Genomic DNA, 72,089 nt, shown 5'->3' on the forward strand with positions numbered 1-72,089 from the left:
AATATACCAGTCTGTGTGTAAGGAATTAATATAATATACAAGTTTAATCTTTTCAATGGAATTAGAGAAATAAATCAACTTTGTGATGATATTCTAATTATCTGACCAGCACCTGTATATACGTGGCACCACTGCTCAGTAAGTATGCTCAATGGCTCGCAACCCTCCCTCCCTCCCCATTATAAGCATGAGCATATTACTGTGCACCTTCTGGTTGTTATCTTCTTTGTTTCAGATCACTAAGGCTTTCAAATCTTAGCAGGCATAGACCTCACTGCTGAGAGACAGTCATCTTCATAACCAGGCTACATGACATCCCACTGCCACAACTACATGATTATCATGATATCATGATGTTTGCTTTAAAGACATTATTAAGAGTATTAATTGTCATGTATTTCTAAGCTGATGGTTTCGGGGGGGGGGTTAAAGTTCTTGTATGTTAAATTATTCTGGGAGCTAGAACCCCCATAAGGAACCATACCACCAAAGATAAATTGTGTTCAATAAACTCAAGTAAACTTGCCAAAGTGGTTCCTGTCTGAACTTAATTTAGTGTAAATCTCCTGCTGCCATATTTCATGCTTTTATCTGTTTCTTTTTAAATAAAAACAGTGCCTATTTCTGCAGCTGATGTTTTGTTAAAAAAAAAAAAGGTTTCATAATAAAAGCAGAAGAACCAGGACCAAGAATAATTACTTTACTGAATACGGTTTATTCTTTAGATGTCTATTTAAACTTCAACTAAAACATCAACCAGATCTATGATCAATAGTAATAATGATGCTTTGCAAGCAACACGGATTATGATTATTGTGTTATTATGCATGAAGCAAGAATAAAAACACATCTGAAAACCACTGATGTGAGCTTCTCTTCACACTGTTTCATCTTTCTATATAGTACTTCCTCATCCACATTTAGTGTCTGCAATTTAGGCTACACGTCACGTCCATTGGTTAATGTCTTTTCTTACTGTTTTCTTCACACAAATTATATGTATCCATTAAAGGATATTGAAATCTCAGACAAATACTTTGTGCACCCCATGTTTGTCAAGTCACACCAAGTCAACATTCTCTATCTTGAATCTATTTATAAAATTCAATTCAATAAAATGTATTTGAAAGTAATTTTCTTTAAATTGCCAGTTACTAATCAACAAAGTTACCCTCACTGTGATCCCACTGTGTGACTGTCCACTGATGATAATAAGTGTGGTGCATGCATGTGTGTGTGAGCTAATTATGTGTGAAATAGTTAATAATTCCAGTCATGTGTTGACACGTAACCAGAGTAAAAAGTGTAGCTTAATAACTAAAAGATATGTTACACTAATGAAATATCTAAATAGAACAAATGACCCTTATGAGCCTGGTGTTTTCAGGGCTCTAAACATGTGAAATTACAATAAAAGTCTTTAGATATAAGGTAAAAGGATGCTTTACAAAATTTTAGCTACTGAACCAAGAAAGACAGCATGCTGCACTGTGACTATTGTCATATTGAATTACACTTTTGTATTTGCCATTGCATTGTTTTTGTTTGCTCTTGGTAAAGAACTGAAAAGACTGCTGAGAGCAGTACGATTAAATGTAGTTTTCCCTCCAAAATCTTTCTTCAAAAATACTAAAAGTATTGTTATCAGAATCAGTAAGTAGCCAGATTAATGGACATAAGAATCATTGAATCCATTGTCTTGGTGTATGAATATGATTCTGTGTTCAGAAGTACAAATATATCAGAGCCAAACTTAACACAATCAGTGTCAGGGGTGTGATAGAATAGAAACAGATGGACATGAGCTCATTTTTGTGGTTTGGTTTGTTCTGTTTGAGCTCAGTGACATTAACCAGTGTGAGAGCAGCAGCTGATCACTAGTTTCTGTTTCTTTACTTCATTAATATTAGGTAAGTTATAAATACAGCTAATACCATACTATAAAGATTAATCAAAGTATTGTTTAATTTTACTTGTTCATACAAGAATATTACTTCTCAGTTTGATACTAAATCATGACAACATTTTGTCAAAATCTTGCATATTAGTCAGTGTGACATTTTCTGAAAAAGATCCACATGCCAAAATTATTATATTTTTTTCCTCTAGCACTTGGGACGTGTTTGTATGTCTTTAATGAGTCATTATGTTGACTGTAGGTATCAGGAAGTCTTGAGTCTTTAACCGTCTGTCATTATTCGGTCAGTATGGAGCTCAGTCTTCTTCCTCTTGTGCTCTGTGAGTAACGTTTTCTCTTGATGTATTTCAGTGGATTTTAATTGCTTTTAAATTGTGAATAGGATCAAGTGACTTAGTGTTCCTGGATTTTTATTTTCTTGTCCTGCCCTTCCATGATATATCTGTAAAAATGAGCTTGAGGAAGTAAGTGTGCAGTAAGTGCCGGATGTGAAAAAGAAATGCACTCTGTCATGTTTTGGTCAGTCAGTCAATTTTTGTTATATTGTTTTTTAACTCTTCTGTTAATAAACAATATGACAAGTATAATTTCTGTTGGTTTGTTTTGCACAGATGCTTTAACTTGTTGTTCACTGGAGTTTATCTGTATTTATCTGCTAGTGATCAGACTTTCTTTTTAATATAATGATAAAAAAAAACAATATAAAAAAATAAGATTACAAGACTAAATTCCAAATACTTTGAGAATGAAGTCAAAATATTACGATAATAAAGTCGAAATGTTCCGAGAATAAAGTTGTAATACTATGAGAATAAAGTCAAAATGTTTCATTAATTTACATAGTAGAAATTAAAGTTAGCTATATTATTTTGTGAGGCCATTATCGCGCATGTAAATGTCCCGGATTGAGAGCACCGGAGAAGTTGCAAGCCACCGGACTTTATCTGAATATTGTTGTGTCGGAGTGGCTACATCATCTTACTGGGATGAGGAAGAGTCAATTTTAAGTACTCGCAGAAACAGCGTAATATCAAGAATATGATATTTATTAACAGACTGAACAGGAATAACTTTTTATCTTAACATCAGCTCATACACCCAATAGATATTCCTTCCGGGGGCGCTGTAGCTCTCTTCTTTAATACACTACAGATATATGTGGGATTATTAGCAAAAATTGTACAATGTGTCATACTCACGGTGACAGTATGCTTGGAAATAATATTTCATATCTTCCATTGCATTCGTTATTTGTAGTGCACCAGCCATCCAATAGCAATAGGTTTTATGCTTTTGAGAGACCTACTTTTAATGTCTCAGATTTCAAAATCAGTTTTAAAGTGAAACACAAATATTTCTTACTCATTAAATGAAACTGTTTTCTTTGTTAAAATTCCAAATATGTGAAAAGTAATTCTCGTAATATTTCTTTTTAAAACTCGTAATATTTCGACTTTATTCTCAAAACATTTCGACTTTATTCTCATAATATTTCAACTTTATTATTGTAATATTTAGACTTTATTCTTGTAATCTTAGATATTTTTATTTCACTATAACGCCTTCGTATTTTGGCCTTTTCTCCAGGCTGCAGAAGCATGGAGTGGGTTTGCATTTGATCACGCACTTCTTTCCACGATGCACTCCTTTTCCTGTTCTTATTTCTTTGATTCAATAATTGATCAACAAAACAACAATTAAAATTAAGATACAAATTATACAAAACTAAATTAATTTAAAAAAGGACTGTATAAAATTTTATAAAATGGTAAAAAATTGTGTCTGACCCACTCCATTGCTTCTGGCATACTGCTGTTCAATTCAATACCCTTTAAGACTTTAACAAATAATGCAGTTTTCTTTCATAATTAACTGATTAAATGATACAAAACAAATAATATTTGAACAAATATGAAACAAAAAATAATTTTCTTTGATGACTACAACATATTTTATTTAGATACTAACACAAAACTATGTTGTGAACCAGGGACGTACAGGGAGTAAAAAACGGCCAAAACTACAAACAATGGCTACAACATCACACTATTACAGCAATTCTGTCACATTTATGGCAATTAACATCACAAAACCCATTTTGACCCTGCTGATAAAAACAACAGAAACCATCACAGAAATTCTTATGATTTCTATAGAAATATATCAGAATGCAAAATGAACCTAGAATCTAGAAACCTGAAACAACAGTATTCTTCAGTTTGAGTATTCACATCTCTCTCTCTCTCTCTCTCTCTCTCAGTGTAATGTTATATATATATATATATATATATATATATATATATATATATATATATATATATATATATATATATATATATAGGCTATTTCATTTACTGTATTTTCTAACTCAGTATCTCTCACATGTAACTGATTCTAGAATCACTGCTGTCTCTTTATGGATGAATGAATGAATGTAATATTCATGTCAGACATGTGGAGTAATAAATATCAGTTAACATTTGGACTAGGGGTGTCCTGGGATATTAATATAGTGATCTCTTGATATTGTATAGTAAATACACTTGATTGCAAATAAATGCACAGACACTATTTAAACTGAACAGAGATGACATCACTGAATTCAATGATGAACTGCCTTTAACTATCATTCTGCATTACTGACACACTGTTTTCCTAATGAATGTTGTTTCTTTGACACAATCTTTTTTGTTTAAAGTGCTAAATAAATAAAGGTGACTTGACTTGTATATAATATATAATTAACAAGTATAATTAATGCAATTTGTTAAGATCTAACTAACTATAAAACTTGTGCAGTAAAGCTAATTCAGAAAAAAAAAGTTGTTTTAAGTTGACAGTAATATCACCCCAACAAATAAACATCTCAATTGAACTGTCTGTAAATTTGCAACAAACAAATGTACAACGGTCCTGTTTTCTATTACAGAACACTCTCAAAACAACATAAGAGGAAAGATAGAAAGGACTTATTAGATATAAAATAACCGGGTAACTGCAGACCTTTTAAAGACCTTTTAAGACAATTATTATATTAATTTAAACAATTATTATTAATTATTATATTAAATTACTGAAATATATCTAAGTGTCTTAATTGTTTAGATTTTTATAATGCATTAGCTTTTTGTCAATCCACTGGTTCACATTTAAAAATATGTAGCAAAAATAGCAGACGGTTTATTGTAAAAGCAAACGGGTTTTCTGCCAGCAGCAGGTTTCACTTCCGGAACTAGCAGAAATATATCAGTTTCCCCTCTAACCACAGAGAGGGACTTTAAGACGTGCAGTGCTCAAGTTTATTCAGAGAAATCATAGACTATTGAAGTTTCATCTACACACTCATCTGTATTGCAATTCATGTCTTTATGTCCCCAAATTTAATACATCTTATTAATTAAGACTTTCTGTATCTTTTTAGAGTTTACATTGCCTTTTTAAGGACTATCAGAAGTCCTGAGAACATAGTTCAGTGAAAACATTTATGTCTAGCTTTTTGTTGACAATGCATTTTACTTTTGATACCTGGGGCAAGTGTAACTCTGGCGTTTCCTTTGTTTGTGTGTAGTGGTGCGATGATGATTTAAATAACAGATTTCTAAACACTCCAAACATAAAAGTATAACCTTGAACTTGGTAAAAGTATAATCTGCTTACCATCTTGCTGTTTTCACGGTGTGTTTTTCATTTATTATTTGCTAATGTTAGTGAATGTTTACATTAGAGTGCACGTCTATCTACACTGAAATTAATACAGGCTGAAACTCTCCTGGTTGGAGATAGTATTAAACTGAAAATTTAATAATAATAATCAATATTTATGGACTTTACATTTCAAATACTTTCAAATTGATCATCCGAGTCTAAAATGATCCAGCGGGCCGTACTAAAAGATTGTGGTATACAGCAGTTTCAGTTTCTAATAACCAAAAATAGATTGCACTAGCGCCCCTTTTATCGGCTGTAAACATCTCTTTATCTGACTCTGTTTCTGTGACGATGAATCAGCAGAACATTAAGATGGCCAGTCCGCTCCTGTGAACAGTTGAGAGTAAAATGATGGTGTTTTACAAGCAACGGAAGAATAGAGTCTACCTTTATATAACTAATGTAAAACACACAAAATCAGCTCCATGTACACATTCTAGTGAGTTATTCTCTGTGTTTTAGTGCTGATTTCAAGCATCCACTCTGCACACACTGAAGGTGAGTGAATCTCATCACATATTCACATGAGTGATTCTACACTGTTATAAACTAACTGTGGAAAGAAACTTGTTATAATGATTTTAAATACACCTTTTTAACAAATTATTTGTGTGTTGTGATTAGAGGAAGAAATTTAACCAATGAAACAATAGCAGTGACAAAACACAGCAAACATATTTCTTCAGATGATTCATAAGACACTATATAAGTTATTATAACAGCCAAAGACAACATTTCAGTCTAATCTGTTGTATTTAACCTGCATGTGTGTTTTGCAATTAACTGTGTTATTATTTTTATTATTTTATTGTCATATTTTATCATTGTGAACTATTGTCATTGTACAGAAAGACCAAAACCCATAGTGTCCATCAAACCTGCTCAACATGTGTTCAGAGGAGAGAAAGTCACTCTCAGATGTGACATATATGATGAAGGAGTCACTAGCTGGAGATACAGCTGGTATAAAGAAAGTTCAGTCAGTGTTTTCAGTGATCAGCAGGAACACACACTAACGTCTGTTACTGAGTCTGACGCAGGTAAATACACCTGTGACGGATTTAAAGGATCACGCTGGTCACAAAAGAGTGATGCAGTTACACTGACAGTATCAGGTGAGGTTCATCATCTCTTCACACACACAAACACACGTTTAACATGTTATTAATGAGTGATTTCTCTGTTTCAGATCCCAGAGCAGTTTTAAGTGCTTCTTAAGTTGTTAAAAAGTGATCAGATTTTTTGGGGACTAAATCCCAAACTCGTGTTGGTCTTTTTTGTGCTTACTCTTTTGAATATTTTGGCTAAAAACAGAATTAATATCCTGTTCTCAAAATGAGGAAGATGTTTTCTGCAGTCTTGATCATCAGGCAAAATATTTCCTCCTCCTCATTTTATTTTCACAAAAGATTGTTTTTATGGTTCAACATAACCAAATTACACTCTAAGAAAGTAGTTGTGATGTATCTCTGCAGAATAAGTTAAATAAGCTCTTAGAATTAATACCAGGTTTTTTCTATTGTTGACCTCTTTGCCATTTTGAGTTTTACTGTAAACTGCTGTAAACAAAACATTGTTAACATGTCTCTTTGACTGCTGCTGTAGATGTAGTTGTGTGGCACAGAAGCTCAAACTCTGGGTAATTAACGTAAAGATTGTATTAGAAACACGTCTGAGGGTCTTTGCACATTTGTTGTCCTTGAACTCTTTGCACTGAACTGAGGGAATGATCACTAAACTTGTTCCTGTTTGCAGCTTTATTTCTTGCATTTTATTAGAAATCAGTATGCACTAATGATTTACCAGTGATCTTCTGCTGAAAACACTGACGATATATTGACAGGTCTAGCTAAACCAACTCTGACTGTTAAGCCACAGAGTTCAGTGTTCACTGGAGACTCAGTTACTCTGAGATGTGAGCTGATTCAGTCACAGAATGGATGGGAGTTTCTCTGGAGAAAAGACTCAAATCCTGAATCTACTGAAGCTGCAACTAAAACAATCAATCGTGTGAAAGTCTCTGATGGAGGAGAGTACAGGTGCAGAGCACGAAGAAGAGAATATCACACCGACTACAGTGAACCAGTAGTAGTGACAATAAACGGCAAGTATCAAAGTACACATTTGATTATTTGTATGTATTAAATTACTATATTATTTCATTGTGAAATGTTGTCTTTGTACAGAAAGACCAAAACCCAAAGTGACAATGATACCTGCTCAACATGTGTTCAGAGGAGAGAAAGTCACTCTCAGATGTGACGTATATGATGAAGAAGTCACTAGCTGGAGCTACCGCTGGTATCAAGGTTCAACCAGGTTTGTCAGTGATCAACAGGAACACACACTCATGTCTGTTACTGAGTCTGACGCAGGTAAATACACCTGTAAAGGATCAGAGACAGAAGGATCACGCAGGTCACAAATGAGTGATGCAGTTACACTGACAGTATCAGGTGAGTTTCATCATCTCTTTATACTAAATGGTAAATGGACTGCATTTATATAGCGCTTTCAACAGACCACATGGCCATCCAAAGCACTTTACAATTTGCCACACGTTCACCCATACACTCACACATTCATACACCGACTGCGGTGTCTGCCATTCATTGCGTCGGGAGCAGCTGGGGTTAGGTGTCTTGCTCAAGGACACCTCGACATTTGGTCAGGTGGAGCCGGGGATAGAACCACCAACCTTCCAACTTGTAGACAACCTACATGAACCACTGAGCCACTGCCGCCCCGGAATACTAGAATTTGCATGACTACTGATTCCTACTTGTCGATTTTTTTATTTAAAAAATACTTGAATTACTCGACTACTTGTGGTTCATGCTACTGTAAATGAAAAGACATTAAATAGTTTTTTTTAACCAATAAATGCTTATTAATTCATAGCCGTATGCAACAATTATATGTCAATTTTCAAAACTTTATAATCATGACATTACATATTTTAATTTTCATGTAACAGCCAGTATTTCTATCTGTAACAATCACAAAAATTTCCGTATCTGCATTCGAATACAACGTCCGTTAGATCTTTTTTTTCATAGTTATCACTGAACAAGTATGTCATGACAAACTAAAATCATTTTTAATTTCTAAAATAACATTTATCATGCAAGCAGAGAGATGTCATGACAAATGTTTAGTGATCATTTCAACACGACTGAATCGATTCAATGCGCACATTTTAATTACGCAGAACTCTTTAAGCGAGTCTTAATGTTAATGAACTTAACTAAACAAATGTGTGTGTGCCGCACAAACCAGCAAAAGGTAAAGATGGAAACATGTAGGACAAGTAGAAAATTTATCTGTATACTATTAGTCTACTCTAGAGAAAGAACTGGATAGGTTTTTGAGAGACTGACGTGCAGCGTGGCTGTTTGATTGGGGAGTGCACTCTGCTTATTCCATTCATTCATATCATATCATAGCCTAAGTTTTAAATTATTGCCTTTTAAATATATACAATAGAACGTGTATGATGTATTATTATAGGTGATATTACACTTGCCAAGCTCGGATTTCTTAGAGATGTACGGAGAAACAACAGCAATGCTGTGTTTGATTTGCACTCTTTTCATTCATAAAGTTTACATTCTTTCACTTCACACTCGTGACACTCGATCACTCGACTAGTCTATGCAAGCCCTACTTCATACTAGTGTTGTCACGATACCAAAATTATTGTTTCGATACCAATACTAAGTCAATAATTGCGATTTCGATAATTTTTCGATACTTTCCCTGAAAAGTAAAAATAAACTCTCAAATATCATTGCTGTGCTTTATTTTAAAACCGGGACAACATTCTAATCATATACTGTAACACCCTAATAGATGAACATATGAGCAGCAGACATATTAAACATTTAAACAAAATATTAAATACAAAAAAATTTGAGCAATGACATTCAAGGTAAAAAGGGATACATTTGGCAGCATTATCTCAGTTATCATAAGAAATATAAGAGTAAAAACTATATCTTGATTCTGAACTTTGAATAAAAATATGAACAGCGATTATATTAAACAATGTTTCTGAACTCAGAAGATTAAATATCAAAATATAAATTTAAGGAATGGCATTCAAGGTAAAAAAGTAAATTTAGCAGCAATATCGTAATTACCCAGCCGGCACATGAACAACCTTCAATGTTGAAATATGGTTGAAATAAGGTCAGTTGTGGTTTCAACGTTGAAACAAAGTTGATTCAACATTTACAGCTGAACGGTTGAAAAACGTCCGGTACATGACCAACCTTCAACATTGAAATATGGTTGAAATAGTAAAGGTTAATGTTTCAATGTTGTAACAACGTTGCTTCAATGTTTAAAGCTGAACATTGAAAAACTTCTGGCACATGACCAACCTTCAACGTTGAAATAAGTTAAGCTGTTTTAACTTTCAAGCAACATTGAAAATGTTTAATGCTAAATGGTTGAAAAGGTTAATAAACATTTTGATTATTTATATTAAATTATTTAAGATTATTATTATTATTTTAATAGCATTTTAAAATATTTTAATCATGATACCTATCCTAAAATCTAAAGGTATATGTTAAATATTATCATCATTAACAACTATGTAACTATACATGTCACTGCTTTATCATGCTGAAACAATTCCTATTGGTAGTTTTATTTCATTACTTTGATCATGATTGGTTAACCTGGCTGTCATTCAGGAAACTGGACCATGAATTGTTTCACGCCTTCTGAATTTGAAAATATGATCGTCTTTTTGTGAGTGAGGTGGCTGACTGTGAGCTGCTGCTCGTTGTAACTGTTCGGTCAGTCCTGAATTATTTTATATTTGCCTGTTATTTATTGATTTTTTATTTTAATTTTTGAGCGAATTTGAGTCATGACATGTCAATGGAGAACAAAAACTGTAATGTGAACACAAGAAGGGTCAGATGTAGGGTTGCCACCCGTCCCTTAAAATACGGAATCGTCCTGTATTTCAGATTAAAATAGCACATTCCGTTTTGAATCAATATGGGACGGGATTTGTCCCGTATTTTCGGAGTTGTCTTCAATGCAGCATCTCATGCAGATCAGCCCACCGGCATTCTGTGAAGACCCGTCCTATTCTACCCCTGATTGGGTAATACTCGCTGCCATCGTTAGATTGATTGGTTTGTTTCAGGTTCACAGCCAATCAGAGTCAGAGGAGGGCGGCCTTTTGGCAGAGAGTCGATTTTAAAGAATGGCAGAGGCTGCTCAGATTCTTTTACTGTCTATGCTCCAGATACCAAACCCAGATACATACCCCCCGCCACCCCCACGCGTCCAGCACTGAAACGAAAGCGGATGCAAAAGTACCGACGAGAGTGGGAGGAATCAAAAAGTGTCAACAGAAAGGAGTATCAAGTCAGTTGCACAATTTGTTGTCGAGTGTTCTCTGTTGCGCAAGGTGGCTTGTCAGATGTGCGATATCATGCTTCGGGAGAACAACATTCATACACTTTACAATAAGGTCCATTTATTAAACAAAAGTGTATTAACTAACATGAACTAACAAGGAGTAAGAAATACATTTGTCACAGTATTTATTAATCTTTGTTAATGTTAATTAATATAAATAAAGCTTTTCATTGTTTGTTCGTGTTAGTTCAGTGCATTAACTAATATTAACAAGATTTTTATAAAGTATTATTAAATGTGGAAATTAAGATGAACAAAGATGAACAATTGCTGTATAAGTGCAGTTCATTATTAGTTAATGTTAATTAATGTAGTTAACTAATGAACCTTATTTTAAAGTGTTAGCGATTTGTTTATTACGGTTAAGGTGTACAGTCAGCCACATAAACATTATTTGAATAAGAGAGATATATTTAATAATAAAAATATAATGCCTATGTGAAGCAAATAAACAACTTATGTAATTTAAATGATTGCTTATTCAATAAGCTACTGTAGAATTAACAATATACTATATAAAATAGATTAACTTACCAATAATAATAATAATAATAAATGTGTGTTTTACATGAATTTAGAACTGTTTGTAGATCGATTATTTATTATGTGGTTTATGTGGTTGGATGGTGTTACTGTCTGCAAACAATGTCAAATATTTAATCCTAAATCTGTGTTCACGCCACCTTATACAATTACTAATGTTCATGAGCAATTCATATTTTAATGAAAACATGTTTTAGTTGTGATTTACCACCACTGGCACATCATCCGACCTGTCGTCATTGTGGCCCCGAGGGGTGTACCCTACCCCCCCACCCCCCCACCCCCTCCCCTCCTTATTTTTCTGTATTGAATGTGGCAACAGTCAGATGTGTTCTGCGAGGTCCTGCAAATATACTAGCAAAATGAGGTAAGAAAATCGCTATCTTTATTATCTTTTGAAAATAGTAAAGTATAATGTTATCAGAGTTTACAAATGGGTAGCTTAAAGGACCTGTAACCTGCAGAAGTTAAATAAATACCTGTGTGTGTATTTTTTTATGGCTTTATCACACATGCTCATCTGTTGTTGTGTTGTTGGTTAATTATGTTACTGTCTGTCTTTGAGATATTTTCCCACATTTTCCTGATATGAATCCCATGCATTAGGTGTGTTATATATGTTTTTATTCTTATAAAGTATCAATGTGTTTTCTGAAAAATATAATTGCAAATTTCAGTACAATTTAAATGAATTAATGAAAATGAATTTAAAAATGAATTAGGATTGTTTAAAGCAGTGGTTCACAGTGTGAGGCCCCTCTCTAGTGGTTATGCAGGTGAATCCTTAATTAAATATTAATGTTAATACATTTTAATTTAATCGGTGAGTAAGGTTTTTTTTCTTTTACATTTAAGTACAGTACAGTGATGTTACTTCTGTTATAACAAATTTTATTTAAACTTTAAGTCTTTCATTTACCTGTATGTAAGCACAGTCCAGTGTTAATGTTTAAACGGTGTTTACAATGTTAAAGTGGTTGACAACAATAAATATTCTTATTAGGAATAAAACTGCCTCATTTTTTTTTACTGTAGAGCTGTAGCTGAATAGTTAGGCTTACTACGCTGCTGAAATTTAATGTTGGTCATTAGGGTGCAACTTAGACAAATATTTTCTGAAGTGTTGATATAAAAAGTTTAAAAAACACTGGTTTAAAGAAATGGTATAAAATGAAATCCTGCTTTTTAAAGAACTTTTCAGTAAACCATTTCTTCTTTACCCTTGTAGAGTCCTTAAGGATCCAGCTTATTCTTGAAACACTGGTAAGAAATTGTTCATCTGATACACTGAACTGTCATTTCAGATGGAGATTCATGGACCTTTTGTGATAGGTTTTTATTTTAATTAGTTTAATATAAACGTATTATTCGATTTTACTTATTTTACTACACTGTATTGCTACAGTACACTGTAAAAAAAAAAAAAAAAAAAAAAAGTTTTGTCAACTTAAAAAAATAAGGCGCTTTTTTTTTTTGAGTAAACTTAACAAATGGGGACTAAAGTCCACCCAACTTAAAATAAATTAATATCACAAGTTGTCACAACATAAATAGTCGTGTTAACCTAAAAAATATCAGAACAAAATATATTTTTTTGTAAATATATATTTTGTTTACTGAATATAAGGCCTATTATCTATAAGCATACACAATTTTAAAGTGAAAAGGGACATGACATTTAGCCAACTATGGTGACTTATACTCAGAATTCATGCTCTACATTTAACCCATCCAAAGTGCACACACACCCAGAGCAGTGTTCATCATTTATGCTGCAGCACCCAGGGAGCAGTTGGGGGTTCAGTGCCTTGCTCAAGGCCAAGTTTCAAACCCACAACCCTCGGGTTAGGAGTCAAACTCCCTGCCCACTAGGCCACGACTTTACCTTATTCAAATAGTCTAAATAAATAAAAGACCATAACACGGGTCAAATAACCTTTCTTATTATTGAAAGATTGTGTGCATAAGCACAAAGACATACCAAGTCTTGTATATTACCTTCTTTACTCAATGCATTTTACTCTGAACTCAACACATGGTACATAATGCATGTTAAATAAATCCAGTGTTAATCATACCTTAATATGTTAGCAGTCTTGTGGCAGTAAGTCACATGTATTTAACATTTTTGTTTATTTTTAAAGGAACTATTACGTGAAAATTACTATATTGCATATTTTAACATCAACCTAATCCACTGGGCAAAGTTACGTCCAGTGGACGTCTTTTTATGTCTTTGCAGACGTTGAAAAGATGTCCACTGTTTTTATGACGTCTTTTTTTTTAAATGTTTTTTATTTATCTGATATAGACGTTCCCAGATCCTCCTTACAAGGTTCTGTGACTTTATTTCTGTCAGACATCTAGAGAAGCTCTTATTGAGAATTAACAGAGGTTTAAATGTTGATACTTGATTCATTTGAAGTCACCATTGTGGTGGAAAGTGTTTGGTTTAGTTGGGATCTTGGTCCAGTTACTTCTTGTGTTAGCTTGTTTCTTACTGTTGAGACTGTGTGTTATCAAACACTCTTATTGTGGCAGCGAGAGTTGAGATCAAGTGTATACTACACATCTTGATTGTAATGGTGACAAATTATAGCAAAATAAGATAAGAATGTATTGTTGCTACTATGGATTAACTTTTATGGATAGAAACCTTGTAGAAAAAATAATGTACATTATTATTTTGGATATCTATCACATCCATGGTGACAATCAGAACAAAAAAGGCTGGAAAATAAGGAGGAGTTTGTGCTATGAAGCTCTTTTGTTTTTCACCGTTGTTTTGATGCTAAATCTATAAGTCTCTCTATGTGAGAACTTGATCTTTTTACTCAAATTGTTTAAAATGCATTAATTTCTTCCATCTTCAAAATAAGTATTTTGCTCTCAGTGGCTTTTAAAAGTATCAAACAAAACTTATTTTATGATCTCAAATGCTTATTATGTGATGACTTTCTCATCACCAACAAAGAACTGATAAAACTTGAGCTCTTTTAAATTTTATGTTTCTTCACCACAAAAACAGCGTTTTAAAATACACCATTACAGCAGCAAGAGACAAGTCAACACCAACAAAGAGCTGATAACACTGGAGCTCTCTTAAATTTGGCCTTTCTTCACTAAAAAAACTGCATTTTAAAATACACCATTACAACAGCAAGAAACAAGCCAACACAAGAAGCTACTGGACCAAGATCCAAACTAAACCAAACACTTTCCACCACAATGGTGACTTCAGAAGAATCAAGTATCAACATTTAAACCTCTGTTAATTCTCAATAAGAGCTTCTCTAGATGTCTGACAGAAATAAAGTCACAGAACCTTGTAAGGAGGATCTGTGAACATCTATAACGGACGTACAGAAGATATAAAAAACATTTTAAAAAAGACGTCATAAAAACGTTCTGTCTCCTCAGTGGACGTCTTTTCAACGTCTGCAAAGACATAAAAAGACGTCTACTTGACGTAACTTTGCCCAGTGGATTTCAGACAATTTCTGTATCACCATTATAGTGTTCAGTGTTTGCTTTAGTTGGGATCTTGACCCTTCAGTTATTATCTTTAGATTTTATGTGGCTGTGGTGACTGAATTATATCATACAGACAGACCACAGCAAAGACAATCATGTGTGCCATTGATTGTGATTTGAGCTATTTGTTATAGAGTGACCTGAATGCCTGAGTTTAAGTTTCTTTACTGCATACATAAATTAAGTGGAAAAGAAAAGTAAGCAACCCAGAATTTCTGACATAGTATGACATGTTTTTAATAGTTAGTTCTACATGAAAAAAGTAATCTTTTGCTTGGACACACAGACATCAGGAATCAGCGTGAGCATCTCAACACCGGTGACCATCAAAAAAGCATGTTGTAGCCAATAAAAACTCATCCATGGCTCCCATCATGCATTGCGGCATGAATAAATTATGAGCTGAACTGTCTTTTTAACTTTTTATTCTAACTATATTTTATTTTTGCTGTTTTTATGTTCATTTTTTGTATCTAGTTTTGTGATGTTCAGAGTTGGTCTGTTTATCTGAATATGTTGTTTGTCACCGTTGTTGAGATTCATACGTTGATTATTGTTATCTGTGTGTGCCTAAAATTAGAATTCTTTAATAATAAAATCATAATCACTTGCAAGAGATACCTACAAAATGTATAGAAAATACAGACTTTTTCATTGTGGAATCAAAGCTGTGACAATCAATAATGGAAGTTTTACTTTGAGAAAAGACTGTAAATGAGTTCAGTGATTCATGTCAAACAACGATTAAATTAAAACATAATCATCAACACGCAATGATTTTTGCTCTTGGTTTGACAAACAAACTTTAAAAGTAAAAAGTTACAAGCCAAGATCCCAGCTAAAGCAAACACTGAACACTATAATGGTGATACACAAATTGTGATTTTTCTCATTTGTGATTCTGCTTGTTAACATCAGGTGTCTTCAATAATGCTTAATCATAACTCAATTAACTTCTTAATTATCTCATTAACTTCAACTCTGCTTCAGTGTTACTTTTAACACTGCTTCAGTGTTTATATGAGTCCACACTCAGAGTGTTAAATTAACACTGGGGATTTTGCTGTGTATACAAGACTTGGTATGTCCTTGTGCTTTGGACACAATCTTTCAATAATAAGAAAGGTTATTTGACCCGTGTTATGGTCTTTTATTTATTTAGACTATTTGAATAACATAAAGTCGTGGCCTAGTGGTTAGAGAGTTTGACTCATAACCCTAGGGATGTGGGTTTGAAACTTGGGCCGGCAATACCACAACTTAGGTGTCCTTGAGCAAAGCACTGAACCCCCAACTGCTCCCTGAGCACCGCAGCATAAATGATGAACACTGCTCTGTGTGTGTGTGCATGGGTTAAATGTAAAGCATGAATTCTGAGTATAAGTCTCCATACTTGGCTGAATGTCACTTCACTTTTTTTCACTTTAAAATTGTGTATGCTTATAGATAATAGGCCTTGAGTTCAGTAAACAAAAAATATTTTGTTCTGATATTTTTTAGGTTAACATGACTATTTATGTTGTGACAACTTGTGATATTAAGTCATTATTTTAAGTTGGGTGGACTTTAGTCCCCGTTGTTAAGTTTACTCAAAAAAGCGCTTGCAATAAGTTGTCTTATTTTTTTTAATTTGAAGCAACTTTTTTTTTTTTACAGTGTAGTGTTCTGGTTAAAACAGTGTTACTGGGGGCTCTGAAAACACTGCTTTTGAATAATTTGTTAATATTGTAAACTTTCATCTGAATACATTAAATAAGTGTTTAATGAATAGTGTTGTGCACTTTGTTTCCAACCCCCGTTATTGAACTGTAAAGTGATAGTGATGGGAAGTTCGGATCATTTTACCGACTCGGACTTTTGAGTCTCGTTCAGCAAAATGAACGAATCTTTTTTCGAGTCATTTCGTTCATTTCGTTCATTTTAGCAAAATGTTATTAAAATATTAAGTGCTACCTCCCCAACACATCTAGTACTTACGCAAACGTTGATCACACTACAAACAATACAAAAATAAAATGCTATGAGATAAAGAAAAAATTCTCATTCTTTACCTGGGTCTTCAGTCTGTGATTAGCTCATCTCACCTCTTATCTGACAAGAAGTCTTCGGGTTTAAGTCATTCCTTAATCACGTGACAGCCCCATACGCAAAACTAACGCGGTCTTGAGCCGGAAAGAGAATTGATTAGTTCATCTCATGAGTCTTTCGGGTCGAGTCGTTCTCTTTCCAGCTCATATTGCATTGGGTTTAACGTATTGGTCTGTCACGTGATTGAGGAACGAGTCAAAAACCCGATAGACTCGAACTATGAACTAATCAATTCTCTTTCCAGCTCATGCTGCATTGGGTTTAACGTATTGGGCTGTCACGTGATTGAGGAACGACTCGACCCGAAGACTCATGAGATGAACTAATCAATTCTCTTTCCGGCTCATGCTGCATTGGGTTTAACGTATTGGGCTGTCACGTGATTGAGGAACGAGTCAAAAACCCGATAGACCCGAACTATGAACTAATCAATTCTCTTTCCGGCTCAGACTGCATTGGGTAATCGTATGGGGCTGTCACGTGATCAAGGAACGAGTCAAAAACCCGATAGACCCGAACTATGAACTAATCAATTCTCTTTCCGGCTCAAGACTGCATTGACTGACAGGTGAATTACTACTACTATAACAGAACCCATAGAATAATGCGCATGCGCGACTGAACGAATCACTCCCCGAGACGACTCGTTCTTCCCGAGTCACATTAAAGATTCGTTCAAAATGAACGTTTATATTTTATAAGGATTTATTTTTAGTGTTTTTGTTTCAGAAAGCGCACAAGAGGGAGAGAGTGGAGGGGAAAGCATCAGAAAAAACCTAGAGCTGGGACTCTTTCAAGGATCACCCGAAGCCCAACCACACTAAATGCACGAGGCTGTTGGGTCTAACATTTTAGAGTCCCCTTCGGTAGAAATCACATTCTGCATTCCACACTGTTTGTTTAAAAAGACACAGTCTGGGGGGGTTTCTGTAAGAAAGGAACTATATTAACGACACATGTGTGGCATTTTGCGATGCAATCCGATACGATTCACACCCATATCACGATACGATGCGATAATTCAGCACTAGCTAATTAGCCTTTCGCCGAGCCCCGCCCCCCTTAGTTACTGTTGCTACCTCCGACAAACAAATGGTCAAACACGACCAGCGCGACATATTGCCATGACGGGAAGAGGTATACCAGTGCGTGTCAGTGACCTTTTTTGGAGCAATACCTCCGCGATATCCTCTAGATTGAGGCAAAATGGGTTACAGTATGTAGTGGAGGAATACATTCAAAATATAAAAATACGCAATGAAGGAGACACGACTACTATCGAGGCTAATGCTTATCGGTGTTCCGGTGAGTTCAGTTCCCCTGTCTCAAGCGAAATCTGAGAAACCTCATGACCTGTACCTCAAATGCAACCAGCAAAGCCTTGTGGACCAGTCATGCTCTTGCTCTGCCTTTTTTTTGCTCTTGCACTTTTATTTTATTATCCGTTATGCACCTTTAACTAAGCCAAAGATATTTCCTAGTTGTAAATTATGTTCAACAATGGATATAAAACATTCTGATTCTGAAAACAGCTAATACTAATAACATAACTAATTACATTAATAACTAATGCTACTTCTGTAATTCTTCCTAATTTAGTTCACCAGGGTTTTTCTCTCAAATTGTGGGAAGACGTATTTATGCTTCATAATGTTCGACGCATTTAACTGGGAGTGGGGCCGTTCACACTGTTTTATCCATTGTAGACACCTGTTACCTTGTGTTTTCGGCTTTGGGAATGGAAAGAACACAGCTCCTCCAGACAATCTCTCAAGGTATCTAGGGTCCGATTTACAAACGCCGTGGGCGCACCGCTTCACCATCTTGCTTGGAGTCAATGTTTGTCGGAGCTGCTCACATAGTAATGGTTGCTATGATGTGTGATTGGACAATGGCCGTTCTGTGCGAGGGGCCGGCGAAAGGCTAATTAGATCAAGTTTATGTGGTTATGTGAAAGAGGATGTGGTGCCATTGAATTAGTTTGATTATTTATTAACCAATTAAAACCAATAACTTTTTACAAACTGGCTTTTGTCTCAGAGCCAGAGTGTCGGTTTACAGTAGAGTGCCATTTTAGAACACATGGCACATATTATTTAAGTATTTCCAAGATAAACAGAACGTATAAGTGCAATATATACAAAAAAAAAAAAAAAAAATCTTTGCACTTTTTCAAAAAAAAAGAAGGCTTACCATTGCACAACAAGAATTGTGATTTCACTTTTCAACTATGAAAAGTTTTACAAAGATAGATTTTGGCACTGAATATTTAAAGCTTACGTCATGAACTAGCAGTGTTATGATGCTTTTACTTTGAAACATAAATGTCACTGTAAACAACAGGCTAATAAAGTAAAATAAAAATTAAATTAAATTCCTTAAAGCAAACATGAAGACTCCTTGTGGCCTTTTAGAATAGTACACATTGGTCAGTCACCATTAGTTAAGGGTTTTTCTTCAGAAATATCTACTCAGCATGATCAGGATGAAGCAAGCTACGCTGAGCTGTAACTATGTCTCCACATGTGCTGAAAACTCTTTCAGCTGGTACGCTTGTTGCTGGGATGGACAGATATCTCTTTGCATTGAATATTACATTGAAATAACATGACTCTAAATCTAACGCATCCTGAGAGTGTTGATTTGGTTCAGAAACAGTATAAGTTATGCCTAAATGAACCTTAAATGATGTTGAAAATATTTCTACTGACTACCTTTGAACTAGTTTTTAACCTTGTAAGGAGGTTCTCTGAACGTCTAAATCGGACGTACAGAAGACGTCAAAAAAAGACGTCATAAAAACTTTCATTATGGCTCCTCAGTGGATGTTTTTTCAACATCAGCAAAGACATAAAAAGACGTCCACTGGACGTAGCTTTGCACAGAGGGTGTGTACATTTTTGGCATTGTCTCCTTTAAAACCAACCTGTCTTGTCTTCTTTGGATGGGATTTTGTTGCATTCTGTTTCAGCTGTCTGGTCCTCTTCCAACAATGTGCCTGTTGCCTGGTCTTCATTCAGCATTGCTGTGTCACTGGCCTCTTCCTTAAAAATGCATAAACATGTAAAATAATGCATATTCATATAGCATTAGTTCTAAACTGCAATAATGATCTTACTTTAAATGTTCTTGCCTCTCCATTCATCTGTACCACCTCTGTTGTTATCTTCTTGAATACCATATCCTTGGCATCACTGTCATCCAGAAAAGCCAAGTCTTTAAAATGTGGGTCAAGTGCTGAGGCACAGGAGAATGCCTTCAAGAAAGGCCATCAAAGTCCTGCCTGAATCCATCTTTCATATGGGAAATAACCTCTAGATCACTCTCATCTCGTTGGAATTGTCTCTGCAATTTGGCTTGGATTGGAGATATAATGGAGATGGTGGGATTTTTTTCCTCACTGAGGAGTGTGTTTGCCACTTTCAGAGGTGACATTAATTTGATGATCTCTGGGAACAGTGTCATGTCATCTTCTATCAAACTTGCCATAGCTTCACGCCTCTTTATCTTCCTGCACAGCAGGGTGTTCAGCACAGCAGGCTGCTGCTCCCAGAAACGCTCAAACATGTCGAGGATACTGTTCAATCTGATGGAAACGTCATGGATGAGCTTGTGGTTGGGCAGGTGTAACTGGGTCTGTATTTCACACAGAACTTCAGTTGCCTTGGGCTTTTGTTGTAAAAAGGAGACAAGCTTCCTAACTTTCACCACCAGCTCAGAGACACTGTCCACCTTAAAGGCTTTTTGAGATGCCAAGTTCAATGTGTGGGGGATGCATCTCACATGTGGGTCCATCTTGGCACCAGCACCAGCCAGGACCATGTTACTTGTGTTATCTGTGACTAATGCAGGCCTCTTCTCTTCAATCTTCCACTCGTGGCAAACATCCTGAAGTAAAACGGCTAGATTATTCTCTCTGTGAGCCTCGCTGAACACTTTGGTCTTCAGAATGTGGTTTTTGAGAACCCACCCTTCATCTATGTAGTGTGCTGTGACCGTTACATATGATGCTGTAGCGCACGATGTCCAGCCGTCCACTGTTACAGCAACTCTTTGGGCTTTGTGCAGAGACTCCTCTATCTCTCTTCTGACCTTGTCGTACAGGGCAGGAATCTGTTTATCGGAGAATAGCTTTCGGTTTGGTATCTTATAACGAGGCTCAAAGACATGGAGGAGGTGTTTAAAACCTTCGTTTTCCATGACACTATAGGGCTGAATATATTTGCAGATGAAAAATGCAATAGCATCAGTTATTGCCGTAGAGCGCGCGGAACTGTTAGCAAGCAGGGAATGGAAAAAACTTTCAATACTTTTCTCACCACTTTTGGAGCTGGTAGCTACAGGTGAGTCCGAGCTGGAGGCAGGGGATGCTGGGGCACTAGCAGACGCTTCCACAACAACACCGTGGTGCCGCTTCAAGTGAGATATCAGAGTAGTCGTACTGCCCGTGTATTTTACAGATGCGCAGCACATTTTACAAATCTTGTCAAGTCGTCCGTCTTTCTTGTAAAATCCATAGTGTTCAAACTTTAGTTTTAAAATAGACGCATCACTGGCTTCATCCGCGCAGCTGATACATTGAGTTGTAGTGTACAGTACACACATCCGCAAGTCCATTGCTTAGGTCTACTTTATGTAGGTCGAATAAAATTATACGCAAAAAACAGGTTGACAACAATAAATAAAGAAATACATTCTGTATTAAAAGGATAAGCTGTATCTCAGAAAAACTTATGCGTCTTGCAAAAACCGATGCACCTCGATTTGCTTCCAAAATTTCATTCATCCTCTGCTTCTCTACCGATGCATTCACATCATGCATGCGCATGACCGCATATCGATACATATCGGTTAATCTTCCCATCCCTAGCATAAACTGATAGTCACCACTTATATAAGCTACTACTAAATATTGTAGAAACATAATTTTCTGTAAAGTTGCTTTGTAACAATTTGTATTGTAAAAAGTGCTATACAAATAAACTTGAATTGCATTGAATTGAAATTGTAATGAGACGCATTACCACAATGAAAGATCAGCTGGTTTCAGTCATAAAGGTCCAAGGGTTTCTCTTGCAAGTGCTGCAAAAAATATGCATTTATATGCAAAAATATTCCAAATTATTTGACAAAAACCTTAAAATAGTATTGGATTTTAATTTATATTCTACATGTTTTAACAATACATCCACGCTTACTCTATAAAGTTTGGGATTATTTTCATCTGTTTTGTACAGTATGTTTCCAAAATAAAACTGCTGTTTTACAATTTTGAGCATGTGGTAGTTTATTGAAGTTGATTGTAAAGCCATTGCTGCCAGTCATTTGATTTTTAGCCTTTATCATGTACAGTGTTGATTTAATGAACAACTAGGATCCAATTCAAGCTACAATTGTGTATTTATACATGGTGCACGGTACGACGGTGAAACAACATCGTATTATGAATGTTGATTCCCTTTTTAAAATCAACACCTCATTCAACGTTAATCCAAGGTCTCCAGAATGACCGTAATTAACCTGTGATTAAGGTAAGACGGCGAATCCACGTTGTGATTTCACGTTGATCCAATTTGTGAAATCGAAAGGTAATTCCACGTTGGTACCTGACGTTGTTTCAACGTTGAATCAATATTGAAATTCCGGCTGGGTAGTAATTCCACAATTCACTCCTCGAGTCACCTTTTTTCTACCAGTCGTGGACTGGCGTAGAGCTGTAATCGGACCTTATGCCCGACAGGACCCGAGAATGGCGAGTGGAAAGTGACAGGATTACCTGCCGAAGTCAACAGTCGCGTACTTTTACATGTGAGAAGGGAACGTCGCCTCAACTGACGTTGCCTCAACTGACATGTGATAAGTACTTCGCCTCAACTGACGTCGCCTCAAATGACGCGTGATAAGTACGTCGCCTCAACTGACCTCTGCCAAAATTTTTTTATAAAAAAATATTTGTTAAGTACATCTCTGCATTACACTAAACCTCTAAGTAATACATCATCATCGGAGGTGTAATTTTACTAAGTAATAAAATGAAAGAGAACATGTTTTTCTATAATCCAGTGATATAAGTTAAAATAAGTAATATCTAAAGTATATTTTCATGCATATAGTAATGTATTTGTATTTTACTTAAAGGATAGTTCACATAAATCAAGAACTTCATAATCAAGTAATCACTGAGTAATCATTTACTCATTTTCATGTCTTTCCAAACCTTCAGGATTTTATTTCTTCTGTGGGACATAAAAGTTATTCTAAGACTTTACTATAATCCAATACTTTTTCCATGTCCCTCAAACATATGATTTTGGCTTCCGATAAGTATACAATGGCTCATTTCACCGAATATTACAAAAACCTATCATGACTAATATTTATAAAACATATCATACATGTATTCATTAAAAAAAGAGATAACATGATAAACAGCCAAGTATGACCCATACTCAGAATTCGTGCTCTGCATTCAACCCATCCTAAGTGCACAATGAATGCAAACCCAGAGAAGTGCCACTTTGTCACTTTAATAGTTTATCAATTTATTTTCTGGTATTTTTCCCCCATTTTAATTTGTTGACTTGTGCTGTTTTCAGATATCATTACTTAAACATTGTTCGTACTCTGCTTGCTCATGGAATAAAGCAAAGTATAAAAAATGGACACTGCTTTATTTAATATTGTGGGAAGAGGTTTTAAAGCCATCACAATTCACTGAATCATAATTTTGGATGGTGAGAAATCTAGATAAATGAAAAAAAAAAAAATACTACGAATAAAAATCTAAGTATACTTTCATATTATGATCCAACTGTTTTGATGACTTAAAAACAAAATAGATAATTTTTTAAATGGTTATTAAATATTTAAACTTGAGTAAAAGTCACAACAAGAAAACCATGTGATGTTTCAGATGAAAGTTTAATCATTTAATAACAAATATATTATTGGTTGGAGTTTTTGTAAATGTTTTACAATACAATCTGTAAACTTTTACTGTTATTTAATTAACAAAAATACAAATAAAATAATTTAAAAGATTAAATATATTTTGTAAATATAAACACATTTTAATTTTGATGGCTGCAAAATAATAATAATAATAATATTTTTTTTAAATAAAATAAAAATGAAAGTGAAAGAACACCTCCTGCATGAAAAATAATCAAATTAGTAAGTAACCCCTGAATGAAATAACAAAAAAAATTATTTAAAAGCTTCGAATATCTCAGCTCTAATGAAGCTCTTTATTTTTATTTTTGCTCATAACTTTAACATAAAACAAAAATAAATACCATTATTTAGATTCTCCTGATTAGAAAGAGCCCAAAATCACTATAATCCGTCATTATCTAAAAATATTCCTATGAAGTTATAACACGAATTAAACTACACAGGAGCTTAGCAAAAAACAAAAAAAATCAAAGGTATCTGTAATGGCGATTTCATTCGTAACCTCATGAAATATCATATATCATAAAAAAGGCACATCATTATTTGCAGAAAATCCATAATTTAGATCCTAAGATATCTCTCATAAAGCTATATTACATAAAAATGAATTATGACATGGAGCTGAGCAAAATATTAATTAATTAATTAAATTATATATATATATATATATATATATATATATATATATATATATAAATCAGAGTTTGCACTCCTGCCTAACATGCATAGATCTTGAAAAATTACACATTCTTTTCAGAAAATTCTTCTGATTAATAATCCAAAATTTACCATACTCATTCGATCAGATCGATAGATAGATATTCCTCATAAAGCACGACACATTAAACCAGACAGGGTCACAGGGGCACATATGGCGCAGCAAAGAAAAAAAGGGCCAATGCTACAAGTTTTTATTCGTAACTTCTCGAAAAACTTTCTCGTGTATTTTTATACTGGTCATTTTATAACACAAGTTCTGATTGTGGAAAATGTCATATCATTATTTACAGCGGATTCTCACAATTGAAATGAGTCTAAAATCAAAACAACCCATTTCGTCTTTCGTGTGAATAATAATACCTAAAATATGAATTAAAGAAATCAGTTGGAAATATCCTTTGAACACTTGGCAAGCAGAATATAAAACCTAGAATGTTTCTGTATTTTATCTTTTATATAACTATATATAATTAAAGAAATTAAATCTTTTTTTGTGTGTGCCGTGTACCCTAATATGTCAGAAACATCATACAGCTCAGTTAGTCGTTGTCATATGTAATTTGAAAGGTCTCATAGTAAAATAAAACAAGTGTAATTATTTAGGACTTTGACTAAACTTCAAAATTCAAAACAAAAACTTCTAAATGTCAGAGACTAAGAGAAAGGCTACCTTGGTTCCAAATGCTGTAACTTTTGATTAGTTCATGATATTACCATAAAATGTACTTCACATACATGAATGAATCATGTAGAACATCACCAAAAAATTAACTTTTCTCCTACCCTATTTCAGACAGGAACCACTTTGGTAAGTTTACTTGATTATATTGAACACAATTTATCTTTGGCGGTATGGTTCCTTATGGGGGTTCTTGCTCCCAGAATAATTTAACATACAAGAACTTTAACATTAACCCCCTGGAACCATGAATTTAGAAATGCATAACAATTAAGACTTTTAATAAAGTCTTTAAAACAAACATTGATAATCATGTAGATGTGGCAGTGGGACGTCTATCCATAGCCTGTTTATGAAAATGAGTGTCTCTCAGCAGTGAGGTCCACCAGCTAAGATTTTTGGAAGCCTTAGTGATCTGAAACAAAGAAGACGACAGCCAGAAGGTGCACAGTAATGTGCACATGCTTATAATGGGGAGGGAGAGTTGCGAGCCGTTGAGCATACTTACTGAGCAGTAGTGCCACGTGTATATATGTGACCAATCACGGAAAGTAGGGACACAAGTCGGTTCTGGGGCATTTTGAGTTATTCACAGATTCTGAAAGTGTAGTCTCCAAGCTTTCCAACGATGTGTAACACATGGAAATCTGATAATATTTGGAGAAGTTGTGGCCATTTGAAGGTAGGCACTCAAAAAAGCTGAAAAAGCAGGAAATAGCCTCTGAAGATTGTGCAGTTCTCACTGCTGCGAGTGACAATGGGGCTCATTTACATCTCATTTAGGTAAGCCATACCCCCTGCATAGCAACGACAGACACAATGGGAAAAATCGGACCGCATACTATTAATAATAAAGGAGAATGTGCATTGTAAATGTCAGTAATTTATCTTTTTTTACTTTTATAAAAATGATTTAGAGGCTGAAATATGTGAGTTTTATCTTTTTTTTAAAAAAAATCTTTAATCTTTCAAATGTGGCCATCATTTTTAATGTTATTATTTTAATGTTTATGTAAACAAAAAGTACATATTGATGCTAATTTTATTTGTTATTTGCTGGTTTTCTACATAAAACTTGGTGAATTGATTTCATTGTGTAGCATTAGGACTTTTTAACAGGATTCTGTGATAACCGATGAGCTAGCTAATAACAATAGGTAGATAGGGGAAGGTCTAAACATGGACTAAACATGAGATAACGTGTGTTCTTAGAATGAACACAAAACGACAAACTTTGATGTTTATGGAAACTCACCTCATAAGAAACAGAAAAGTATTCTTGCAGATCCGAAGTTTGCACTGTGCGTCTGTTTGCCTCTAAATGTTACGGATTTTCCCCATTTCTCTGTCTTTATCCCCATCAGATGTTACTATCGATATAGCCTCTGATATCTTACGGTCCAACTCATCTGACGCCAGTCCAATACATTCTTCCTCGTCGTCATCTTCGCTCAGTTGTAGATTAGGGATATTATAACAGTCTTATTATGCCGCTTTTATCTTCGCTCAGATCGTCTTCAGAATCAGTGAGCGCTTGTTCGCTAGAGCCGGCCAGAGCGCTGCATAATAAGTAGCCACGCTTCCCTCGGAGGGCGGGGGCAATAACAAAAGAAACAAAAGCCGGCTTATCCAGTATGGAAATACAGACAGACAATGAAACGCCCCTACTGCGTGCTAGAATCTCCGACAAACAACCTGATTTCAACCTCAAAATGTACGCTTTTAAATAAACCAATACTGCTATCTCAAACACGGAGAGGCTTCTTTGTGATCTCAACTAACAGATTCTGCAAAAAAACGAAAATCACTAATTTTGAAAAAAAAACTTCTTTCTCATTTTGCTCGAAAGTTGTGCTGCCGACTTGTGTCACTGGTTTCCGTGACGGGTCACATATATGTCCCGTGTCTAATATGAGAGAGGTGGTGCTTGGAGCAATTCGACAGCTGACCGCATTAGCTGTCTACAGCCTTGCTTCCATGGCCTGACTGAACTAACGCTGCGATCAATTTATCTTGAGATAAATATAAGAGAGATATAAAAAAATATCCCTTGACCACACAAATTTATCTTACATTTTATCATCTATTTCTCCACATGAGAATATTCAGAGGGCAAAGAGTTTTCTCTCTAAAAATATAGAAAGATTTCTATCAAATGATACCATCCTTTTGACTCTCCTTGCTACAGTTTTTGAGTTATGAGTCATTATTTTTGTGTATGTCAAAGCAAAAACAATACCTTCACTGAGGTGAAGCCTCAGGGCTTAAAGGGTTCAAACTGTCTATAATCAGAGTAAATTGGTAATAGGTCATGGTATCAGGTTTGACTCATCAGAAAGCTATACATCAATTCTGTGCAGTGATTAGAGGTCTTCACGGGTCCAAAAATTTGTGCCCGAACCCGACAGAGACCCATAATGTACTACACCGAACCGACCCGGACCCATCTAATATTTCAAAAGCTGGACCCGGACCCGTGTAGATCCGATAAACGTCTACCCGGACCCGACCCGTATATTATTTGAAATCTGGACACGAACCCGCCGGGAAGACACAGACCCGACTGGACCCGACGTTCACATATTCCACCTTAAATTGCTATTACAAGTCAATAAACCTCCAGTAGTGTTGCGAAGAATACAGCTTTTTGTCTTACCTAATTTAAAGAGCCGTGGTCTCTCTTCCTTGTACCTGACTGCCTGTGATGCATTACAATCCTCCGACAAGAAAGTTATTCATGTTATTCCTCTTGTTATTCCAAGTCCAAGCTGAATCCACTCATTATTTCAGCTTCAAAGGTCCACTTGATGTCACGGTGACGGATGACAAATGCTACTGTGCACATGTACATTCTGACTCGAGTTAATTCGCTTAATAACTTGGTGGCCGCTGACGTTATTTATTTATTATCATCTGATCTCTGTCTGTGCTCTCTGCTCTGCATCGAGTCTGAATCTGAACCACTAAAACTTTAAGATTAAACGGTTCATTTATAATATTATAAAAATGGGAGAAAATGTAAAACGCGGTTTGGCAGTCGAAGTGTCCCTCACTGGTTGCCATCGAAACATGAAATGCGCTCGAGACTGCACATGCGTGCTAGCTGTATCAACCTAAAATGCTTTAACGCAATTTGAGCGTAATAGAAAACATTCATGTGACAGTTCACCTCAGATTGTGTTGCTGATTTAAAATATATTAAATATGAGTGTGTCAAGTCTGCAAGCATTAATACCGTGCGTGCACTTGTATATTAACTCTGAGTCTGCGAGCGAGAGAGAGAGAGAGATCACTTTTTTTGGCTCACTCTTTTCTTTTCCTAATTTTACAAGTTGCAAGTTACAAAAAACACAAGCAGTCTTTGATCAAGGCCGGGTGTTCTTCGAGTCCGATGACTCCGAACAGCGATCGCACGGGTATTACACACAATGTTAAACAGACCCGGGTCCCGGGTCGGGTCCGGGGTCGACGGGTCTCGGGTGCACTGTGAAGACCTCTAGCAGTGATGCCATGGATTCTCTCAGATAGTCAGAGACAATGGAAATGTGTGATGTGGTCATATGAGTCCACTTGGAAAAACAGATGAGTTCTCAGTCCCAAAAGATCAATGGGCCATCCAGAATTTTACCAGTGATAAATGCAAAAAGCAAACATTTGTTATTGGATGGGGGTTTATCAGAGCAAGGGGAATGGGTGACTGGCATGTGTGAGGGTACACTGATACGGAAGCATTACATGTCATTGGCATTGTACAGAGACATACAGGTATACTGCCATCAAGATGACATCTTTCAAGAGAAGTCCATGGTTATTAGACCAAGACAACGGCATCTGTCATTCTGTCCTTCTCTCATTCATGTGCTCCAACAGCATGGTTTCGTAGAGACAGAGTGAATCTGCCAGATCAGTCCAGATCTGTCTCCTACACAGCAAAATTCCCAGTGTTAATTTAACACTCTTGAGTGTGGACTCATATAAACACTAAAGCAGTGTTAAAAGTAACACTGAAGCAGAGTTGAAGTTAATGAGATAATTAAGAAGTTAACTGAGTTATGATTAAGCATTATTGAAGACACCTGATGTTAACAAGCAGAATCACCAAACGAGAAAATCACAATTTGTGTATCACCATTATAGTGTTCAATGTTTGCTTTAGTTGGGATCTTGACCCTTCAGTTATTATCTTTAGATTTTATGTGGCTGTGGCGACTGAATTATATCATACAGACAGACCACAGCAAAGACAATCATGTGTGCCATTGATTGTGATTTGAGCTATTTGTTATAGAGTGACCTGAATGCCTGAGTTTAAGTTTCTTTACTGCATACATAAATTAAGTGAAAAAGAAAAGTAAGCAACCCAGCAATTCTGACATAGTATGACATGTTTTTAATAGTTAGTTCTACGTAAAAAAGTAATCTTTTGCTTGGACACACAGACATCAGGAATCAGCGTGAGCATCACAACAACGGTGACCATCAAAAAAGCATGTTGTAGCCAATAAAAACTCATCCATGGCTCCCATCATGCATTGCGGCATGAATAAATTATGAGCTTTTTATTCTAACTTTATTTTATTTTTGCTGTTTTTATGTTAATTTTTTGTATCTAGTTTTGTGATGTTCAGAGTTGGTCTGTTTATCTGAATATGTTGTTTGTCACCGTTGTTGAGATTCATACGTTGATTATTGTTATCTGTGTGTGCCTAAAATTACAATTCTTTAGTAAAAAAAAAATCAGAATCACTTGCAAGGGATACCTACAAAATGTATAGAAAATACAGATTTTTTCATTGTGGAATCAAAGCTGTGACAATCAATAATGGAAGTTTTACTTTGAGAAAAGTAAGATCCCAGCTAAAGCAAACACTTAACACTATAATGGTGACACACAAATTGTGATTTTTCTCGTTTGTGATTCTGCTTGTTAACATCAGGTGTCTTCAATAATGCTTAATCATAACTCAATTAACTTCTTAATTATCTCATTAACTTCAACTCTGCTTCAGTGTTACTTTTAACACTGCTTCAGTGTTTATATGAGTCCACACTCAGAGTGTTAAATTAACACTGGAGATTTTGCTGTGTATATTGAACATGTATGACCCATCATGAAAAGGACATCCAGGCAATGATGACCACAGACTGATGAGCAGCAGAAGTCTTGTAATAAAACTATTAGTATCTTCGATTTACAAACAATTAAACATAAAATTCAAAGATTTCTATGTACACTGAAAAAAGTAATAAGTAAATTTACTTAATTTTTATTTGGCAAGTTTTTGCACAAGCATTTTTCAAGTAAATTTAACACATTTGGAAATTAATTAAACCTACTTAACTAAGTTAACTAAAAAAAAAAAAAAAAGAATAAGTATATTTTATTGAGTAAATTTTAATTAAATAATATTCAGTTAATGCATTTAGCAGACACTTTTTTCCAAAGCAACTTACAGTGCATTCAGGCTAACAATTTACACCTATCATGTGTTCCCGGGGAATCGAACCCCCAACCTTGTGCTTTCTAATGCAATGTTCTACCACTGAGCTACACGAACACTTCAAGATCTTGTGAAAAATAAGTGCAAATTTCACTTACTTACTTTTTTATTTTGGAAAATTTTTACACTAATAGAGATTCTAGAAATTTCTAAATGTAAAATTATTATTTTTTCAAAACAGTTTTATCAAATGAGGGTAAATAAGTCTCTCACTTCTGTCCCTTTAAACCAGTTTATAGCAAAGACAGCACGAAGGACTGGATGCACATGATAAATATTCTGCTATTAAGAAAACGGACAGAAGAAATAGCACTGTAAAACCTGATAAGTAAACTTTACTCAAACCGTTTGAGTAAATAGATTGCCTTCATTTAAACCATGTAAGTTTTAAAACTTTGCGTTTAAGTAATTAAGTGATCAACTAAGTGCTGATTGTGAATTAGTGATGAACAGCTGCTGTTAACAAACAGAACCACTGAAGAAAAGAGAAACACAAGAACTACTACAACTGACTTCAGACACAGCCTTAGATGAAATCAACTGAAATAAAATACATGAAATCTCTCAAGATCTGATTAAACAACCCCACAAACAGCATCACCAGCTCCACTTATTAATAACCAGACTGACTTTATTTCTGTCAGACGTCTACAGAAGATCTTATTGAGAATGAACTAAGGTTTAGATGTTGATTTATTGTTTCATTTGAAGTAACCATGTTAGAGATCAGTGTCTGTTTTATTTGGGCTCTTGACCCTTGATTTCTGTCTTAGTCTTCTCTCTGGCTGTTATAACCATGTGTTTCTAAAACATATTTGTTGTAACTCTAAAGCCCAGAAGAAAGGCCATCAGGTGTTATCCTGTACCTAGGTGTAGGTTGTTATACTTTATATCGGTGATGATAATCATCAAATATTGAACTGTACAGTCTAGTCTCTGATGAAATATGTGTTGTGTAATTTTGATTATAGTAAAAGTAATTCTAAGAGCAAGTAGTTCTGTGATAATCAGTTAATCTGAATGACTTTGCAAACAGTGTGGTCTTCTACGGTGTCAAACAGTCACACAAAGACATCAATAATCAGAATATGAACCTCAACAATGGTGACCATAAAAAACATCATGCAGAGCATGCTGGGAGCCATGGATGAGTTCTGTACTACAATAGTACCCAGAATGCATTGCAGCATGTTTTTCGTCACCATTGTAGAGGTTAATATTCTGATTATTGATGTCTGTGTTTAACCAACTACTGGCATAGAATAAAAATTTATGTGTACAAAAATGTTTAGAAAGTAATTTTTATATTAACTGATTACCACAGAATCACTGGCTCTTAATCTCACTTTTACTAGAATCACTTCTACTAATTACACTACACCTACTTCATGAGAGATTATAGATATATAGATCACCTATATAAAGTATAACATCTACACCTAGGTACAGGTTAACACCTGACGGCATTTCTTCTGGGCTTTTGAGTTACAACAAATGTGTTTTAGAAACACACGATTATAACAGCCAGAGAAAAGACTAAGACAGAAATCAAGGGTCAAGAGCCCAACTAAAGCAAACACTGATCTCTAACATGGTTACTTCAAATGAAACAATAAATCAACATCTAAACCTTAGTTCATTCTCAATAAGATCTTCTGTAGACATCTGACAGAAATAAAGTCAGTCTGGTTATTAATAAGTGCAGCTGGTGATGCTGTTTGTGGGTTGTTTAATCAGATCTTGAGAGATTTCATGTATTTTATTTCAGTTGATTTCATCTAAGTCTGTGTCTGAAGTCAGTTGTAGTAGTTCTTGTGTTTCTCTTTTCTTCAGTGATTCTGTTTGTTAACAGCAGCTGTTCATCACTTATTCACAATCAGCACTTAGTTAATCACTTAATTACTTGAATGCAAAGTTTTAAAACTTGCATGGTTTAAATCAAGGCAATCTATTTACTCAAACGGTTTGAGTAGAGTTTACTTATCGGGTTTTACAGTGCTATTTCTTTTGTCTGTTTTCTTAATTGCAGAATATTTATCATGTACATCCAGTCCTTCGTGCTGTCTTTGCTGTAAACTGGTTTAAAGGGACAGAAGTGAGAGACTTATTTACCCTCATTTGATAAAACTGTTTTGAAAAAAATTATTTTACATTTAGAAATTTCTAGAATATCTGTTTCGGGCTTTTTATTAGTGTAAAAACTTTTCCAAAATAAAAAAGTAAGTAAGTGAAATTTTCACTTATTTTTCACAAGATCTTGAAGTGTTCCTGTAGCTCAGTGGTAGAACATTGCATTAGCAAGCGTAAGGTTGGGGGTTCGATTCCCCAGGAACACAAGATAGGTGAAAATTGTTAGCCTGAATGCACTGTAAGACGCTTTGGATAAAAGTGTCTGCTTTAACTTAATATTATTTAATACAATTTTATTCAGTAAAATGTACTTATTATTATTTATTTATTTTTTTTACTTAACTTAGTTAAGTAGATTTACTTAATTTCCAAATGTGTTAGATTTACTTGAAAAATGCTTGTGCAAAAACTTGCCAAATAAAAATTAAGTAAATTTACTTATTACTTTTTTCAGTGTACTGTAATTATATAAAACTAAACTGTCAGTGCACCATAGTTATGCAAATGAAGTAGATCATCACGTTTTTTTCTATTCATAAGGATTAAAACTTCTCGAAGAACATTTGGGTTAAAATCAATCCCATGGCGCCATCTAGTGGAAAACATTAATATCACAGCCTTAGCGTCCCAAATAGAACATTGCATTAGCAAGTGTAAGGTTGAGGGTTCGATTCCCCGGGAACACATGATAGATGTAAATTGTCAGTCTGAATGCACTCTAAGACGCTTTGGATAAAAGTGTCTGCTAAATGCATTAACTGCATATTGTTTAATTAAAATTTACTCAATAAAATGTACTTATTCATTTTTTTTATAATGATTTTAAATACACCTTTTTAACAAATTATTTGTGTGTTGTGATTAGAGGAAGAAATTTAACCAATGAAACAATAGCAGTGACAAAACACAGCAAACATATTTCTTCAGATGATTCATAAGACACTATATAAGTGATTATAACAGCCAAAGACAACATTTCAGTCTAATCTGTTGTATTTAATCTGCATGTGTGTTTTGCAATTAACTGTGTTATTATTTTTATTATTATTATTTTATTGTCATATTTTATCATTGTGAACTGTTGTCATTGTACAGAAAAACCAAAACCCAAAGTGACCATTAAACCTGCTCAACATGTGTTCAGAGGAGAGACAGTCACTCTCAGATGTGACGTATATGATGAAGAAGTCACTAGCTGGAGATACAGCTGGTATAAAGAAAGTTCAGTCAGTGTTTTCAGTGATCAGCAGGAACACACACTAACGTCTGTTACTGAGTCTGACGCAGGTAAATACACCTGTGACGGATTTAAAGGATCACGCTGGTCACAAAAGAGTGATGCAGTTACACTGACAGTATCAGGTGAGGTTCATCATCTCTTCACACACACACAAACACACGTTTAACATGTTATTAATGAGTGATTTCTCTGTTTCAGATCCCAGAGCAGTTTTAAGTGCTTCTTAGGTTGTTAAAAAGTGATCAGATTTTTTGGGGACTAAATCCCAAACTCGTGTTGGTCTTTTTTGTGCTTACTCTTTTGAATATTTTGGCTAAAAACAGAATTCATATCCTGTTCTCAAAATGAGGAAGATGTTTTCTGCAGTCTTGATCATCAGACAAAATATTTCCTCCTCATTTTATTTTCACAAAAGATTGTTTTTATGGTTCAACATAACCAAATTACACTCTAAGAAAGTAGTTGTGATGTATCTCTGCAGAATAAGTTAAATAAGCTCTCAGAATTAATACTAGTTTTTTTTTTCTATTGTTGACCTCTTTGCCATTTTGAGTTTTACTGTAAACTGCTGTAAACAAAACTTTGTTAACATGTCTCTTTGACTGCTGCTGTAGATGTAGTTGTGTGGCACAGAAGCTCAAACTCTGGGTTATTAACATAAAGATTGTGTTAGAAACCCGTCTGATGGTCTTTGCACATTTGTTGTCCTTGAACTCTTTGCACTGAACTGAGGGAATGATCACTAAACTTGTTCCTGTAATTGCTGTTTGCAGCTTTATTTCTTACATTTTATTAGAAATCAGTATGCACTAATGATTTACCAGTGATCTTCTGCTGAAAACACTGACGATATATTGACAGGTCTAGCTAAACCAACTCTGACTGTTAAGCCACAGAGTTCAGTGTTCACTGGAGACTCAGTTACTCTGAGATGTGAGCTGATTCAGTCACAGAATGGATGGGAGTTTCTCTGGAGAAAAGACTCAAACCCTGAATCTACTGAAGCTGCAACTAAAACAATCAGTCGTGTGAAAGTCTCTGATGGAGGACAGTACAGGTGCAGAGCACGAAGAAGAGGATACCACACAGATTACAGTAAACCAGTAGTAGTGACAATATACGGCAAGTATCAAAGTACACATTTGATTATTTGTATGTATTAAATTACTATATTATTTCACTGTGAATTGTTTTCATTGTACAGAAAGACCAAAACCCAAAGTGACAATGACACCTGCTCAACATGTGTTCAGAGGAGATACAGTCACTCTCAGATGTGACATATATGATGAAGGAGTCACTAGCTGGAGCTACAACTGGTATAAAGTAGGTTCAGTCAGATTTATAAGTTATCAACAGGAACACACATTCATGTCTGTTACTGAGTCTGACACAGGTAAATACAGCTGTGAAGGATCAGAGACAGAAGGATCACGCTGGTCACAAATGAGTGATGCAGTTACACTGACAGTATCAGGTGAGGTTCATCATCTCTTCACACACACACAAACACAAGTTTAACATGTTATTAATGAGTGATTTCTCTGTTTCAGATCCCAGAGCAGTTTTAAGTGTTTCTCCACAGAACTGGTTGACTGAAGGAGATCCAGTGACTCTGATCTGTGAGGTTCACAGCTTCTCTACAGGCTGGACGTTCAGCTGGTTCACTTTAACTGTCTCACCAGGTAAGTTATAATGTGCTTCATGTGCTAACTTCTGATTAGCTGATTTGATTCAAGCCCAAAATACCAGTTTAATACACTGTAAACCCTAATAAGTTCACACAACTCAAAAAATATTTTGTAACAGATTACATAAAACATTTAAGTGATGTTTTTAAATGTTTTAAGTTTACATAAAATTTAAAATTACATTTCCAGGTGCCTTAAATTAACACACACTGTAAAAAATTTTGCCGTTAAATAACAGTAATTTTCTGGCAGCAGGGGTGCCAGTAAAGTACTGTTAATTTACAGCTCTTAACCATTAATTTACCACTCTTATTTTTTAACAGTATTTTACTGTAGATTCTACCATGGAAATTAACTCCCACTGCTTCAAACAGTTCGAGTTTTTAAACTAGCATTCCCACGATGTTAGTACTATGAACTTATTTCATTTGAGTCCACTGAGAAGGAATATTTCTTACACTTAATGTGCAGTAATAAAGTAAATAAATACATGATTTTTACTCAAATCACTGCAGCTCATTGTCAGCTATAGCACACATGTATGTGCTGAAGTACTTAACACAGAGATCATCACTGTATCAGCGACTCCACATTTACTGCCTTTATATAAAACAGCAGAAAATCAGAATTTGTGGCTCATCATTGACTGAAGCACCGGCTCTACTCTACAGCACAATGGTGAACAACAAAACTACATTAAACTAAACAATCTCTCTTGTTCAAACACACATTAATACAGTCAAGTTCAGTATTTACTCTCATTATCAGTGTATGACTTTGCCTAATTTTTTTTCTATGGATGTTCACAAATATTTTAGTTAAATTAATTTTTTTTTCATTTGGTAAATCTGACGTTTACATTTTACAGTATATTACTGTTTTTCCTTGACTTGACGGCAAAAAACTGTAGAAAAACACTTTTTTTTGCTGGCAACCATTAATTTACGCAAGAAACAGTAGAAAACCCATTATTTACTGGCAGCAGGGGTGCCAGTAAATAACTGTTTTTCTACAGTTTGTTTCCTGTAAATTAATTACAGTTTATTACTGTTAAATAATGTTTCATTCTGTTTTTTCTTCATCTTAAATCTTTAACCCTTTAAACCCCACAAGAAAATCCTCAGTTTTAAATGAACACTTATAATGTGTGCACACTACAGAGTGTTAGAGTAACACTGAATCAGTGAAGTTAATGAGATAATTCTGTGATTAATTGATGATTGAGCATAAGTGATAAACACCTGCAGAATCACTGAAGGAAAGAGAAACACAAGAACTACAAATGACTTCAGCCACAGCCTTAGATGAAATCAACTGAATAAAAGAATACATCAAATCTCTCAAGATCTGATTAAACAACTCATAAAACAGCTTCACCAGATTCACATTACTAACCAGACTGACTTTATTTCTGTCAGATGTCTACAGAAGAATTTATGGAGAGTTAAATAGGTTTAGGTGTTTTTTTTTTCACTACCATGATGGAGATCAGTGTTTACTTTAGTTGGGCTCTTGAACGTGACTTTTCAACAACTAAGGTTTTTTTTTTTTTTCATGCTGTAACAATGCGCCTTTGGAACTTGTTATAGCAAAACAAAAATACACAGAAGAAAAAAAATCTGATATTGTTGTTTATAGATTGACAAGAACAAATACTATTATTTCTGATCTAATCCCGTGTCTCTTCTCTTATTGAATATTGATACTACAGCATAAGAAGGAACACTGCTGAGCCATAAGTTATGAAAGACTGTTAAGAAAATGTCACTCATAATAAATAAAAAAAACCTTTGCTGAAATTTAGACAGAAACATCAAGAATCAGCGTATGAATCACAACAATGGTGACAATCCACAAAATAAATGAACAGATCAATTCTGAACATCACAACACATGCTACTAAAACTTAAAACAAATGCAAAATTATAAGCACATAAGAATTCAAGAAAATAAGTGAACAATTCAGCATCATAATTTATTCATGCTGCAACGCATGCTGGGAGTCATGGATGAGTTTTATCCTGTGCTGGTACCCAGCATGCATTGCATCATAAACCTTTTGATTATCACCATTGTTGAGATTCATATGCTGATTGTTGATGTCTCTCTTTAAGTGTTGCGGACACTGCTGCCCAAAATATTTAAAACTCAAACTGTTGTTAAAAAATATGTTCAGATTATCACATTATGGTTCATTATCATAAAATGTAAAAAAAAAAAAAGTGTAATTCTCTCAAGTATTGCAACACCAAACTAATATTTAACAACTATAGTAACACTTTCAGTCATTCTATTAGATCGTGCCTAACAGAAACGGCCAAAATCACTTGATTTTCAAAATTAATATTTCAGTAACAGATGTACCATAAAGATACAAATACAGCAATGAAACAAAATTTAAAGTACAAAGTTCAAGGGTCAGGAGCCCAACTAAAGCAAACACTGATCTCCGCAATGGTGATGCTAAAATAAACTAACATTATCATCTACATCTCTGTAATTCTCAATAAGATCTTTTGATCTCTGATCTGAAAGAAATAAAGTCAGTCTGGTTAGTAATGAGTGAAGTTGGTAAAGCTGTTTGTTGATTGTATACATCTTCGGTTGATTTCGTTTTAAGCTGTGGCTGAAGTCAGTTGTAGTTCTTGTGTGTGTCTTGTTTCTTTTTTCTTCAGTGATTCTAATGGTTAACAGCAGCTGTTGATCATTGTCTGAATTCACTCATTAGTGTTCATTCTCTCTATCAGGTGGACTATATTAGTAAACTCATGTAGGGAATAGTGGATGAGGGTGTAGGGTGTGATTTGAAACACAGCCGCTGAGTGTTGACTTTGAACGTTGCTAATTTACGATATATAGCAGCAGGCTACCTTCTCGAAAACGATAAATATTACCCAGAATGCACTGTTTTAATTAAAAACAGTATGTTACTGTCGAAATGTGGCCATTTTTTTACAGCAATTTTTAACAGTGCAGTTATCTTATAAATATTGATATTCCTCAACTTATAAAAAGAGAGTAATTCACTCAAAATTTTATCTTTCACAACTCATATAACGTGGGGAAATACACTCAAATTTAGTCTTTTGCTGTCCATCCTCAGCCTAACCACAGGCTCTACTCTTCACCACAACAGTAACACTATAAAACCAACATAATAGAAACCTTTGTAAATTCTAACAGTTAAATTAAGTCCAATGAATATTCATTATTATTTGAGTGCAATTAACTAATTTCATTAGATTAATTACACTGGATACACTGTAAAACCGAACATTCTCTGGTTCTCCAGATCAGTATGATCAGCTGTCAGACAGCAGCAGAGGAGCAGGAGGAAACTACACGGTCAGTTCTGTTGCTCTAAATCACACAGGAGTTTATGTGTGCAGAGCAGAGAGAGAGAAATCAGTCTATAAAACACCGTTCAGCAACACACAGCTGCTGTGGGTCACTGGTGAGTTCAAACAGAGTTAAACTATCGGCTCATATCTAATCAAGAGTATTTCTATACTCAAATCTGAAACTGAAGCTGTGATTGTCTTCTCAGGTGTTTCTCCTCCAGTCTCTCTGAGCGTCAGTCCCAGCAGAACTCAACACTTCACATCTGTCTCTCTCTCTCTGAGCTGTAAGGACCAGAGTAACTCTACTGGATGGAGAGTGAGAAGATACACAGACGCTGGACGGCTGAAAGATTGTTCATTACGTGGAGGATCTACATGTACATTCAGAGTCACTGTCCCATCAGACACTGGAGTGTACTGGTGTGAGTCTGAATCTGGAGAGAAACATCATCCTGTTAATATCACTGTACACTGTGAGTCTGTGTTTCTGTATTTAATCAGTTTACATTCAGTTTACAATCAATGCAGGAAACAGGTTGATTAATCATCAGTGGACAAAAAACACTCAACGAGGAAGTGGTACCAAAAAAGTAATCATTTATATAATGAAACTATTGATGTGATCAGTGTGTGTTTGCTCTGTTTCTGTAGCTGGTGTGATTCTGGAGAGTCCTGTTCATCCTGTGACTGAAGGAGATCATCTGATTCTGCGCTGTTTATATCAACACACAACCCCAGCAAACCTCAGAGCTGATTTCTATAAAGATGGATCACTCATCCAGAATCAAACTACAGAGATGACCATCACCACTGTCTCAAAGTCACATGAGGGTTTCTACTTCTGCAAACACCCGACGAGAGGAGAGTCACCCAAGAGCTGGATCTCAGTCAGGGATAAGTGTAAGAGCTATAAACACTATTGAAATATTTCTGTAGACTTTACAGCACTAATCTAAATTTAAAAATATATCTCAGCTTCCGCAGACTCAAGGTCTTATAAACCCATGATAATTGGAGTGACTGCAGGACTGACTATCACTTTTTTGATCATTGTCTTCTTGGTCCTGATGTGGCGCTACAGAAACAACAAAGGTTAGATAAATTTTCCATAGCACATTTGCAAATACTAGCTCTGTTTCTAATGTTTGTGAGCTTCTATCCCACAACAGCCTGAGATGGTTCTCTGGTCTTAACTGGTCTCCTAACCTGGTGAAGCTGTTATGTCGGCTGATTTTAGAAGGTTTCTGAGCAGTTTTCAGCTGCACTTTTCAAAATAAAGGTTTCAAACAGGGTTTTCACAGCGATGACACAGAAGAACCTTTTTTTCTTTTTTTTACTACGAAGAGCTTTTTGTGCATAGAAAAGGTTCCTTTGAATGCCAATAAAGACATGTTATGTTTGTGTAGGTGGAGGATCTCAGTCTCCCTCTACTGTCAGTCAACAGCAGAGCCTCAGTCAGACATCAGAGCAGAACCAGAGAGAAGTGCGAGACAAGACACTGCTGTCTGGTCAGTCTTTACCCTCTACCCATAAATCTATACCCCTAAACCTTTAGAAGACACGTATGGGTAACTTTTAACTTAATATATATATATATAATATTACACACATATTGTGTGTGTGTGTGTGTGTGTGTGTGTGTGTGTGTGTGATTGGAAATCAATAAATGTAATGCAATTAATGTAATTAATTTATTACAGGAACTGCTCATATTTATAACTCTACTGCAGCTATTTATGCAACTGCTGATAATGACATAAGCACAGGTAAATAACATATTTTAGAACTTAAGTCCATCTTTTTATTACTGTGATATCTGCAGAGCAAATCCAGTTAAACCAAGTGTTTTTTCCTCATTGTAGACAGTGTAAGTGCACCTTCTGAACTCACCTATGCTGAGATTGAACTGAAATCTACAAAGAAACAGAAGAAAAAGAAAGAAAACAAAGGTAAACTGAAATAAAAGTATCTGCTCTTATGATGTTATGATCATAACAGTAGCAAAAATCACCACATCATTTTCCTACAAGTCAGTTTGTGGCTGTGAACGGTGAAATTACCCGATACAAAATAATAATTTGATTGTTATTGTTTTAAAATAATATAACTATTCTCTCTGTATGAAAATAGACCACTCACTAACATATATTAGCAGTAGAGAGTTTATAAATATATTGATATTTCATATCACTGTTGGACATACAGCTAATGATATTAACTGTTGACATCTTTTAGAGAATAAACCTGAGAGTTCTGACTGCGTTTACTCTAAACTCAAGCTGCAGACAGATCGAGGTGAGTCAAACTAAAATCATCAGTCACAGTACACACAAAAGAAACTGCTTAAACAAGCCTCAAACAGAATTGAGGATTAAAATAAAATACTGTATATAAAAACTAAAAACGTGCATTTTGAATTAAAGGTATAGTTCACCCAAAAATGAAAATTATGTCATTAATGACTTACCCTCATGTTGTTCCAAACCCGTGAGACCTCCGTTCACCTTCGGTTTGGAACGACATGAGGGTGAGTCATTAATGACATAATTTTCATTTTTCGGTGAAGTAACCCTTTAATTTGTATATATATATTTAGGTGCTGGGTCTGGTGAAGTGATTTATGCTCAAGTTAAATAAAAATGTCCAGAGGAGAAACCCAGGATGCTGATGGGTGGAGATTAACCAGGATCATCAATGATCAGTAATCTTTGTGATATTGATCACTTAATGGAAATATATATATATATATATGTAAAGGTACAGTGTGTATTCTGATTGGTTAATACTAGCAGAGGCAGTAGATTATTAGTAGAACTGAGACAATAGAATATCATTTTCTGACTGTTGAGAAAGTGAACAAGTTTCATTTTCCTGGATATATTATGGAATTTTAAAATTGTGATTATCAGGTCTGAAAATGTTGTCTTTAAATGTAAATGTATATAGTGAAAATTTTATTTTAAATCTTTATTTTGAAAATATAGCTCAACTGTAAAATATGTTATAGGCTAGAAAATCATAGCTTGGTGAGTTTGCAGTCTCTTAAATTTACGCAGCAAAAATAAATCAACACTTTGTTCAGCAATAAGCATTACATTTCAAATAGAAATAGAAATTTATGTTTTCATTACAGACAAATGTAGTGGTTATAGGCTGCTAGAGTGCAGTATAAGTGTGTAGAGTTGGTCTCGATAAATTGAACTTGGAATTGAAACATTTAAAATAACAAATGCGCTTCATCAAATTACTTCTGTATTGTTTATAATTATTATTTCAGAATATCAGCAAACCAAAATATTTGTTCACTGTATTTTAAATCTCAATAAATATGGAAAGAAATAATAATAATCTACTCAGTTATTGTCTCATTCTTTAAACCTGATTACTGTCATTACAGCCTAAAGAATTTCAAATGATGAGATCTAAAAGGATTTGTTATCCTGTGGCTCCCTCTGGAGGACGAGTTTGAGTGTATTACAATAATGTTTTATATACGATTCCTTTCAAAAGTTTGGGGTCAGTAAGATTATTATTATTATTATTTTAAAATAAATAACTTTGTTCAGCAAGTAAGCATTAAATTTCAAATAAACACGAAGGATCCTCAAAAAAATTAAAAAAAATAAATACAAGTATCTGGGTTTCCAAAGTAATATGAAGCAGCAAAACTGTTTTCCAAAATTATAATAGCAAGAAATGTTTCTTATTTAGAAATATTAGATTGATATTCAGCATATTATAATACTTTCTGAATGATCACGTGACACTGAAGACTGAAAACTCATCTTAAATTACATTTATAAAATACATTTAAATAGAAAATTGTAGTAATATTTCACCTTATTACTGTTTTTGTGCTTGGTAAAATAAATACAGCCTTGGTGAACAGAGGCCCATTAAGTGCAAACTCTTGAGTATGTTTACCCTGACATGAGGGAAACTGTAGGTTTTCTGTTTCAGAGAGAAAGCAGGGTAAGTCAAGCCGTTTATGAAAGAGAGCAAACTTATGCTCAGAGTCAGTTACCATGGTAACTTACTTTATGAACCTAACCTGTTCAGGAGCAGGTTTGCTTCGATAAACCCAGAGTTTCTTTCAGTCTCCTCCCCCTTTTTAAACACTTCATTAATGCACGCTGGAAAACGCTCTTCTTACTAAGTGTTTTTTTTTTCTTTTTTCCCCCCAAGTACAAATAGAAAAAAATTATAAAATAAAGATTGATTTTCTATATAAGAAAATGATATAAGATACTTAGTCTTGTTTCCTTGGGAGGGGTGGGGGGGGGGTCTAAATTAAGTGGATTTTACTTAAGTAAAATTATATGCCAGTGTAGTAATAAAAATTATCTTCATGAAAATGGAAAATACGATTATTCTGAGTGTCTATTACTAAGTGAAAATCTACTGTAGCTCCACCCTCCATTGACACATAAGGTTAAATACGACACATGTGAATAACAGCTTCAATGGTGTAGGCAGTAATGTTTTGGGCACGGAAAACTAGCTTGTAACGCAATTGATTGGGTTAGAGTCTCGCTTTTGCCGAGCTCGCTCTTCTCACTTTTCCCATCACATGTCACATTAGAGTTTATTTTCAATAAAAATGAACAAAATGTTCTAAAAATGGAAGTAAAGGGCCTAACGAGTGTTCAATAATAATACAACTATTTATAATTATAATAAATAATTTACAAACATTATTTTACAATAACAATACTGTGCAAATGGGCCGAGTATGTATCTGCCTGTATAAAGTATAACTAGCATCTAATTATTATTTACACTTAGCCTGTTGCAAAGAACTGCTACTTTTACATGGTAAATAGAATATATCACAATTTTCACTGTACATTTTTTCTGTAAATAGCATCTACAGCTACTTGCACTTAACCTACTGTAAATAGGATCTGCCGCTAAGAAAGTATGTTAATTCTACTTAGTGTAAATAGCCACTGCCGTATGTTTCTTACTCTATTGGCAGATCATTTGTACAAAAAGAAAATTGCACTTAAAATATTATTATTTATATTATATATATATATATATATATATATATATATATATATATATATATATATATATATATATATATATATATACTCAATTACGGTATCTCATGGCCAAAAAAATAATAATAATATATATATAATTTTTTTTTTTTTTTGGCCATGAGATACCACAAAATGATTAGGTATTAGTTCATTAATCTAACGTTCTGGCAGTTTTTACCTGTGATATTACAACACTGAGAAGAATTACTTTTGTATCGAGTCTGAAGTATGCAGACAGCTTTTTGGCGGGAGCTGTTGCCATGGTGAATCGTAATATTGGTGCTCCATTGATAATGGCTTTTTATAGTTGTGGTGCACGCGCTTAACTCAGAGTCAGTCAATTTAGAGTTGATTAAACCAACTCATTTCAGCAGTTCTGTAACCTAAAACTCAGAGTTTCCCATCTCAGGGTAAGTCAACTCAGAGTTTAAGTTTAAACTCAGAGCTTGTTGAACCTCCTTAGTGAAACGGGCCCAGGAGAGTCTGAAAAATAAATAAGTAAATAAAATAAATAAATACTGACCCCAAAGTTCTGAATGGCTTTAAACTGTTATTTTTGTAATTTTACTTGAATATTCATCAGTTCCAAATTTATGTTTTCATTACAGACAAATGTAGTGGTTATAGGCTGCTAGAGTGCAGTATAAGTGTGTAGAGTTGGTCATCATAGAAACAACAGTGATTTTTTTTTTTTTTTTTGATAAACAAACAGGATCTCGATAAATTGAACTTGGAATTTAAACATTTAAAATAACAAATGTGCTTCATCAAATTACTTCTGTATTGTTTATTATTTCAGAATATCAGCAAACCAAAATATCTGTTCACTGTATTTTAAATGTACAGTATTTTTTTTTTTTTTTGGAAAGAAATAATAATAATCTACTCAGTTATTGTCTCATTCTTTAAACCTGATTACTGTCATGTTATCATAAAGGAGGCCTGTGATTACAGCCTAAAGAATTTCAAATGATGAGATCTAAAATGATTTGTTATCCTGTGGCTCCCTCTGGAGGACGATATTAGTGTTACAGCCTTCATATGAAAACCATGGATATACACTCACTGGCCACTTTTTGTTAGGTACACCTTGCTAGTAGCCAGTTCGATCTTTAGATCAGACCCTTTTGTCCTTCAGAACTGCTTTAATTCTTTGTGCTATATACTGTATTCAACAAGGTGTTGGAAACAATCCTCAGAGATTTTGGTCCATATTGATGTGATGGCATCACGCAGTTGCTGCAGATTTGTTGGCTGCACATACATGATGTGAATCTCTCATTCCACCACATCCTAAAGCTGATCTATTGGGTTGAGATTTGGTGACTGCAGAGGCCATTTGAGTACTCATGAACTCATTGTCATGTTCAAGAAACCAATTTCTGAGATGATTTGAGGTTTGTGACATGGTGCATTATCCTGCTGGAAGTAGCCATCAGAACATGGGTACACTGTAGTCATAAATGGATGGACATGGTCAGCACCAATAGTAAGGTAGGGTGTGGTGTTTAAACAATGCTCAATTGGTACTGAGGGGCCCGAAGTGTGCCAAGAAAATATCCCCCACACCATTACACCACCACCACCAGCCTAAACCTTTGAGACATGTTCTTTATGCAGGGGTGGTAAAAGTTCTCAGAAGTTATACTCAAGTAAAAGTAGATGTATCTAAATAAAAAATGACTCCAGTAAAAGTAGAAAGTCCTCCATTCAAACATCACTTGAGTAAAAGTACAAAACGGCCCTGGTGGTCTATACACAGTAGCCAGAGCAAGAGACACAACAGATTTATTTTGCATATCTGACAGTGTAACATTAAGCAGAAGTATTTCAAATGAGTTAAACCTGTATCCGGTTTTCTGGGAAACATTGAGAATATCACTTTATATTGTTGCGACACTTCCCCCATGACCAGTATGATGGGGATCATGCTTATAATAGTAGTTCAGTGGAGTGGACTCATTTAGACAAATATAATCATTTGATTTTAGCCAGGTTTCTGTCAAGCAGAAAACATCAAAACTATTATCTGTGATCATTTTGTAACACGGCAAAAGTTATCAGTACAACACTGTTATATTACTCTGAATAAATATAGGGCTAGGTTCGACTCTTGGTAGGATAAAAAAAAGAAATTTGGGCCAAATGATATGAAGCAGCTAAAAGCCAGCACATTTATTGCACAAATAACAAAATAAAACAAATAGTAGAAGAAACAATTTAGTATCTCCTGTATTGTACCAACACAACAACGATGAAATGGAAAAAATGTAATATTTAGTCCAGGTTGTGCATAATAGTTCCAAGAAAGAAAAATAAAATAAAAGTCCTCCTGGTTCCTTTGCAAATGTGTGTGTGTAGTGTAAAATGAATTTATGTATAAGGCCTTGGTTTATCCTACTACCCAGGAAGTGTTTGTGTAAAGTAACAGCTTAGCTGTAATGGAAAAAAATGCAACGATGCAGACAGGTCCGAGTTGAACATCAGCAATAGGCCCTTCACAGAAATCACAGGGTCTGGCTCGCCATAGCTCACATAAGCTCACAGTTGTTCATGTCACAGGATGGATTCAGGCAAAAACAAATAAAACAGTCAGTGTTTGTAGAGATATCTTCTCAATCCACATCAGTATGAACTCTCTTTTGAAACCCATGAACATACTGCAACAATGCAGGTGAAAAATGTAAAAATTTAAACATTTGAAAGTATTTTTGTGCAGTTGTAATATTTCAAATGCAGCGCTTGATCACCTCATGTGTACCAGCTGCAAAGACTCTTCTTCTCCTAATCTCTACCTCTCAGTTAATGAAAACATACAACGACCCCTACAGGGAAACTAGAACAGGGTATAACTCTAGGGGGTTACATCCACCCCTCCTGAACTTGCATGCATCACTGCATCCCACATAGCAACATTGTTTCGGCCCAGATCCGGCCCACATCTGGCACCCATGGAAAGATGATCTGGCCCACATGCAGCGTGGAATGATGGCCCTTGTGCAGATTTGAGCCACAAGCAGGCCAAAGCAATGCCACATATCAGGCCAAGAGTAAAGAAATTAACCAGAACTGGACCTTATCTGAGGCACAAAATCTGTGTATATATTAAATATGAGGTAATGTCAGCCTCAATAAGCCTGTTAACAATCAGAATCACTGAAGGAAAGAAGAGAACAGAAAAAGAGATGAGCAGAAACACAAGAACTACAACTGACTTCAGCCACAACCTTGGATGAAATCAATTGAAGATAAAAGAATGCATTAAATATCTGGATATCTCACCAGAGGAGGATTAAACAACTCCACAAACAGCTTTACCAACTTCACTTATTATTAACCAGACTGACTTTAATTCTGTTAGACATCTACAAAAGTTTTTTATTGAGAATTAACAGAGGTTTAGTTCTAATATGTGTCACCATAACAGTGATTAGTGTTTCCATCAGTTGCACTCTTAACTCTTATACTAAACTCTTATATCATTTGTCTTTTTTGGCTGCTGTGACGGTGTGTTTGTTAAACACATTCGCGGCATCAAAGAAAGTTAAAGTGAATTGAGGTCAGGTGATGACGGTTATCTGTTGATGGTTTTATTATCATCACGAAACAGTTTGATTTGCAATTTATTTTGTTATCTAACAATTGTTTCAATAATATATTCACATCACAAACCATGGGTTTCTGCATCATGAGATCCAGCAATATTACAACAATCAGTTAGATTTTAACGAGCATGGAAAAAGTCAATCTATGATGACACACACATACATCAACAGTCAGCACATGAATCTCAACAATGGTGACTATCAAATGTACCTTGCTGCAATGTATGCTGGGTACTAGCATAGTACAAAACTCCCAGCATGCATTGCAACATGAATAAATTATGCAGCTGAATGGTTCTGTTATTTTGTTTAATTCTTAATATTTTCTTATATTTTTTGCTGTTGTTTTTGTCGTGACTTAGTAGCTTTTCAGTGAAGTTCTGAATTGATCAGTTTATCTAAATATTTTTGATTGTCGCCATTATTGAGAATCATGTGCTGATTGTTTAAATATGTGTGTGGCAGTATAATATACTTTTTTTTTTTTTTTCAAGCTCATGTTTGTTAAAATATTTTAACTGATTGTTATAATACTGCTGGATCTCATGTGGCAGAAAAACAGGGTTTGCGATATGAATGTGTCATTAGAACAATATAATTGTTAGATTAAAAAAACATCAGTGAACCAGTGTACTTCATGATGATTATAAAACCATCAACAGATAACAGCCAACACTTGATATCATGTCACTCTAGCTTTATTTGAAGCTGCAAATGTGTTTAACAAACACACGTCACGCCAAAAAAGACAAAATATATAATAAGAGTTAAGAGCTCAACTAATGAAAACACTAATCACTGTTATGGTGAAACACATAAGAGTTAAACCTCTGTTAATTCTCAATACAAACTTTTGTAGATGTGTAACAAAAATGAAGTCAATCTGGTTTGTAATAAGTGAACCTGGTAAAGCTGTTTGCATTTATAAGACTTCAGATGTATCAGCCGCTAGTACTCTAACTTGAGGGACAACATCAGATTCAAGGGCTCGTGTGAAAGCTTGGCCTAGACCTTCTAATAGGGAATGCATGACTAATGACAATTAGTCATCTTTTCCAGTAACTTCCCAGTTAAGTTATCCTCTGTCAGTGTTTCTCCAGATAGGTGCACATCATCCTTACTTACTTAAGGTTCAAATGCCCTTGCATTAGGATTCAATATAATCCCAATTGTATCCTCATTGATTCCTTTGTTGTAAGGCCCTTCTCGAATAGTCGTTATGGTAGGATGTGATGTGTCTTGTGTAGTTTGAGGGAAATAGAAATCTACATCATGGTCTTGGACTGGTTCTTGGATGACTTCATCTAGGTAATTGAATTAATTCGCCAACAATGCCTCCTTAGGACAAGACATCTCGTCCTTCCTCTCCTCTCTGTCACTTTCATTCGTGGGACTGGTGGAAGTCAAGAATCCACAAGGCAAGAGTAAGTCTCGATGGAGTGTTTTTTCTGGCCTTCCTCCTGATGCATCTCTCACAATTACTGACTTTGCGTTCAACATCTAAGAACATCCTCGGTCAGTAAAAGCGTGTGCGGACCAGATCTAAGGTCTGTTCTCCTCCCATATGACCTACTGAGTCATGCAGGGCTTCCATCTCCTGGAACTTCAGAGGAAGAACAAGTTGGTAAAACAAATTCCCTCTGTTCATACGCTTTCTGTATAGTACTCCATCAGTTAATATTAATTGATCCATCACCCTGAGCATCAACTTGACGTCTCTGGTTTCGTTGCTTCTGACACGGTAAGAGAGTTGTTTCCCGGTATTCAAGAGTTCAATCACTCTACTTATTGTGGGGTCCCTTGACTGTTCGGCAATCCACTCTTGTGGTGACATTCTGGGGAGAGTGCTTGACCCAGGGAGTAAATTTGCTTGCAAAAACTCCTGGAATGGAATCAGGATTAAGGGTCAAACATTCCAAAAGAGCAGGTAAAGAAATATCCTCTTCTTCTGCCTCAAGTGCATTCAAATTATGTTTCTGGCAAATGGCTTTTACTGCCTCATTAGTGAATGAAGTCCCATTTCCTTCTTTCATGATCTGAGAAAATAATTGATGGATACGGTCATCCTCAGTTTTAAAAGTGAAATCAATTTCGGGCTGAGGATGAGGTCGCCGGGACAAACCATCGGAATCCTGATTTTTCTTTCCAGCTCAGTACTGAAGGCTGAAATTGAAATTGGATAAAGAAGCAAGCCAGCGGTGTCCAGTAGCGTCGAGCCTGGCCAATGTCAATATATATGTCAGCAGATTATTGTTTGTAATTACAACGAACTCTGCCCCATACAAATAATCATAGAATTTGTCTGTTATCGCCCACTTCAGGGCTAAAAATTCCAGCTTGTGGGTGGGGTAACGTTTCTCACAATTGGATAACCCTCTGCTGGCGAATACGATAACCCTGAGATGGCCATCTTGCTCTTGGTATAAGGCAGTACTCAGGTCATGCAGGCTGGCATCTGTATGGAGAATATACGGGGACCTTGGGTTTGCAAACCCAAACACTAGGGCAGTGGTGAGCTTTTCAATCAAAGTCTGAAAAGAATCATCACATTCAGTTGTCCATCTACTGCCAAAATGCTTCCTAAAGTTAGCATTTGTGAGAGTTTTGGAACACTTTTTCTTTCGGGATGGACAGTAACCAGCTGTCAGTGTATTTAAGGGCCTTTGCAATCTTCGAGTAATCCTCGACAAACTTCCGATAATATCCAGTGAATCCTAGAAAGGATATTAGCTCACTGATGTTAGTGGGCTTCGGCCAGGTATTAAGTGCTGAGATTTTATCGGGGTCGGTCTCAACACCGTTTTCGGAAACAATGTGTCCAAGGTACTTTACAGACTTCATGAAGAACCGACATTTGTCTGGGGACAGCTTTAGACCAAACTCCTTTAATTTGTTCAAGACCTTCATGAGGCGTTCCTCATGTTCCTCTAGAGTGCTTGAGAAAACGATTAAATCATCAAGAAATACAATAACTTCTTTCAGATGCAGGCTGCCCACACATTTCTCAATAACATGCTGAAAGGTGCTAGGTGCGTTTGTCACCCCCTGTGGCATTCTGTTAAACTCCCAGAACCCCATGGGTGTCACGGTCTTATATTTGTCCTCCACTTCAACCTCAACTTGATAATACCCCAAATTCAAGTCCATAACAGAAAACCAGTTAGATCCTGTTAGGGCAGAGAATGTTTCTTCAATGTTTGGCAGTACATAGGCATATTTTATTGTCTGATTATTCAACTTTCTATAGTCAATGCAAAGCCAAATGGAACCATTTTTCTTCTTCACAATGACTATGGGTGGAGCGAATGGACTTTTGGACTCCCAAATGATGTATGCGTCCTTGAGCTCCTGAAGGTGAAGTCTATATAATCATAATCAGAAGGATGGATGGGCATTACTCTTTGTTTGAATGGGGTTGGGTCAAAGAGGTGAATTCTGTGCTTAACTGCTGTGGTGTGTCGGTATTCAAGATCGTTCATAGCAAAACCTCAGTAATGGAATTGAGCTTTTCTGCAATTCTGTTTCTCCATTCTTCAGAAAGAGGTGAGTTAGTGAAATCGAAAGTAATCTTGTCGTCATGGCTGGTAGAACACAGGGCATTGCAGCTAACTACAGTGGAGGCAGGTAGAATTGTTTGTGCTTTCTCCTTAACAGAAAAATCCTTCAGCAAAGACAAAGCAGATGGAACATAAAGCTCAACTAAGCAGCTTTTCCTTGGAAGGGTGATTTCGTGAGCTGTTTCATTCTGAAGAAGGATAGGAACTTTGAATGATGTTCTTCTGGGACTTGTGAGGACATAACTGCAAAGAAGCAAACCCACAGGGAGATTGGAGTGAGAACATGGCTCTACCACAAGGAGAGAATCTCCGGCTGTAGACACACCTCTATCATATCCATCCTGGACTGGTCTTTTGACCAGCAGGTAATCTGATGTTCTGTTTTCCTTTCAATTTGACTTTGCCCAATCAGCCATTTCATTGCTCAATGCTGTATCTGCGCAACAGATTCTGGACTAGAGGCGAGCATGGGCATCTCCCGTTGAGAACAGCATGGCCATTACTGCTTGTAACACTGGACTTGAACAAGGTATCCAGGGTGTTAGTGGCAATAAGTACTGGGATTTCAAGATTGAATTTATAGTCAGGAATTACGAGTGCTAGCGTGGTGACAGTTTCAGCTTTTCCAGTGATATCTTTGGGGAAATGCGTATTCACTTCAATGTAACCCAAATAGGGCACAGTCTGCCTTCCAGCTCCTTCGACTTCAATGAGATCATCCAGAGAGAGGATTGGATAGGATGACAAGTGAGTAGAATGAATGACTTGGACACAGTTGTTACCTGTGACCCTGAATCGAGAAGAGATACACAGGGCTTCTGGTACCTATAATGCCAGGGTTTAACTCACTGTCATTGGCTGCAATAATGGAATGGGATTGACTTCTTATTCTTCCTTCATTAACCTGTTAACTGTCACTCACGTTTTTGAAGATAGACTTGAATTTGCGTGATACAAACCTAAATTTTTATAATTCATTACTGAAAACATTTTGTAACATGATTTTGATGTACCATTTACATGGTAATGCAATGTCTGAATGCAATGAATTTTGAGATTTTATGTTTTCAAGTGATATATAACTTCTGATGATTTCTAAAAAGTGATAGAGAAAAAGGCAACTAGGAAGTCTTTTTTTTAAACAAAGGTAAAAGCTCCTTTTGTAATGTAGATTTCTGAGGGTGCACTCTTGTCATAAATTCATCTATTACTTTTCCTACATAATTTTTAACAAAAAATATTGGTAAAATATATATTTGGGAGTCTTAGACCTTTCCAACGATATATAGTTTGTCAAGATTAGATTATATTTGATTGTAATATAGTATAGTCAACGTAGGCGTCCCGTATACGGGACGGGGTGACATTTAACAGGTTAAATCCATTGGGACACTTCTTTCTGAAAAGGGCCCCAGTATGTCCTATTACTGAAACCCAACCCGGTTTAAAGGCATTCCGTTTCTCTGTGTCTAGTCATCCTGTTTGGCTTTAAGCTCTTTGTACTTCTTGTCTACTAGGGCTTTGTTAATGGAGCCTTCACATAGTCTGGCTACATGGCCATCTTCTCCATATCTAAAGCAGAACCATGGCTTTGGAGGTTTACTTGCTACCTGCTGCACATTTATCTCTGTTTTAGCTGGCATGACTTTTGGGCTTTCCATTAACTCTGGCTCATGTCCTTCTCTCTTTTTTTGACTTGGAAGACTTTAACTGCATTTGCAGATCAGCCACTTGCTTTCTTAATGCCTCAGTCTCAGACAGGCAAGTTGCAACACACTAGGGTTGCCATAAGCAGAGACATCAGTAACAAACTGTGTGAGTCGTAACCTTATGCTTTGAGCTGCCTATGTGTCGCTGCATCCTATAAAGTTTTGCAGCTCTTCTGTCCTCTTCCGTTCTGAGCAGTAACAACAGCTCAGCAAAATCAGGCGGTGTCTTTGTTTTAGAATCAAGATGAAGAAAAAGTATCAGGGAATGATCCCAGCACCCCCGCTGGAACTGTTTCAATAAGTGCCGATTTGCAGAGGACTTATTTACTCCGTTCCGCCTGACAGCAGTGCTAAGGATGGTCTGCAGTCTCTGTAAATAATCAGAAGCTTTTTCACCTGTGTCCTGGTGAGTGTTTAGGAACCTGGCAAATATCTCATCACCATTCTCCACCAGCCCATAAGCAGAATCGAGAAGTTTCACATAATCCTGTGGAGGGGCAGTGGAACCAAGTAGCTTGACCACATCTGAGGCAGGTGGTAACAGACTTTCTGTTAACATCTGGAGGGATAAAAGAAGAAGAAGTTTATTCAAAGTTTTTACACATACATATATTCATATCCACTTAAGATGAGCATGCATGTGAACTGGTCTCCAAAGAAGCTATCTAAAGCTTATAATAGGGGGCCATGACAAGCCAGGAAAAAAAAAAAATGTGTGGCCTACATATAATACATTTCATACATCACATTCATACAACAAAAGGAAGGAGATCCCATTTAACAGATACAATTTTGTTTAACAGTTTACCTTGAGGTTGAGAAATTTATACTGACATACATGCAGAGTGAGAAATAGTACGTACATCAGGAAGATGTATACAAGTTTAGTAATTGTTTCTTGAGGTTTTGTTTAAAAGAAGAAATAGAGCTTGAGGTTTTCAAACTTTCATCCAGCTCATTCCAGATCCGCGGTCCCCGGCATACTACACTCATACCAGTGCTTTTTAATCTCCGTTTTTTACCAGTAATGATATGCATATTTCTAGTGAGGTAAGTGTGCCGGGGATAGTGGATTGGAACAAGCTCACATAGACTGTTATTCAAGCCAAAGACCACCTGATACATAGTACATGTATTGTGAAAAAGATATAATCTTGTAGCAACATGTCAACATGAAGGCACCACATGTCACATTCGGCCTCACTTGGGAGTTTTGGAACTCGGCCAGAGAAGGAACGCAGCCATTTTGAATGTGCTTGCACTGCAGAAGTGTCATTTTTAATGATATGTTCGACAACTATGTGTTGCACCTCAGGTGGATTTAGTTCTTCAGTAGTATGTGCATTCCGTGCAGACTTTGGAGCCTTTTTCCTCACTACTGGATCAGATTTCATTTTTGATCTTTTAGACTGCGATTTCTTTTTGTATCTTTGCAGTATGGAAGTACTTTGGTCAGAAGATGTCATATCTGAACCAGCATCATCACAACTGGTCTCATCTCATCATCTCCAGCATCATGTCACTGTATTAATTCTGTCATTATTTACATTAAGTATAAATAGACAGAATATACCAAATCTCACAAAATCTTTTCAAAAACACATTTCACTCCAAAGAGAGAAACAAAGAAATCATATTTTGCATTTATATTAAATATAATTTCACATATATATATATATATATATATATATATATATATATATATATATATATATATATATATAATTTTTGAAAATGTTTTAGTGAGATTTATCTTCATTTTCTTTTTCTTTATAAGATAATGTTTTTTACTCTTCTAAACATGCATGCATGTATAGATGCTTATACATTAACATTTAAAATGTGTCAAACAGCACAAAAAAATAATTTTAAGTTTAAACCCAAAAAATTATTAAAAAAAAATAACAACAAAAACCCACTATGTTAATGAATACTAGAGCTGAAACAACGAATCGATTTAATCGATTAAAATCGATTATTAAAATAGTTGTCAACTAATTTAGTAATCGATTCGTCGCTAAATAAATTTTATTTGCCATAAGCGGCTCATTTCGTGCATATTTCAAATCTGCGGCGACCAAAGTGTGGCAGTAATGAGCCACCGGAGGTTTTACTCAGCCAGTACAGCAGGTGAAGTAGCGAATAGCCAATAGCTGGCCTCGTTTTATGTCACGTGCTTCCCGAACAGCGTCTCTGCATCATTCAGCGGGAAGTGGGAGTACTTTACTTTGAGCCTTCAAAATGAAGAGTAACCTGTAAACTCTGCACTACTGAACTGTTTAAGGGGCCGTTCGCATATTGTGTCTTTTGCGTGCTCAAGTACGTTATTTCCTATGTAGGCGCGCAGTATGCACTCTCATACTGGAAGCGACGCGGTCGCGACACGCACGCAGTGCGATGCGCCCATTTTTCCAGGCGCGTCCACACCGCATCCATTTATCCTTTGCTGAAATTTCCGGGTCTTCATGGAGAGGGCACGTCATGGTTGCTTAGCAAAGGCAGACGCCTCAGGGGCGCTTCTGCCCGAGCGCTTTGGAAAGAAGGAGAAAGCGGCGCGACTAGTGTTTTCCACGCGTTTTTAGGTGCGATATGTGAACGGCCCCTGAGAATTTTATTTGTGCAGATTCTCCAGTACAAGGTTGTTTGCAAATGTTAAGTCGTAAAAGCTGATAACATTGCTTTTTAACAGTTAACATTTAAAGCTTTACAAACATGTTGTGTGATCAGTTTGTCGTTTACCAGTTCATAATTCAGACTTGCAGCCTAATTATGACTGAATGAGAGAGGTAAATGTTTGAGTATATTTAAAATGCACTTCTTTTCTAAGTATTCACTGCTCTTTTTTACACAGCAGGTTTTTTGTGTGTCCCAATTTTTTTTTCTGGACAACCTTCTGATGGATTTTACTTTAAATTGTCAGTTCCATTCAGGTTTCATGCCATTGGCACTTTTTTTCGAAGGATTGTTTACAATTTCACAGCATAAGCTATAAAGCTTTTTCCCAGTAAATAATAAAATACAATGCACTGCAATTTTATTCTGTTTTATCCTTATACTTCGTGAAAATATGTTCTCAAAGATTCCTTAAGCTTTGTTTGGGATGTTAAACTACTTTAGGAGCTCTAAGGACTGCCATGGTGAAGACAATATTTGAAATCTCCTTGTGAATTTTGCTAGAGTATGGGTCAGTGTTTTGATTGCAGAAGAGTTCGACAAAGGATTACTAACATAATAAAACAACTCCAGGTATATTTTTGATGAGGATATGACAATGCAAAATGGTTAAAATCTCTTAAAAATCTATGCTGAATGATAAAGACCCTTTATTAATAATTTACTTGGGGAAAAAATGGAAAAAACTAAAATATAAGTACATAAACCGATTAATCGATTAATCGTAAAAATAATCGACAGATTAATCGATTATCAAAATAATCGTTAGTTGCAGCCCTAATGAATACTATGTTATGCATGCTAACCAAATATTTGGTGATAAACTAACACAGCGCAAAACCTAATACACATGCACATGATGTCACCTTTTTCACAAATTCATAATTTAGTTGATTACATGGAGATGATACAGACATCCTGTTCAAGCCCCCAAAACATAGTTATTATAGACACCTGATGTTGACAAACAAAATCACTGAAGGAGAAAAATCTACATTGGTGTTCACCATTACGGTGGTCAGTGTTTGCTTCAGATGCGTTCTTGGCCCCTAAACATTTAAGGTCTCGCTGAAGTGGGCTTTGTGAGAATTCTTGAATGTGCATTATTGAAGACCTTGAGGGTCATTTGACCATTCATAATATTATTTTGTGTTCAAGAAGATGCATTTCAATATGAATTCTGTAACATCATTTCTAAATCATTGTCAGTAATGGTGACAGTAATTATTTTGTAAAACTTTGGGTGACTTTTCCCATTTCCATGTTTATTCTGTGGGCATGCATGGCAATGGGAGCTTACGCTATATGGCTAATCTACTTTTGAGCAGGTTTATTTGGGTGAGTGATCACACAAGTAAAACCGGGGGTATGCGAGACGCGAGTAACGCCATGGTTGGCATTACATTATACTATAAAAATGCATCAGGGTTAACAAATGCACTAACTTCTCTGGCATGCTGAATTAAAGGCACCTGCCAATAGCCTTTAATGAAGTCTAACTTTGTCACAAAAGCTGCTGATCCTAAACAGTTTAAACAATCCTCCATACGAGGAAGAGGATGACAGTCAGGCTTAGTGACATTGTTAACCTTCCTAAAGTCTGTGCAAAAACGGTCAGATCCATCAGACTTTATAGCAAGAAAACAGGGAAAAGAAAAACTCCATGAACTAATACTAGGTTCCGCAATGCCATGTGACAACATATAGTTAACTTGGTTTTGGAGGTGTTGACATTTTTCAGGGTTGACACAATACGGATGCTGTTTAATTGGCGTGTTGTCACCAACGCCAATATCATGCTGCAATACATGTGTTTGGGATGGCATATCTGAAAACAATGAAACATGATCTTTGATTAATCTTAATATCTCTGTATGCTGTGAACAAGGGAGATGCAAAAAAACAAAAAACAACAATCAAGGTTAGCAAGCATCCCAGAATTATTTAAAAGACCTTGAATTGTAGCAACAGAAGGGCTCTCTATCTCACAATCAATATCAGAAACATCTAGCGAGTCACAGGCCGCAAGAACAGTTTCAGCACCGAATTGCAACACCAAAGGATCATTTACCTTCAAAGCACTAGACAGAGGCAAACAGACAGTTGAACATTCAGCATTGGACAAGGCCATGAATTTATTAACATCTCCAAAACTTGGCTTGTACAACTGCTCACGATCATAATAAGGTTTGATCATATTAATATGACATAGTCTGCTACGACGAGCATGGTCAGGAGTAGCTACGATATAATCCCGGTCACTGACTCTCTTTTCTATGACATAGGGGCCACTGTAACGTGCCTGAAGGCTGGACCCAGTAATGGGTAAAAACACCAAAACTTTATCCCCAAGCTTAAACTGTCTGACCACTGCCTTTTTATCAAACCAGCCTTTCATCTTCCACTGAGCAGCAGACAAGTGTTGTGTAGCCAATTCACAAGCATGGTGTAACTTGTAGCGAAATGAGCTGACATAATCAAACAGATTTTTCGGTTGAGACTCATTCAACAAATTATCCCAAAGCAGTCTTAAAGGACCACATACATTATGAGCGAACACTAAATCTGCTGGACTAAAACCAGTAGATTCCTGCACAGCTTCCCGAGCCACAAATAGCAAAAGATGTACACCATCATCCCATTCTTTTTAATTTTCAAGGCAATAAGCAAGAAGCATAGATTTAAGGGTTTGATTAAATCTTTCAAGTGTACCTTGACTTTCTGGATGGTAAGCGCTTGAAAAACAATGGGTGATGTTCAGCTGACCGACTACTTGTGCAAACACACAAGACATAAAGTTTGTGCCCTGGTCTGCTTGAATTACTTTAGGGAGTCCAAACAATGAGAAAAACTTAACGAGTGCTTTTACAACTGCAGGTGCAATGATTTTTCGCAAGGTTATAGCTTCAGGAAAGTGTGTTGAATTACACATAATGGTCAATAAAAACTGATGACCAGATTTCGTATGGGGCAACGGACCCACACAATCAACAATAACATGATCAAATGGTGAATCAACAGCTGGAATGGGGAATAAAGGGTATGCTGGGATGGGTCGCTTAGACTTTCCAGAGACTTGACATGTGTGACATGTTCTACAATGTAACGTCAAATCCCGTTTTAACCCTGCTCAAAAAAATTGGCGCAAAATACGACTCTAGGTTTTGGTAACACCTAGATGACCGGATAAAGGATCGTCATGTGCCAGACTCAGTATTCTATAACGAAAATAGTTTGGAACAACAACCTGTGTGGCAACAATCCAATCATCATGTGTGGAAGCATAAGATGGTGTCCACTTAAGCAGCAGGACATAGTTTTTAAGAAAATAACCAGAAGCCATATCTGCAAGCTCATCCTCAGAAACAACTAATTCAAATAAAGTCAAGTCAAGTCATCTTTATTTATATAGCGCTTTAAACAAAACACATTGCGTCAAAGCAACTGAACAACATTCATTAGGAAAACAGTGTGTCAATAATGCAAAATGATAGAGGCAGTTCATCATTGAATTCAGTGATGTCATCTCTGTTCAGTTTAAATAGTGTAGGTGCATGTATTTGCAATAAATCAATGATATCGCTGTAGATGAAGTGACCCCAACTAAGCAAGCCAGAGGTGACAGCGGCAAAGAAACGAAACTCCATTGGTGACAGAATGGAGAATAAAACCTTGGGAGAAACAAGGCTCAGTTGGGGGGCCAGTTCTCCTCTGACCAGATGAAACCACACTGTAAAAAATGATCTGATCAAAAAGTTATGATAACTTATATATGTCATTAAATCAAACATAAAAAAATGTGTTTTGAAATTTCAACTCAATTGTTTGAGTTTTCAATCTTCCAATATAGGTTCATAAGTTACTTCAATGAATCACAAATTCCAGGTGCTTGAATGAACTTGCCATTTTAAACTGAGTGGGAGTGGGCGTGTTGCAGATTGAGTGGAGGACAGCTCTTTGCGCATGTGCGGGGAACTAACGTACCAACGAAGCCAGGCCTCGAGACGAACAAGTTTACGCGCCAGCAAGCAATCAAACTTAAGTAGGCCAGGTGCCTTATTTTTTCGTCAGACAAGACGTGTCGGGGTTGGCGTGAACAAGTTCGCTATTGGTAAGTGTTCGTGTTTTGTTGATTTTAATGTGCGCTGTCGTTACCTTTTGATATGTGCAACATTTCAGCGACCGTTAATGTTAGCTAGAACACGTTTGCTAGCAGTTCAGTGTTTTAGTTCAGTCAGAGATGGTTGATAAAGCTTTATCTGAGACAATACCAGTTTTCATTGTAACGTTAGAAAACACCATTTCTGATAGACCGTATGTCAAGGCCAAATACATTAATGTTACCATTCAAAAGTTTGGGTTCAGTCAGATTTTTTATATTTTTAAAATAAATATCTCCTCACCAAGGCTGCGTTTATTTGATAAAAAATACAAACCAGGTGCTTGAATGAACTTGCCATTTAAAATTGAGTGGAGTACAAGTCTTTGGCGTGTTGCAGATTGTGCGGGGAACTACCAACGAAGCCAGGCCTTGAGACGAACAAGATTACGCGCCAGCAAGCAATCAGTCGGCCGGGTGCCTAATTTTTCCATCAGACGAGGAGTCGGTTTGGCGTGAACAAGTTTGCTATTGGTGAGTGTTCATGTTTTGTAGATTTTATAAATGTGCGTTGATTAAGCCAATAACGTGATTAACGTTAGCTATCGTTACCCTTTGATATGTGCATTGAGGCACATTTCAGCGACCATTAATGTTAGCTAGAACACGTTTGCTAGCAGTTTAGTCAGAGACGGTTGACAAACAAAAACAGTAATATTGTGAAATTATTCCAATTTAAAACAGCTGTTTTCTATTTTAATATATTTTAAACTGTAATTTATTTCTGTGATGCACAGCTGTATTTTCAGCATCATTACTCCAGTCTTCAGTGTCACATGATCTTCAGAAATCATTCTAATATGATGATTTGCTGCTCAAGAAACATTTCTGATTATTATCAATGTTTAAAACAGTTGTGCGTTTGATGAATAGAAAGTTCAAAAGAACAGCATTTATCTGAAATTTAAAGCTTTTGTAACATTAAACACTACTGTTTAAAAGTTTTGGGTCAGTAAGAATTTTTATTTTATTTTTGGGGGAAATAAAATAAAGCAATACTTCTATTAATTTAGTTGAACTGATCAAAAGTTACAGTAAAGTCATTTTATGTTAGAAAATATTCTATTTTAAATAAATGCTGTTCTTTTGAACTTTCTACTCATCAAAGAATTTTGAGAAAAATGTACACAACTGTTTTCAACATTGATAATAATCAGAAATGTTTCTTGAGCATCAAATTATCATTAGAATGATTTCTGAAGATCATGTGACACTGAAGACTGGAGTAATGATGCTAAAAATTCAGCTTTGATCACAGGAATAAATTACAGTTTAAAATATATTAAAATAGAAAACAGCTGTTTTAAATTGGAATAATATTTCACAATATTATTGTTTTTTTATGGTTGTTTTTTTTTAATCAAATAAATGCAGCCTTGGTGAGCAGAAGATACTACTTTTAAAAACATAAAAAATCTTACTGACCCCAAACTTTTGAACGGTAGTTTATGTTAATGGCCAGGGCTGCAAAATAATTTTGGAGAACCACTGAGGCTGTTGTTCTTGCTGGGGTCCGCTCGAGTAACGTTGGCTGCCTGTCGATCATGGCGGCGATAAAAACAAACTTGGTGCTAGATTATTAGCAGCTGCTCGGTTGCTGCAAGCTCATTATTGTTTCTTATTACAGTACATCGGTCACGTTACCTAGAACTAAAGAGCAGTCCAACAGTTCATACATCCAATTTGCTAGTTAGAATTTTTGCAATTCACATCACTTAGCAACTAAAACTTTTCTTCTGTTTTGTGTGTTTTAGGTGTTTTATGATTTACCAGGCTCAACTACTCATTTGATGAAGTGGACTTGTAAATTTTGCAAATTTACCTCGTACATTCAAAAGACTATAGTGAATCATTACAAGGACAAGCATGGACGTGGAAGAACAGGTGGCCGGCCATGTTCTGTGAGAGACAGGTATAACAATAGACAACACTCAGCCTAAGATTAATCACTTAATCCAATGAATGGATATCAATGTATGAGCTTCCCTCCAGGAAGTACTAGAGAGATGTCTGATACTGTACTGTGGGCCGTTAAGAAATATATATTTTTTTAGTCCGAATTGTGACATGAATGTGCATACAGATAAGTGAGAGAATTGTGTTTAGTATTACTGAGTGGATGAAAGCCTTTGACAACAGACCTTAGCTTACTAAATTGTGACTCTACACTGTAAAAAGTGTTTCCCTATATTTATTCAGTAAAATTGTGACAAAAATTTTCAAGCAATATTATTAATTAAATTTAACACATTTTAATTAAGTAGAAATAATCCTTAAAAATTAGTAGAATAATATGAAAAAATTAAGTAAAATTAAAAAAAATATATTGATTTCATTGGACAAAAAACAAACAAACAAAAAACACTATGCTAAAGAATACTATGTTATGCATGCCAGGCCAGTAGTTGGCGATCACGAAACATTATATGCATGCACATGACATCAGCCTTTTTACAAATTAACATTTTTGTTGCTTACATAAATATGATACAGGCATCATGTTCAAAAGGCTGTGTCTTAAGGCCCCCCAAACAGAGTTATTGAAGACACCTAAAGTTCATTTTCAAGATGGCTGCCATGCTCTGTCTCTGAGGTCTCTGGCTCTCTACAATCTAATACAAATCATTGTAATCACATATTGGACCATTACTTTAAGGTCAACATTTGGTCAATATATGCATTTAGTCTTCACATTTTGAATATTGGACTTGTGCGGCGAGTGAATTGGACTGTTTTCATTGTTTCAACTGTTTGAGAGGCTTCTGGGTTTGGTGGGCCTGCCACTCCTATCTTAGTACATCTTGGTAAGATTGTGGAATCATGCCTCCCAAAGGTAGTAAACAACCATCAGAGGATGATACAGTTGTAACTATGGGTGTGTTGACCCACATGATGGATCAGCAGAGAGAATTTTATAAGGAAATGTTAAAACAACAACAGGACAACTTCAAGAGTTTCATTCAAATTATTATGGATGGAAATGCGAAAAGGTTGGATGGTGTGATTAGAGATGTACAAGAACTAAAAACTAGTCTACAGTTCACACAAGGCATCATGGATGAGATGAAAGCTAAGAAGAATGACATTGATATAAAAATTCGATCATTTGAGAGCAGCATTTTAAAATCAAAGCAGGAATTGGAGGATCTGTTTGAGAAGCTGGATCACATTGAAAATCAGTTAAGGAGATCTAATCTACTAATTGATGGGATCGATGAGGAAAAAGGCGAAACAATTAGTGGATTAGAAATGAAGATTCAACAAATGCTGTCTAATAACTTGGGTCTGGATAGTTCTACAATTGAGATGGAAAGGGTCCACCGGATTGGCCAATTCCATGAGGGAAGAAAGCCAAGAAAAATTGTTGTGAAGCTTCTTAGATTGAAAGACCGACAGCGCATCCTTTCCTCCACCAAGAAATTAAAGGGTACAAACATTTATATCAATGAAGACTTTTCTGATTTGGTGCAGCAAAGGAGACGTGAACTGCTGCCAAAACTGAAAGAGGCAAGAGAGAAAGGTGAAAGAGCCAGCTTAAGGTATGATAAGCTTATAATTTGGCCGGCAAATGGACAAAAGCAAGCATCTGACTAACTGCTTATGACCTTTATTTAGATTCTTATCCTGATGGTTTTGTTTTGATGTTTTAATCTTATTAATATGTCAAATTTACTTTCAAACTTGCCTAAGAAAGGTTTAGTTTTAGCTCATTTGAACATTTGTAGTCTCAGAAATAAGGTTCATGAAATTATAAACATCTGTTCCAATGGGATTCATGTATTGGCCTTATCAGAAACACACTTTTTTTGATAATTCACAGCTAGCTGTTGAGGGGTACAGACTATTTAGAAAAGATAGAAATCAAAATGGTGGGGGTGTTGCATTCTATATTAGAGAAAATATTGCAGTCACTCCAAGGGAAGATTTGATGGGCAGCGATATTGAAATGATATGGTTACAGTTAAATATTCAGTTTAACAAACCCATTTTAGTGGGCTGCTGTTACCGACCTCCCAGTTCAAATATAGATTACTTGGAAAATATATGTGATAACATTGAGAAGGCATCTGCTCAAACCAAAGATATCTTTCTTTTGGGGGATTTCAACATTGATTGGTTTTCAAAGAAGTGTTATTTACGTAGAAAGATGATTACTATAACTAATGCTTCTAACCTTAAGCAGATTGTTACACAACCCACAAGAATTTCTTTGAATGGTAAATTTAAATCAACATGCATTGACCACATTTTTACCAATGTGTATGAGTTGTGTTCACAGGTCATCTCAGTTGGAGTAGGATGCAGTGATCATAATTTAATCATCACAACAAAGAAAACTAAATTACCTAAATTTGGTGCAAGGATTGTCTATCGTAGGTCTTATAAAACATTCGATCCTAATGCGTTTGTGGAAGATGTTGAGAGGTCCAGTTGGTCGGTGGTTTGTGACGAGGAGGATGTTAATGCTTCTTTACGTATTTTTATGGATATGTTTGTGAAAATAGTTGACAAACATGCACCAATTAGAAAAAGGTCGATAAAAAGCAATAATGCTCCTTGGTTAGATGCAGAGCTAAAATCTATAATGAGGGAAAGGGATAATGCCAAAGCTGAAACTCTAAAATCTAAAAGTGATATGGATGAAAGGTATTATTGTAAGTTGAGAAATAAAGTGACAAAATTAAATAGATTAAAAAAGAAAATATATTTTAGCCAAAAGATTAGTAACTCATCAAATAATAGTAAGCAATTGTGGAAAGTTATAAATGAAATAATGTGTAAAAAACCAAAATGTTATAATATGTATTTGGAAACAGCAGCAGAAATAATCACTAAACTTTTAGATATAGCAAATCATTTGAATGACTTTTTTATAAAGAAAACTGCAAATTTAAGATCTAGTATGTTATCATACCCTAAGGATTCACCTTGTAGTAATGTGAAGAACATTATGAGGAATAAATCTTGTTCATTGATATTTGGTACAGTTAAAGAGGAAATTGTTGAAAAGATGTTGCTTTCTCTCCCGGAGGAAAAAACTGCAGGTATAGATCACTTGGATGGCAAAATATTTAAAACTGTTGCTAATATCTTATGCAAGCCTATCAGTCACATTTTAAATAGATCTGTGATAAGTGGGGTGTTTCCGGAAATTTGGAAGCAGTCTAAAATTATACCTTTAGTGAAAGATGATAGATTAGGTCTCACTGAATCAAATTGTAGACCAATTAACATTTTACCTATATTGAGCAAAATATTTGAAAAGTTACTTTTTAATCAAATGATGCAGTACTTTGTATCAAATAGTTTGCTCTCCAATTCACAGCATGCTTATAAGCCAGGACACTCCACTAACACTGCATTGGTACAAATGGTAGACCAGTGGCTAACTTTTATGGATGACAAAAAGCTTGTGGGTGCTGTGCTGCTGGATTTCACAGCAGCTTTTGATGTTATTGACCATGACATTTTACTGTCTAAGCTTAAGTGCTATGGGTTTTCACATCAGTCTGTGTCCTTGATAGGCAGTTATCTCTCTGGTAGAAGTCAGCGGGTATTTTTCAACGGGAGCTTTTCTGATTGTAAACAGTTGTCATGTGGTATTCCTCAGGGCAGCTGTTTGGGTCCATTGTTGTTTTCTGTGTTTGTCAATGATTTGCCACATGCTGTTTCAAGAGCAGATGTTGTACTGTATGCAGATGATGCTACAATGTTTTATGCATCACCTACAATTACTGATATAAGTTGTACCTTGCAGAATGAACTTAATGCCATTACAAATTGGGTGAAACTTAATAAACTAGCTCTCAATATATCTAAAACTAAATGTATAGTCTTTGGTACTAAACGTATGCTTGGCAAGCCTTGCAACTTAAATCTAACTATTGATACATCTGTGGTAGAGCAGGTGAGTCAGACTAAACTCTTGGGTGTGAAGCTGGATAGTCAGCTCTCTTGGGCTGATCAGATTGACCACATTGTGTCTAAAATGGCCAAAGGCATTGCTTTTTCCCGGAGATGTTCAGTATATTGTCCACCATTAGTTATGAAAACAGTTGTCCAATCTTTAGTTCTGTCACATCTGGGGTACTGCCCAGTAATTTGGTCCAGTGCTGCACAGGGACATCTGAAAAAATTACAAATTGTTCAGAACAGAGCCGCAAGAGTAGCCCTTGGTTGCTCTTTTCGCTCCAGTGTGGATAAAATGCATACCTGTTTGGGCTGGCTAAAGGTGGAGGACAAACTTAATATAAGTCTTCTCTGTTATATGCACAATGCTCTATTTAAAAGCAATCCAAAATCTTTTGTAGATAAATTGGTTTTTAGTGGGAATTGTCACGCACATGTTACGCGTCAGGTGAGCTCAGGTGTGTTAGTGGTTCCATCCGCAAGGTCCAATTGTATGACAAGAACAGTTTTAGTTAGATCGTCATCTGCTTGGAATAAATTGGACTTAAGAACAAGGTATATATCCAACATATGTAATTTTAAGAAGACTCTAAAACAGATTATTATTAATAGCATTACACCAGTTAATTTGTGACTTATATAGGTACTGACATTATCAAATGTTGTATGTGTGTGAATGTGTATATGTGGATAAATGTATACATGTGGTTATGTTATATGTAAGTTATATGTATATTATATTTGTGTATTTTTAATTGTATATACGTTTCAGCACATTATGGGCCCCAGGAAGACTAGCAACCACATTGTGGAAGCTAATGGGGACCCAAATAAATAAACTAAATAAACAAAATAAACCTAAAGTTCACAAACAGAATCAAAGGGTAAATTATTGGTTACCATTATAGTGGTCAGTGTTTGCTTTAGTTGTGCTCTTGACCCTTGATGTTTTAATATTGCATTGCTGTTGAAACTCAGTTATAACAGCTAGACAAACTAAGAATAAAGATGATCAGTTAGTGTTGGTCATGCTATTACATAATCTTTGTTCTTCCTGAATATCTGAACACATTCAGAGTCTGAGCTCTGAGACAAAATAACATTCATTATGGCCGCCCTGTGATTTAACAAAAAAGAAAAAAAAGGTGGAATTTTCAGTGTAAACCAGAGTTTGAGAATTATGTTTAAAACAGAGAAAGGAGAACTTTCTTTTGACACACAGTCACATCAAGAACCAGCGTATGAATCTCAAGAATGGTGACAAACAGCATATTCAGATAAACTGTAAGAATCACAAAACAAGCTACTATAGCATTGTTGCTCATTATTTATTCATGCTGCAAAGCATGATGGGAGCCATAAAATGAGTTTTGATTGGTGGCACCCAGAATGCAGTGCAACATGCTTTTTGATGGTCACCATTGTTGAGGTTCTCAGGCTGATTCTTGATGTCTGTGTGTCTAAATGAAAACACTTGTCTTTTTTAACAAGGTTTTAATCAGAGGTGCTTCTAAGAATTTCTCTGACAATGCTGAAAACACCAGAGCGTATATTGTTCAATCACAGGACACATGTTATTGATAAGACACAGCCAACACAGACCAAATGATGATGTAAAAAGAAAGATAGATAACACCACCTTGTCGCATTTCCTTCTTGGCTTATCTAGCTGCTGTATCACAACTAGCAACCAAAGAAAAGCTGTCTAAAATTTTAAGGGTCAAGAGTCCAACTAAAGCAAACACTGACCACTACAATGGTAAGCAAATTATTATTATTTTTTTCATTCAGTGATTCGGTTTGTGAACTTTAGGTGTCTTCAGTGACTGTTTTGGGGGCATTACAACCTTTTGAACATGATGCCTGTATCATATCTATGTAAGCAACAAAAATGTTAATTTGTAAAAAGGCTGATGTCATGTGCATGCATATAATGTTTCATGATCGCCAAATACTGGCCTGGCATGCATAACATAGTATTCTTTAGCATAGTGTTTTTTGTCTGTTTGTTTTTTGTCCAATGAAATCAATATTTTTATGTAAATTTTACTTCATTTTTTCATGTTATTCTACTCATTTTTTATGATTACTTCTACTTAATTAAAATGTTTTAAATTTAATTAATAATATTGCTTGTAAAATTTTGACACAATTTTACTGAATAAATATAGGGAAACACTTTTTACGGTGTATATGCTTTGAAAATCTTTTCTCAAATTTCTTGAACCAGATGTTTGTAATAAAATCTCAAGGCTGCTTATTTTTGTTTTGTAGGACACAAACGAAAGGAGAAGGACTGCTGCTCTGCTGGGTCTGCCACACTACCTAAAAGAAGAGCCATCAGACATCATCAGGATGTGTGACGTAAGACATTTTTCTGTCACGCATAACAGCCCATATACGAACGCACCCACCCACATACACACTTGCGCACACACCCCACTCACCACACATGCACAACCTTTAACACAGAGATTGGATTAGATGCACTCATGGGTGTAGATAAAGTCCTGTGACAGCACAATAGTGATGATGCAGGGAGGAGTGAGGGGCAGAATAGTGATGGGGAGGACGAGGGTTGGGTGGAATAGTGGTGATGGGAGGAGGAGAAAGGAGAAGGAGGTAGAAAAATGTTGGCGGAGGAGAAAGAAGGGGTAGAATAGTGATGGGGAGAGGACCCAGTGCAACATACACTTCCCCAGATCTGAGAAAACACTGAAGTTTTCACCCTTGCAGTAACCTTCCAACATTGCACCTACAAACATGCACACTCACAACTGAAAGCTCAAGAAGACTAGTTTATTAGCCTGAAAACAAGGTTTATGATCACTGAGACTTAAGTAGCTTTGCAGAGCATGTACTTCTTGACCCAAACATTCACACCATTTTTTTTTTCTTTTTCTGCTTTTTAAGGCCCATGGTGAGACTCTGGCTGCTTCCATGGAAGGGATGCAACTTGGCCTGTTGATAGGCTATGAAGGTGACAACCAGGATGCCTTTCCATGTGAGGTCTTCAATGTGACAGTTGTGGTTGAGGAGACTGTTGTGCTTCACAACTTCAAGGACGTACCATCCAGCTTTGCCATGCTTTTGGGGATCATCTTCTGCGTTAACCTTGAGTATCCACGAGCCATGAAGTATTCCTTTGAGTTCCTTCAGAGGGTAGTGATGAAGATCAAACCAGATCAAGCCTCTGCCAGAGTCCATGGCATCCGAACAAGCTATGAATATGAATAGTGGTCAGTACAGCTTTGGGTGACCTAATATGACAAGCAGAGGGGTTGTGCACGCGCATAGAAGGTGATATGAATCCTGCAGTGATCATCAGTGAACTTAACCTCATTAGGTCACACAACAATAACAACGCTAAACAACTTAGATGACAGGCTGTTTTTTTTTTTTTTTTTTTTTTTTTGGGGGGGGGGGGGGGTGCTGAATATAGATATCTATACTACTGTATGTTTCTATTGGTCTATCTAGCTTACATTCAGCATGACCAACTTCTTGGTTAACAACAGGCCGTGCAGACAACTTCAGGAAATGCACACACCTTCTATACACACACAGTGATAAAAACTTTTGGAGTCTGCTTACACTGAAAAAAGTAATAAGTAAATTTACTTACTTTTTATTTGGCAAGTTTTTGCACAAGCATTTTTCAAGTAAATTTAACACATTTGGAAATTAAGTAAATCTACTTAACTAAGTTAAGTAAAAAAAACAAAATAATAATAAGTACATTTTACTGAGTAAAATTTTATTAAATAACATTCAGTTAATGCATTTAGCAGACACTTTTATCCAAAGCAACTTACAGTGCATTCAGGCTAACAATTAACACCTATCATGTGTTCCCGGGGAATCGAACCCCCCAAACTTGTACTCGCTAATGCAATGTTCTACCACTGAGCTACAGGAACACTTCTAGAGTTTGTTTAAAATAAGTGAAAATTTCACTTACTTACTTTTTTATTTTGGAAAAGTTTTTACACTAACAAAAAACCCGAAACAGATATTCTAGAAATTTCTAAATGTAAAATTATTTTTTTCAAAACAGTTTTATCAAATGAAGGTAAATAAGTCTCTCACTTCTGTCTCTTTAAACCAGTTTACAGCAAAGACAGCACGAAGGACTGGATTAACTAAGTGCTGATTGAGAATTAGTGATGAACAGCTGCTGTTAACAAACAGAATCACTGAAGAAAAGAGAAACACAAGAACTACTACAACTGACTTCAGACACAGACTTAGATGAAATCAACTGAAATAAAATACATGAAATCTCTCAAGATCTGATTAAACAACCCCACAAACAGCATCACCAGCTCCACTTATTAATAACCAGACTGACTTTATTTCTGTCAGACGTCTACAGAAGATCTTATTGAGAATGAACTAAGGTTTAGATGTTGATTTATTGTTTCATTTGAAGTAACCATGTTAGAGATCAGTGTTTGCTTTAGTTGGGCTCTTGACCCTTGATTTTTGTCTTAGTCTTTTCTCTGGCTGTTATAACTGTGTGTTTCTAAAACACATTTGTTGTAACTCAAACACCCAGAAGAAATGCCATCAGATGTTAACCTGTACTTAGGTGTAGGTTGTTATACTTTATATCGGTGGTGATAATCATCAATTATTGATCTGTATGGAGCCTAATGAAGCAGGAGTTGTGTAGTTAGTTGAAGTGATTCTAGTAAAAGTGACACTAAGAGCCAGTGATTCTGTGAGAATCAGTTAATATAAAAATGATTTTCTAAACATTTTTGTACACATACATTTTTCTTCTCTGCCAGTTGGTCAAACACAGATATTAATAATCAGAATATGAACCTCTACAATGGTGACGAAAAAAACATGCTGCAATGCATTCTGGGTACTATTGTAGTACAGAACCCAGCATGCTCTGCAGCATTTTTATTTTATGGTCACCATTGTTGAGGTTCATATTCTGATTATTGATCTCTTTGTGTGACTGTTTGACACCGTAGAAGACCAAACTGTTTGAGAAGTATTTTTATTAACTGATTATCACAGAACCACTTCCTGTTAGAATCACTTCTACTATAATTAATCAAATTACACAACACCTATTTCATCAGAGATTAGACTCTGTACAGTTCAATAATTGATGATTATCATCACCAATATAAAGTATAACTATCTACACCTAGGTACAGGTTAACACCTGATGGCATTTCTTCTGGGCTTTTGAGTTACAACAAATGTGTTTTAGAAACACACGGTTATAACAGCCAGAGAAAAGACTAAGAAAGAAATCAAGGGTCAAGAGCCCAACTAAAGCAAAGACTGATCTCTAACATGGTAACTTCAAATTAAACAATAAATCAACATCTAAACCTTAGTTCATTCTCAATAAGATCTTCTGTAGACGTCTGACAGAAATAAAGTCAGTCTGGTTATTAATAAGTGGAGCTGGTGATGCTGTTTGTAGGGTTGTTTAATCAGATCTTGAGAGATTTCATGTATTTTATTTCAGTTGATTTCATCTAAGTCTGTGTCTGAAGTCAGTTGTAGTAGTTCGTGTGTTTCTCTTTTCTTCAGTGATTCTGTTTGTTAACAGCAGCTGTTCATCACTAATTCTCAATCAGCACTTAGTTAATCACTTAATTACTTAAATGCAAAGTTTTAAAACTTACATGGTTTAAATCAAGGCAATCTGTTTACTCAAACGGTTTGAGTAAAGTTTACTTATCGGGTTTTACAGTGCTATTTCTTTTGTCTGTTTTCTTAATTGCAGAATATTTATCATGTGCATCCAGTCCTTCATGCTGTCTTTGCTGTAAACTGGTTTAAAGGGCAGAAGTGAGAGACTTATTTACCCTAATTTGATAAAACTGTTTTGAAAAAAATGATTTTACATTTAGAAATTTCTAGATTCTCAGGTTTTTTGTTAGTGTAAAAACTTTTCCAAAATA

The 72,089-nt window shown here is 35.6% G+C and overlaps 1 protein-coding gene across 1 annotated transcript; it reads left to right on the plus strand.

Annotated features, from left to right (window-relative positions):
* The first annotated feature begins 1,822 nt into the window (after window positions 1-1,822).
* LOC113058189 (Fc receptor-like protein 5) lies at window positions 1,823-42,558 on the plus strand. Its single transcript, XM_026225863.1, has 19 exons — window positions 1,823-1,910; window positions 2,160-2,238; window positions 6,089-6,124; window positions 6,475-6,741; window positions 7,470-7,730; window positions 7,813-8,082; window positions 34,316-34,582; window positions 35,322-35,582; window positions 35,665-35,937; window positions 36,014-36,145; window positions 39,444-39,605; window positions 39,699-39,965; window positions 40,144-40,392; window positions 40,468-40,584; window positions 40,899-41,000; window positions 41,193-41,258; window positions 41,355-41,441; window positions 41,728-41,787; window positions 42,089-42,558. The coding sequence occupies exons 2-19, from the start codon at window positions 2,208-2,210 to the stop codon at window positions 42,127-42,129; spliced, it is 2,949 nt and encodes a 982-aa protein (XP_026081648.1). The 5' UTR covers window positions 1,823-1,910; window positions 2,160-2,207; the 3' UTR covers window positions 42,130-42,558.
* The last annotated feature ends 29,531 nt before the right edge of the window (window positions 42,559-72,089 follow it).

Source organism: Carassius auratus, chromosome 40 (genome assembly GCF_003368295.1).
Source record: "Carassius auratus strain Wakin chromosome 40, ASM336829v1, whole genome shotgun sequence".
Taxonomy (NCBI): domain Eukaryota; kingdom Metazoa; phylum Chordata; class Actinopteri; order Cypriniformes; family Cyprinidae; genus Carassius; species Carassius auratus.

Bases quoted from the DNA above. Each gene is read 5' to 3' on its own strand.
- LOC113058189 (XM_026225863.1), top strand. From the start codon at position 2,208: ATGGAGCTCAGTCTTCTTCCTCTTGTGCTCT. The intron at 35,938-36,013 runs GTGAGGTTCATC...TCTCTGTTTCAG, and splicing joins AGTTACACTGACAGTATCAG to ATCCCAGAGCAGTTTTAAGT. The intron at 41,259-41,354 runs GTAAATAACATA...TCCTCATTGTAG, and splicing joins TGATAATGACATAAGCACAG to ACAGTGTAAGTGCACCTTCT.